Source organism: Salmo salar, chromosome 01 (assembly GCF_965601325.2).
Source record: "Salmo salar chromosome 01, fSalSal1, whole genome shotgun sequence".
Classification (NCBI taxonomy): domain Eukaryota; kingdom Metazoa; phylum Chordata; class Actinopteri; order Salmoniformes; family Salmonidae; genus Salmo; species Salmo salar.
Window position 1 is genome coordinate 128902840 of NC_138291.1, and position 72089 is coordinate 128974928.

A 72089-nucleotide genomic window follows, 5' to 3' on the forward strand; every position below is an offset into this window, starting at 1 on the left:
ATAATGACTGGAGAGAATCCCCCATACTGACTGGAGAGAATCCCCCATACCGACTGGAGAGAATCCCCTATACCGACTGGAGAGAATCCCCCATACCGACTGGAGAGAATCCCCCATACCGACTGGAGAGAATCCCCCATACCGACTGGAGAGAATCCCCCATACCGACTGGAGAGAATCCCCCATACAGACTGGAGAGAATCCCCCATACTGACCGGAGAGAATCCCCCATACTGACTGGAGAGAATCCCCCATACTGACTGGAGAGAATCCCCCATACTGACTGGAGAGAATCCCCCATACTGACTGGAGAGAATCCCCCATACTGACTGGAGAGAATACTGACTGGAGAGAATCCCCCATACTGACTGGAAAGAATCCCCAATACTGACTGGAGAGAATCCCCCATACTGACTGGAGAGAATCCCCGATACTGACTGGAGAGAATCCCCCATACTGACTGGAGAGAATACTGACACGAGAGAATCCCCCATACTGACTGGAGAGAATCCCCCATACTGACTGGAGAGAATACTGACTGGAGAGAATCCCCCATATTGACTGGAAAGAATCCCCCATACTGACTGGAGAGAATCCCCGATACTGACTGGAGAGAATCCCCCATGCTGACTGGAGAGAATCCCCCATACTGACTGGAGAGAATCCCCCACACTGACTGGAGAGAATCCCCCATACTGACTGGAGAGCATCCCCCACACTGACTGGAGAGAATCCCCCATACTGACTGGAGATAATCCCCCATACTGACTGGAGAGAATCCCCCATACTGACTGGAGAGAATCCCCCATACCGACTGGAGAGAATCCCCCATACCGACTGGAGATAATCCCCCATACTGACTGGAGAGAATACTGACTGGAGAGAATCCCCCATACTGACTGGAGAGAATCCCCCATACTGACTGGAGAGAATCCCCCATACTGACTGGAGAGAACCCATACTGACTGGAGAGAATCCCCCATACTGACTGGAGAGAATATTGACTGGAGAGAATCCCCCATACTGACTGGAGAGAATCCTCCATACTGACTGGAGAGAATCCCACATACTGACTGGAGAGAATCCCCCATACTGACTGGAGAGAATCCCCCATACTGACTGGAGAGAATCCCCCATACTTACTGGAGAGAATCCGCCATACCGACTGGAGAGAATCCCCCATACCGACTGGAGAGAATCCCCCATACCGACTGGAGAGAATCCCCCATACCGAATGGAGAGAATCCCCCATACCGACTGGAGAGAATCCCCCATACCGACTGGAGAGAATCCCCCATACCGACTGAAGAGAATCCCCCATACTGACTGGAGAGAATCCCCAATACTGACTGGAGAGAATCCCCCATACTGACTGGAGAGAATCCCCCATACTGACTGGAGAGAATCCCCCATACTGACTGGAGAGAATCCCCCATACTGACTGGAGAGAATCCCCCATACTGACTGGAGAGAATTCCCCATACTGACTGGAGAGAATCCCCCATACTGACTGGAGAGAATCCCCCATACTGACAGGAGAGAACCCATACTGACTGGAGAGAATCCCCCATACTGACTGGAGAGAATCCACCATACTGACTGGAGAGAATACTGACTGGAGAGAATCCCCCATACAGACTGGAGAGAATCCCCCATACCGACTGGAGAGAATCCCCCATACAGACTGGAGAGAATCCCCCATACCGACTGGAGAGAATCCCCCATACCGACTGGAGAGAATCCCCCATACCGACTGGAGAGAATCCCCCATACTGACTGGAGAGAATCCCCAATACTGACTGGAGAGAATCCCCCATACTGACTGGAGAGAATCCCCCATACTGACTGGAGAGAATCCCCCATACTGACTGGAGAGAATCCCCCATACTGACTGGAGATAATCCCCCATACTGACTGGAGAGAATACTGACTGGAGAGAATCCCCCATACTGACTGGAGAGAATCCTCCATATTGAATGGAGAGAATCCCCCATACTGACTAGAGAGAATCCCCCATACTGACTAGAGAGAATCCCCCATACTGACTAGAGAGAATCCCCCATACTGACTAGTGAGAATCCCCCATACTGACTGGAGAGAATCCCCCATACTGACTGGAGAGAATCCCCCATACTTACTGGAGAGAATCCGCCATACCGACTGGAGAGAATCCCCCATACCAACTGGAGAGAATCCCCCATGCCAACTGGAGAGAATCCCCCATACCTACTGGAGAGAATCCCCAATACCGACTGGAGAGAATCCCCCATACCGACTGGAGAGAATCCCCCATACTGACTGGAGAGAATCCCCCATACTGACTGGAGAGAATCCCCCATACTGACTGGAGAGAATCCCCCATACTGACTGGAGAGAATCCCCCATACTGACTGGAAAGAACCCCCCATACCGACTGGAGAGAATCCCCCATACAGACTGGAGAGAATCCCCCATACCGACTGGAGAGAATCCCCCATACCGACTGGAGAGAATCCCCCATACCGACTGGAGAGAATCCCCCATACTGACTGGAGAGAATCCCCCATACTGACTGGAGAGAATCCCCCATACTGACTGGAGAGAATCCCCCATACTGACTGGAGAGAATCCCCCATACTGACTGGAGAGAATCCCCCATACTGACTGGAGATAATCCCCCATACTGACTGGAGAGAATCCCCCATACTGACTGGAGAGAATCCTCCATACTGACTGGAGAGAATCCCCCATACTGACTAGAGAGAATCCCCCATACTGACTAGAGAGAATCCCCCATACTGACTAGAGAGAATCCCCCATACTGACTAGTGAGAATCCCCCATACTGACTGGAGAGAATCCCCCATACTGACTGGAGAGAATCCCCCATACTTACTGGAGAGAATCCGCCATACCGACTGGAGAGAATCCCCCATACCGACTGGAGAGAATCCCCCATGCCGACTGGAGAGAATCCCCCATACCGACTGGAGAGAATCCCCAATACCGACTGGAGAGAATCCCCCATACCGACTGGAGAGAATCCCCCATACTGACTGGAGAGAATCCCCCATACTGACTGGAGAGAATCCCCCATACTGACTGGAGAGAATCCCCCATACTGACTGGAGAGAATCCCCCATACTGACTGGAAAGAACCCCCCATACTGACTGGAGAGAATCCCCCATACTGACAGGAGAGAATACTGACTGGAGAGAATCCCCGATACTGACTGGAGAGAATCCCCCATACTGACTGGAGACAATCCCCCATACTGACTGGAGAGAATCCCCCATACTGACTGGAGAGAATCCCCCATACTGACTGGAGAGAATCCCCCATACTGACTGGAGAGAATCCCCCATACTGACTGGAGAGAATCCCCCATACTGACTGGAGAGAATCCCCCATACTGACTGGAAAGAACCCCCCATACTGACTGGAGAGAATCCCCCATACTGACAGGAGAGAATACTGACTGGAGAGAATCCCCGATACTGACTGGAGAGAATCCCCCATACTGACTGGAGACAATCCCCCATACTGACTGGAGAGAATCCCCCATACTGACTGGAGAGAATCCCCCATACTGACTGGAGAGAATCCCCCATACTGACTGGAGAGAATCCCCCATACTGACAGGAGAGAACCCATACTGACTGGAGAGAATCTCCCATACTGACTGGAGAGAATCCCCCATGCTGACTGGAGAGAATACTGACTGGAGAGAATCCCCCATACTGACTGGAGAGAATCCTCCATACTGACTGGAGAGAATCCCCCATACTGACTAGAGAGAATCCCCCATACTGACTAGAGAGAATCCCCCATACTGACTGGAGAGAATCCCCCATACTGACTGGAGAGAATCCCCCATACTGACTGGAGAGAATCCCCCATACCGACTGGAGAGAATCCCCCATACCGACTGGAGAGAATCCCCCATACAGACTGGAGAGAATCCCCCATACCGACTGGAGAGAATCCCCCATACCGACTGGAGAGAATCACCCATACCGATTGGAGAGAATCCCCCATACCGACTGGAGAGAATCCCCCATACCGACTGGAGAGAATCGCCCATACCGACTGGAGAGAATCCCCCATACAGACTGGAGAGAATCCCCCATACCGACTGGAGAGAATCCCCCATACCGACTGGAGAGAATCCCCCATACCGACTGGAGAGAATCCCCCATACCGACTGGAGAGAATCCCCCATACCGACTGGAGAGAATCCCCCATACCGACTGGAGAGAATCCCCCATACCGACTGGAGAGAATCCCCCATACAGACTGGAGAGAATCCCCCAAACCGACTGGAGAGAATCACCCATACCGACTGGAGAGAATCCCCCATACTGACTGGAGAGAATCCCCCATACTGACTGGAGAGAATCCCCCATACTGACTGGAAAGACCCCCCATACTGACTGGAGAGAATCCCCCATACTGACAGGAGAGAATACTGACTGGAGAGAATCCCCGATACTGACTGGAGAGAATCCCCCATACTGACTGGAGACAATCCCCCATACTGACTGGAGAGAATCCCCCATACTGACTGGAGAGAATCCCCCATACTGACTGGAGAGAATCCCCCATACTGACTGGAGAGAATCCCCCATACTGACAGGAGAGAACCCATACTGACTGGAGAGAATCTCCCATACTGACTGGAGAGAATCCCCCATGCTGACTGGAGAGAATACTGACTGGAGAGAATCCCCCATACTGACTGGAGAGAATCCTCCATACTGACTGGAGAGAATCCCCCATACTGACTAGAGAGAATCCCCCATACTGACTAGAGAGAATCCCCCATACTGACTGGAGAGAATCCCCCATACTGACTGGAGAGAATCCCCCATACTGACTGGAGAGAATCCCCCATACCGACTGGAGAGAATCCCCCATACCGACTGGAGAGAATCCCCCATACAGACTGGAGAGAATCCCCCATACCGACTGGAGAGAATCCCCCATACCGACTGGAGAGAATCACCCATACCGATTGGAGAGAATCCCCCATACCGACTGGAGAGAATCCCCCATACCGACTGGAGAGAATCCGCCATACCGACTGGAGAGAATCCCCCATACTGACTGGAGACAATCCCCCATACCGAATGGAGAGAATCCCCCATACCGACTGGAGAGAATCCCCCATACCGACTGGAGAGAATCCCCCATACCGACTGGAGTGAATCCCCCATACTGACTGGAGAGAATCCCCCATACTGACTGGAGAGAATCCCCCATACTGACAGGAGAGAACCCATACTGACTGGAGAGAATCCCCCATACTGACTGGAGAGAATCCCCCATACTGACTGGAGAGAATACTGACTGGAGAGAATCCCCCATTCTGACTGGAGAGAATCCTCCATACTGACTGGAGAGAATCCCCCATACTGACTAGAGAAAATCCCCCATACTGACTAGAGAGAATCCCCCATACTGACTGGAGAGAATCCCCCATACTGACTGGAGAGAATCCCCCATACTGACTGGAGAGAATCCCCCATACCGACTGGAGAGAATCCCCCATACTGACTGGAGAGAACCCATACTGACTGGAGAGAATCCCCCATACTGACTGGAGAGAATATTGACTGGAGAGAATCCCCCATACTGACTGGAGAGAATCCTCCATACTGACTGGAGAGAATCCCCCATACTGACTAGAGAGAATCCCCCATAATGACTGGAGAGAATCCCCCATACTGACTGGAGAGAATCCCCCATACCGACTGGAGAGAATCCCCCATACCGACTGGAGAGAATCCCCCATACCGACTGGAGAGAATCCCCCATACCGACTGGAGAGAATCCCCCATACCGACTGGAGAGAATCCCCCATACCGACTGGAGAGAATCCCCCATACCGACTGGAGAGAATCCCCCATACCGACTGGAGAGAATAATGACTGGAGAGAATCCCCCATACTGACTGGAGAGAATCCTCCATACTGACTGGAGAGAATCCCCCATACTGACTAGAGAGAATCCCCCATACTGACTAGAGAGAATCCCCCATACTGACTGGAGAGAATCCCCCATACTGACTGGAGAGAATCCCCCATACTGACTGGAGAGAACCCATACTGACTGGAGAGAATCCCCCATACTGACTGGAGAGAATCCCCCATACTGACTGGAGAGAACCCATACTGACTGGAGAGAATCCCCCATACTGACTGGAGAGAATACCCATACTTACTGGAGAGAATCCGCCATACCGACTGGAGAGAATCCCCCATACTGACTGGAGACAATCCCCCATACCGACTGGAGAGAATCCCCCATACCGACTGGAGAGAATCCCCCATACCGACTGGAGAGAATCCCCCATACCGACTGGAGTGAATCCCCCATACTGACTGGAGAGAATCCCCCATACTGACTGGAGAGAATCCCCCATACTGACAGGAGAGAACCCATACTGACTGGAGAGAATCCCCCATACTGACTGGAGAGAATCCCCCATACTGACTGGAGAGAATACTGACTGGAGAGAATCCCCCATTCTGACTGGAGAGAATCCTCCATACTGACTGGAGAGAATCCCCCATACTGACTAGAGAGAATCCCCCATACTGACTAGAGAGAATCCCCCATACTGACTGGAGAGAATCCCCCATACTGACTGGAGAGAATCCCCCATACTGACTGGAGAGAATCCCCCATACCGACTGGAGAGAATCCCCCATACTGACTGGAGAGAACCCATACTGACTGGAGAGAATCCCCCATACTGACTGGAGAGAATATTGACTGGAGAGAATCCCCCATACTGACTGGAGAGAATCCTCCATACTGACTGGAGAGAATCCCCCATACTGACTAGAGAGAATCCCCCATAATGACTGGAGAGAATCCTCCATACTGACTGGAGAGAATCCCCCATACTGACTAGAGAGAATCCCCCATACTGACTAGAGAGAATCCCCCATACTGACTGGAGAGAATCCCCCATACTGACTGGAGAGAACCCATACTGACTGGAGAGAATCCCCCATACTGACTGGAGAGAATACCCATACTTACTGGAGAGAATCCGCCATACCGACTGGAGAGAATCCCCCATACTGACTGGAGACAATCCCCCATACCGACTGGAGAGAATCCCCCATACCGACTGGAGAGAATCCCCCATACCGACTGGAGAGAATCCCCCATACCGACTGGAGTGAATCCCCCATACTGACTGGAGAGAATCCCCCATACTGACTGGAGAGAATCCCCCATACTGACAGGAGAGAACCCATACTGACTGGAGAGAATCCCCCATACTGACTGGAGAGAATCCCCCATACTGACTGGAGAGAATACTGACTGGAGAGAATCCCCCATTCTGACTGGAGAGAATCCTCCATACTGACTGGAGAGAATCCCCCATACTGACTAGAGAAAATCCCCCATACTGACTAGAGAGAATCCCCCATACTGACTGGAGAGAATCCCCCATACTGACTGGAGAGAATCCCCCATACTGACTGGAGAGAATCCCCCATACCGACTGGAGAGAATCCCCCATACTGACTGGAGAGAACCCATACTGACTGGAGAGAATCCCCCATACTGACTGGAGAGAATATTGACTGGAGAGAATCCCCCATACTGACTGGAGAGAATCCTCCATACTGACTGGAGAGAATCCCCCATACTGACTAGAGAGAATCCCCCATAATGACTGGAGAGAATCCCCCATACTGACTGGAGAGAATCCCCCATACCGACTGGAGAGAATCCCCCATACCGACTGGAGAGAATCCCCCATACCGACTGGAGAGAATCCCCCATACCGACTGGAGAGAATCCCCCATACCGACTGGAGAGAATCCCCCATACCGACTGGAGAGAATCCCCCATACCGACTGGAGAGAATCCCCCATACCGACTGGAGAGAATCCCCCATACCGACTGGAGAGAAAAATGACTGGAGAGAATCCCCCATACTGACTGGAGAGAATCCTCCATACTGACTGGAGAGAATCCCCCATACTGACTAGAGAGAATCCCCCATACTGACTAGAGAGAATCCCCCATACTGACTGGAGAGAATCCCCCATACTGACTGGAGAGAATCCCCCATACTGACTGGAGAGAACCCATACTGACTGGAGAGAATCCCCCATACTGACTGGAGAGAATCCCCCATACTGACTGGAGAGAACCCATACTGACTGGAGAGAATCCCCCATACTGACTGGAGAGAATACCCATACTTACTGGAGAGAATCCGCCATACCGACTGGAGAGAATCCCCCATACTGACTGGAGACAATCCCCCATACCGACTGGAGAGAATCCCCCATACCGACTGGAGAGAATCCCCCATACCGACTGGAGAGAATCCCCCATACCGACTGGAGTGAATCCCCCATACTGACTGGAGAGAATCCCCCATACTGACTGGAGAGAATCCCCCATACTGACAGGAGAGAACCCATACTGACTGGAGAGAATCCCCCATACTGACTGGAGAGAATCCCCCATACTGACTGGAGAGAATACTGACTGGAGAGAATCCCCCATTCTGACTGGACAGAATCCTCCATACTGACTGGAGAGAATCCCCCATACTGACTAGAGAGAATCCCCCATACTGACTAGAGAGAATCCCCCATACTGACTGGAGAGAATCCCCCATACTGACTGGAGAGAATCCCCCATACTGACTGGAGAGAATCCCCCATACCGACTGGAGAGAATCCCCCATACTGACTGGAGAGAACCCATACTGACTGGAGAGAATCCCCCATACTGACTGGAGAGAATATTGACTGGAGAGAATCCCCCATACTGACTGGAGAGAATCCTCCATACTGACTGGAGAGAATCCCCCATACTGACTAGAGAGAATCCCCCATAATGACTGGAGAGAATCCCCCATACTGACTGGAGAGAATCCCCCATACCGACTGGAGAGAATCCCCCATACCGACTGGAGAGAATCCCCCATACCGACTGGAGAGAATCCCCCATACCGACTGGAGAGAATCCCCCATACCGACTGGAGAGAATCCCCCATACCGACTGGAGAGAATCCCCCATACCGACTGGAGAGAATCCCCCATACCGACTGGAGAGAATAATGACTGGAGAGAATCCCCCATACTGACTGGAGAGAATCCTCCATACTGACTGGAGAGAATCCCCCATACTGACTAGAGAGAATCCCCCATACTGACTAGAGAGAATCCCCCATACTGACTGGAGAGAATCCCCCATACTGACTGGAGAGAATCCCCCATACTGACAGGAGAGAACCCATACTGACTGGAGAGAATCCCCCATACTGACTGGAGAGAATACCCATACTTACTGGAGAGAATCCGCCATACCGACTGGAGAGAATCCCCCATACTGACTGGAGACAATCCCCCATACCGACTGGAGAGAATCCCCCATACCGACTGGAGAGAATCCCCCATACCGACTGGAGAGAATCCCCCATACCGACTGGAGTGAATCCCCCATACTGACTGGAGAGAATCCCCCATACTGACTGGTTAGAATCCCCCATACTGACAGGAGAGAACCCATACTGACTGGAGAGAATCCCCCATACTGACTGGAGAGAATCCCCCATACTGACTGGAGAGAATACTGACTGGAGAGAATCCCCCATTCTGACTGGAGAGAATCCTCCATACTGACTGGAGAGAATCCCCCATACTGACTAGAGAGAATCCCCCATACTGACTAGAGAGAATCCCCCATACTGACTGGAGAGAATCCCCCATACTGACTGGAGAGAATCTCCCATATTGACTGGAGAGAATCCCCCATACCGACTGGAGAGAATCCCCCATACTGACTGGAGAGAACCCATACTGACTGGAGAGAATCCCCCATACCGACTGGAGAGAATCCCCCATACCGACTGGAGAGAATCCCCCATACCGACTGGAGAGAATCCCCCATACCGACTGGAGAGAATCCCCCATACTGACTGGAGAGAATCCCCCATACTGACTGGAGAGAATCCCCCATACTGACTGGAGAGAATACCCCATACTGACTGGAGAGAATCCCCCATACTGACTGGAGAGAATACTGACTGGAGAGAATCCCCCATAATGACTGGAAAGAATCCCCAATACTGACTGGAGAGAATCCCCCATACTGACTGGAGAGAATCCCCGATACTGACTGGAGAGAATCCCCCATACTGACTGGAGAGAAGACTGACTGGAGAGAATCCCCCATACTGACTGGAGAGAATCCCCCATACTGACTGGAGAGAATACTGACTGGAGAGAATCCCCCATACTGACTGGAGAGAATCCCCGATACTGACTGGAGAGAATCCCCCATACTGACTGGAGAGAATCCCCGATACTGACTGGAGAGAATCCCCCATGCTGACTGGAGAGAATCCCCCATACTGACTGGAGAGAATCCCCCACACTGACTGGAGAGAATCCCCCATACTGACTGGAGAGAATCCCCCAAACTGACTGGAGAGAATCCCCCATACTGACTGGAGAGAATCCCCCATACTGACTGGAGAGAATCCCCCATACTGACTGGAGAGAATCCCCCATACCGACTGGAGAGAATCCCCCATACCGACTGGAGATAATCCCCCATACTGACTGGAGAGAATCCTGACTGGAGAGAATCCCCCATACTGACTGGAGAGAATCCCCCATACTGACTGGAGAGAATCCCCCATACTGACTGGAGAGAACCCATACTGACTGGAGAGAATCCCCCATACTGACTGGAGAGAATATTGACTGGAGAGAATCCCCCATACTGACTGGAGAGAATCCTCCACACTGACTGGAGAGAATCCCACATACTGACTGGAGAGAATCCCCCATACTGACTGGAGAGAATCCCCCATACTGACTGGAGAGAATACTGACTGGAGAGAATCCCCCATACTGACTGGAGATAATCCCCCATACTGACTGGAGAGAATACTGACTGGAGAGAATCCCCCATACTGACTGGAGAGAATCCTCCATACTGACTGGAGAGAATCCCCCATACTGACTAGAGAGAATCCCCCATACTGACTAGAGAGAATCCCCCATACTGACTAGAGAGAATCCCCCATACTGACTAGTGAGAATCCCCCATACTGACTGGAGAGAATCCCCCATACTGACTGGAGAGAATCCCCCATACTTACTGGAGAGAATCCGCCATACCGACTGGAGAGAATCCCCCATACCGACTGGAGAGAATCCCCCATGCCGACTGGAGAGAATCCCCCATACCGACTGGAGAGAATCCCCAATACCGACTGGAGAGAATCACCCATACCGACTGGAGAGAATCCCCCATACTGACTGGAGAGAATCCCCCATACTGACTGGAGAGAATCCCCCATACTGACTGGAGAGAATCCCCCATACTGACTGGAGAGAATCCCCCATACTGACTGGAAAGAACCCCCCATACTGACTGGAGAGAATCCCCCATACTGACAGGAGAGAATACTGACTGGAGAGAATCCCCGATACTGACTGGAGAGAATCCCCCATACTGACTGGAGACAATCCCCCATACTGACTGGAGAGAATCCCCCATACTGACTGGAGAGAATCCCCCATACTGACTGGAGAGAATCCCCCATACTGACAGGAGAGAACCCATACTGACTGGAGAGAATCTCCCATACTGACTGGAGAGAATCCCCCATGCTGACTGGAGAGAATACTGACTGGAGAGAATCCCCCATACTGACTGGAGAGAATCCTCCATACTGACTGGAGAGAATCCCCCATACTGACTAGAGAGAATCCCCCATACTGACTAGAGAGAATCCCCCATACTGACTGGAGAGAATCCCCCATACTGACTGGAGAGAATCCCCCATACTGACTGGAGAGAATCCCCCATACCGACTGGAGAGAATCCCCCATACCGACTGGAGAGAATCCCCCATACAGACTGGAGAGAATCCCCCATACCGACTGGAGAGAATCCCCCATACCGACTGGAGAGAATCACCCATACCGATTGGAGAGAATCCCCCATACCGACAGGAGAGAATCCCCCATACCGACTGGAGAGAATCGCCCATACCGACTGGAGAGAATCCCCCATACAGACTGGAGAGAATCCCCCATACCGACTGGAGAGAATCGCCCATACCGACTGGAGAGAATCCCCCATACAGACTGGAGAGAATCCCCCATACCGACTGGAGAGAATCCCCCATACCGACTGGAGAGAATCCCCCATACCGACTGGAGAGAATCCCCCATACCGACTGGAGAGAATCCCCCATACCGACTGGAGAGAATCCCCCATACCGACTGGAGAGAATCCCCCATACCGACTGGAGAGAATCCCCCATACAGACTGGAGAGAATCCCCCAAACCGACTGGAGAGAATCACCCATACCGACTGGAGAGAATCCCCCATACCGACTGGAGAGAATCCCCCATACCGACTGGAGAGAATCCACCATACAAACTGGATAGAATCCCCCATACCGACTGGAGAGAATCCCCCATACCGACTGGAGAGAATCCCCCATACCGACTGGAGAGAATCCGCCATACCGACTGGAGAGAATCCCCCATACCGACTGGAGAGAATCCCCCATACTGACTGTAGAGAATCCCCCATCCTGACTGGAGAGAATCCCCCGTACTGACAGGAGAGAACCCATACTGACTGGAGAGAATCCCCCATACTGACTGGAGAGAATCCCCCATACTGACTGGAGAGAATCCCCCATACTGACTGGAGAGAACCCATACTGACTGGAGAGAATCCCCCATACTGACTGGAGAGAATATTGACTGGAGAGAATCCCCCATACTGACTGGAGAGAACCCATACTGACTGGAGAGAATCCCCCATACTGACTGGAGAGAATAATGACTGGAGAGAATCCCCCATACTGACTGGAGAGAATCCTCCATACTGACTGGAGAGAATCCCCCATACTGACTAGAGAGAATCCCCCATACTGACTAGAGAGAATCCCCCATACTGACTGGAGAGAATCCCCCATACTGACTGGAGAGAATCCCCCATACTGACTGGAGAGAACCCATACTGACTGGAGAGAATCCCCCATACTGACTGGAGAGAATACCCATACTTACTGGAGAGAATCCGCCATACCGACTGGAGAGAATCCCCCATACTGACTGGAGACAATCCCCCATACCGACTGGAGAGAATCCCCCATACCGACTGGAGAGAATCCCCCATCCCGACTGGAGAGAATCCCCCATACCGACTGGAGTGAATCCCCCATACTGACTGGAGAGAATCCCCCATACTGACTGGAGAGAATCCCCCATACTGACAGGAGAGAACCCATACTGACTGGAGAGAATCCCCCATACTGACTGGAGAGAATCCCCCATACTGACTGGAGAGAATACTGACTGGAGAGAATCCCCCATTCTGACTGGAGAGAATCCTCCATACTGACTGGAGAGAATCCCCCATACTGACTAGAGAAAATCCCCCATACTGACTAGAGAGAATCCCCATACTGACTGGAGAGAATCCCCCATACTGACTGGAGAGAATCCCCCATACTGACTGGAGAGAATCCCCCATACTGACTGGAGAGAATATTGACTGGAGAGAATCCCCCATACTGACTGGAGAGAATCCTCCATACTGACTGGAGAGAATCCCCCATACTGACTAGAGAGAATCCCCCATAATGACTGGAGAGAATCCCCCATACTGACTGGAGAGAATCCCCCATACCGACTGGAGAGAATCCCCCATACCGACTGGAGAGAATCCCCCATACCGACTGGAGAGAATCCCCCATACCGACTGGAGAGAATCCCCCATACCGACTGGAGAGAATCCCCCATACCGACTGGAGAGAATCCCCCATACCGACTGGAGAGAATCCCCCATACCGACTGGAGAGAATCCCCCATACCGACTGGAGAGAATAATGACTGGAGAGAATCCCCCATACTGACTGGAGAGAATCCTCCATACTGACTGGAGAGAATCCCCCATACTGACTAGAGAGAATCCCCCATACTGACTAGAGAGAATCCCCCATACTGACTGGAGAGAATCCCCCATACTGACTGGAGAGAATCCCCCATACTGACTGGAGAGAACCCATACTGACTGGAGAGAATCCCCCATACTGACTGGAGAGAATCCCCCATACTGACTGGAGAGAACCCATACTGACTGGAGAGAATCCCCCATACTGACTGGAGAGAATACCCATACTTACTGGAGAGAATCCGCCATACCGACTGGAGAGAATCCCCCATACTGACTGGAGACAATCCCCCATACCGACTGGAGAGAATCCCCCATACCGACTGGAGAGAATCCCCCATACCGACTGGAGAGAATCCCCCATACCGACTGGAGTGAATCCCCCATACTGACTGGAGAGAATCCCCCATACTGACTGGAGAGAATCCCCCATACTGACAGGAGAGAACCCATACTGACTGGAGAGAATCCCCCATACTGACTGGAGAGAATCCCCCATACTGACTGGAGAGAATACTGACTGGAGAGAATCCCCCATTCTGACTGGAGAGAATCCTCCATACTGACTGGAGAGAATCCCCCATACTGACTAGAGAGAATCCCCCATACTGACTAGAGAGAATCCCCCATACTGACTGGAGAGAATCCCCCATACTGACTGGAGAGAATCCCCCATACTGACTGGAGAGAATCCCCCATACCGACTGGAGAGAATCCCCCATACTGACTGGAGAGAACCCATACTGACTGGAGAGAATCCCCCATACTGACTGGAGAGAATATTGACTGGAGAGAATCCCCCATACTGACTGGAGAGAATCCTCCATACTGACTGGAGAGAATCCCCCATACTGACTAGAGAGAATCCCCCATAATGACTGGAGAGAATCCCCCATACTGACTGGAGAGAATCCCTCATACCGACTGGAGAGAATCCCCCATACCGACTGGAGAGAATCCCCCATACCGACTGGAGAGAATCCCCCATACCGACTGGAGAGAATCCCCCATACCGACTGGAGAGAATCCCCCATACCGACTGGAGAGAATCCCCCATACCGACTGGAGAGAATCCCCCATACCGACTGGAGAGAATCCCCCATACCGACTGGAGAGAATAATGACTGGATAGAATCCCCCATACTGACTGGAGAGAATCCTCCATACTGACTGGAGAGAATCCCCCATACTGACTAGAGAGAATCCCCCATACTGACTAGAGAGAATCCCCCATACTGACTGGAGAGAATCCCCCATACTGACTGGAGAGAATCCCCCATACTGACAGGAGAGAACCCATACTGACTGGAGAGAATCCCCCATACTGACTGGAGAGAATACCCATACTTACTGGAGAGAATCCGCCATACCGACTGGAGAGAATCCCCCATACTGACTGGAGACAATCCCCCATACCGACTGGAGAGAATCCCCCATACCGACTGGAGAGAATCCCCCATACCGACTGGAGAGAATCCCCCATACCGACTGGAGTGAATCCCCCATACTGACTGGAGAGAATCCCCCATACTGACTGGAGAGAATCCCCCATACTGACAGGAGAGAACCCATACTGACTGGAGAGAATCCACCATACTGACTGGAGAGAATCCCCCATACTGACTGGAGAGAATACTGACTGGAGAGAATCCCCCATTCTGACTGGAGAGAATCCTCCATACTGACTGGAGAGAATCCCCCATACTGACTAGAGAGAATCCCCCATACTGACTAGAGAGAATCCCCCATACTGACTGGAGAGAATCCCCCATACTGACTGGAGAGAATCCCCCATACTGACTGGAGAGAATCCCCCATACCGACTGGAGAGAATCCCCCATACTGACTGGAGAGAACCCATACTGACTGGAGAGAATCCCCCATACTGACTGGAGAGAATATTGACTGGAGAGAATCCCCCATACTGACTGGAGAGAATCCTCCATACTGACTGGAGAGAATCCCCCATACTGACTAGAGAGAATCCCCCATAATGACTGGAGAGAATCCCCCATACTGACTGGAGAGAATCCCCCATACCGACTGGAGAGAATCCCCCATACCGACTGGAGAGAATCCCCCATACCGACTGGAGAGAATCCCCCATACCGACTGGAGAGAATCCCCCATACCGACTGGAGAGAATCCCCCATACCGACTGGAGAGAATCCCCCATACCGACTGGAGAGAATCCCCCATACCGACTGGAGAGAATCCCCCATACCGACTGGAGAGAATCCCCCATACTGACTGGAGAGAATCCCCCATACTGACTGGAGAGAATCCCCCATACTGACTGGAGAGAATCCCCCATACTGACTGGAGAGAATACTGACTGGAGAGAATCCCCCATAATGACTGGAAAGAATCCCCAATACTGACTGGAGAGAATCCCCCATACTGACTGGAGAGAATCCCCGATACTGACTGGAGAGAATCCCCCATACTGACTGGAGAGAATACTGACTGGAGAGAATCCCCCATACTGACTGGAGAGAATCCCCCATACTGACTGGAGAGAATACTGACTGGAGAGAATCCCCCATACTGACTGGAAAGAATCCCCCATACTGACTGGAGAGAATCCCCGATACTGACTGGAGAGAATCCCCCATGCTGACTGGAGAGAATCCCCCATACTGACTGGAGAGAATCCCCCACACTGACTGGAGAGAATCCCCCATACTGACTGGAGAGAATCCCCCACACTGACTGGAGAGAATCCCCCATACTGACTGGAGAGAATCCCCCATACTGACTGGAGAGAATCCCCCATACTGACTGGAGAGAATCCCCCATACCGACTGGAGAGAATCCCCCATACCGACTGGAGATAATCCCCCATACTGACTGGAGAGAATCCTGACTGGAGAGAATCCCCCATACTGACTGGAGAGAATCCCCCATACTGACTGGAGAGAATCCCCCATACTGACTGGAGAGAATCCCCCATACTGACTGGAGAGAACCCATACTGACTGGAGAGAATCCCCCATACTGACTGGAGAGAATATTGACTGGAGAGAATCCCCCATATTGACTGGAGAGAATCCTCCATACTGACTGGAGAGAATCCCACATACTGACTGGAGAGAATCCCCCATACTGACTGGAGAGAATCCCCCATACTGACTGGAGAGAATCCCCCATACTTACTGGAGAGAATCCGCCATACCGACTGGAGAGAATCCCCCATACCGACTGGAGAGAATCCCCCATACCGACTGGAGAGAATCCCCCATAACGACTGGAGAGAATCCCCCATACCGAATGGAGAGAATCCCCCATACCGACTGGAGAGAATCCCCCATACCGACTGGAGAGAATCCCCCATACCGACTGAAGAGAATCCCCCATACTGACTGGAGAGAATCCCCAATACTGACTGGAGAGAATCCCCCATACTGACTGGAGAGAATCCCCCATACTGACTGGAGAGAATCCCCCATACTGACTGGAGAGAATCCCCCATACTGACTGGAGAGAATCCCCCATACTGACTGGAGAGAATTCCCCATACTGACTGGAGAGAATCCCCCATACTGACTGGAGAGAATCCCCCATACTGACAGGAGAGAACCCATACTGACTGGAGAGAATCCCCCATACTGACTGGAGAGAATCCACCATACTGACTGGAGAGAATACTGACTGGAGAGAATCCCCCATACAGACTGGAGAGAATCCCCCATACCGACTGGAGAGAATCCCCCATACAGACTGGAGAGAATCCCCCATACCGACTGGAGAGAATCCCCCATACCGACTGGAGAGAATCCCCCATACCGACTGGAGAGAATCCCCCATACCGACTGGAGAGAATCACCCATACTGACTGGAGAGAATCCCCCATACTTACTGGAGAGAATCCGCCATACCGACTGGAGAGAATCCCCCATACCGACTGGAGAGAATCCCCCATACTGACTGGAGAGAATCCCCCATACTGACTGGAGAGAACCCATACTGACTGGAGAGAATCCCCCATACTGACTGGAGAGAATATTGACTGGAGAGAATCCCCCATATTGACTGGAGAGAATCCTCCATACTGACTGGAGAGAATCCCACATACTGACTGGAGAGAATCCCCCATACTGACTGGAGAGAATCCCCCATACTGACTGGAGAGAATCCCCCATACTTACTGGAGAGAATCCCCCATACTGACTGGAGAGAATCCCCCATACTTACTGGAGAGAATCCGCCATACCGACTGGAGAGAATCCCCCATACCGACTGGAGAGAATCCCCCATGCCGACTGGAGAGAATCCCCCATACCGACTGGAGAGAATCCCCAATACCGACTGGAGAGAATCCCCCATACCGACTGGAGAGAATCCCCCATACTGACTGGAGAGAATCCCCCATACTGACTGGAGAGAATCCCCCATACTGACTGGAGAGAATCCCCCATACTGACTGGAGAGAATCCCCCATACTGACTGGAAAGAACCCCCCATACTGACTGGAGAGAATCCCCCATACTGACAGGAGAGAATACTGACTGGAGAGAATCCCCGATACTGACTGGAGAGAATCCCCCATACTGACTGGAGACAATCCCCCATACTGACTGGAGAGAATCCCCCATACTGACTGGAGAGAATCCCCCATACTGACTGGAGAGAATCCCCCATACTGACTGGAGAGAATCCCCCATACTGACAGGAGAGAACCCATACTGACTGGAGAGAATCTCCCATACTGACTGGAGAGAATCCCCCATGCTGACTGGAGAGAATACTGACTGGAGAGAATCCCCCATACTGACTGGAGAGAATCCTCCATACTGACTGGAGAGAATCCCCCATACTGACTAGAGAGAATCCCCCATACTGACTAGAGAGAATCCCCCATACTGACTGGAGAGAATCCCCCATACTGACTGGAGAGAATCCCCCATACTGACTGGAGAGAATCCCCCATACCGACTGGAGAGAATCCCCCATACCGACTGGAGAGAATCCCCCATACAGACTGGAGAGAATCCCCCATACCGACTGGAGAGAATCCCCCATACCGACTGGAGAGAATCACCCATACCGATTGGAGAGAATCCCCCATACCGACTGGAGAGAATCCCCCATACCGACTGGAGAGAATCGCCCATACCGACTGGAGAGAATCCCCCATACAGACTGGAGAGAATCCCCCATACCGACTGGAGAGAATCCCCCATACCGACTGGAGAGAATCCCCCATACCGACTGGAGAGAATCCCCCATACCGACTGGAGAGAATCCCCCATACCGACTGGAGAGAATCCCCCATACCGACTGGAGAGAATCCCCCATACCGACTGGAGAGAATCCCCCATACAGACTGGAGAGAATCCCCCAAACCGACTGGAGAGAATCACCCATACCGACTGGAGAGAATCCCCCATACTGACTGGAGAGAATCCCCCATACTGACTGGAGAGAATCCCCCATACTGACTGGAAAGAACCCCCCATACTGACTGGAGAGAATCCCCCATACTGACAGGAGAGAATACTGACTGGAGAGAATCCCCGATACTGACTGGAGAGAATCCCCCATACTGACTGGAGACAATCCCCCATACTGACTGGAGAGAATCCCCCATACTGACTGGAGAGAATCCCCCATACTGACTGGAGAGAATCCCCCATACTGACTGGAGAGAATCCCCCATACTGACAGGAGAGAACCCATACTGACTGGAGAGAATCTCCCATACTGACTGGAGAGAATCCCCCATGCTGACTGGAGAGAATACTGACTGGAGAGAATCCCCCATACTGACTGGAGAGAATCCTCCATACTGACTGGAGAGAATCCCCCATACTGACTAGAGAGAATCCCCCATACTGACTAGAGAGAATCCCCCATACTGACTGGAGAGAATCCCCCATACTGACTGGAGAGAATCCCCCATACTGACTGGAGAGAATCCCCCATACCGACTGGAGAGAATCCCCCATACCGACTGGAGAGAATCCCCCATACAGACTGGAGAGAATCCCCCATACCGACTGGAGAGAATCCCCCATACCGACTGGAGAGAATCACCCATACCGATTGGAGAGAATCCCCCATACCGACTGGAGAGAATCCCCCATACCGACTGGAGAGAATCCGCCATACCGACTGGAGAGAATCCCCCATACTGACTGGAGACAATCCCCCATACCGAATGGAGAGAATCCCCCATACCGACTGGAGAGAATCCCCCATACCGACTGGAGAGAATCCCCCATACCGACTGGAGTGAATCCCCCATACTGACTGGAGAGAATCCCCCATACTGACTGGAGAGAATCCCCCATACTGACAGGAGAGAACCCATACTGACTGGAGAGAATCCCCCATACTGACTGGAGAGAATCCCCCATACTGACTGGAGAGAATACTGACTGGAGAGAATCCCCCATTCTGACTGGAGAGAATCCTCCATACTGACTGGAGAGAATCCCCCATACTGACTAGAGAAAATCCCCCATACTGACTAGAGAGAATCCCCCATACTGACTGGAGAGAATCCCCCATACTGACTGGAGAGAATCCCCCATACTGACTGGAGAGAATCCCCCATACCGACTGGAGAGAATCCCCCATACTGACTGGAGAGAACCCATACTGACTGGAGAGAATCCCCCATACTGACTGGAGAGAATATTGACTGGAGAGAATCCCCCATACTGACTGGAGAGAATCCTCCATACTGACTGGAGAGAATCCCCCATACTGACTAGAGAGAATCCCCCATAATGACTGGAGAGAATCCCCCATACTGACTGGAGAGAATCCCCCATACCGACTGGAGAGAATCCCCCATACCGACTGGAGAGAATCCCCCATACCGACTGGAGAGAATCCCCCATACCGACTGGAGAGAATCCCCCATACCGACTGGAGAGAATCCCCCATACCGACTGGAGAGAATCCCCCATACCGACTGGAGAGAATCCCCCATACCGACTGGAGAGAATCCCCCATACCGACTGGAGAGAATAATGACTGGAGAGAATCCCCCATACTGACTGGAGAGAATCCTCCATACTGACTGGAGAGAATCCCCCATACTGACTAGAGAGAATCCCCCATACTGACTAGAGAGAATCCCCCATACTGACTGGAGAGAATCCCCCATACTGACTGGAGAGAATCCCCCATACTGACTGGAGAGAACCCATACTGACTGGAGAGAATCCCCCATACTGACTGGAGAGAATCCCCCATACTGACTGGAGAGAACCCATACTGACTGGAGAGAATCCCCCATACTGACTGGAGAGAATACCCATACTTACTGGAGAGAATCCGCCATACCGACTGGAGAGAATCCCCCATACTGACTGGAGACAATCCCCCATACCGACTGGAGAGAATCCCCCATACCGACTGGAGAGAATCCCCCATACCGACTGGAGAGAATCCCCCATACCGACTGGAGTGAATCCCCCATACTGACTGGAGAGAATCCCCCATACTGACTGGAGAGAATCCCCCATACTGACAGGAGAGAACCCATACTGACTGGAGAGAATCCCCCATACTGACTGGAGAGAATCCCCCATACTGACTGGAGAGAATACTGACTGGAGAGAATCCCCCATTCTGACTGGAGAGAATCCTCCATACTGACTGGAGAGAATCCCCCATACTGACTAGAGAGAATCCCCCATACTGACTAGAGAGAATCCCCCATACTGACTGGAGAGAATCCCCCATACTGACTGGAGAGAATCCCCCATACTGACTGGAGAGAATCCCCCATACCGACTGGAGAGAATCCCCCATACTGACTGGAGAGAACCCATACTGACTGGAGAGAATCCCCCATACTGACTGGAGAGAATATTGACTGGAGAGAATCCCCCATACTGACTGGAGAGAATCCTCCATACTGACTGGAGAGAATCCCCCATACTGACTAGAGAGAATCCCCCATAATGACTGGAGAGAATCCTCCATACTGACTGGAGAGAATCCCCCATACTGACTAGAGAGAATCCCCCATACTGACTAGAGAGAATCCCCCATACTGACTGGAGAGAATCCCCCATACTGACTGGAGAGAACCCATACTGACTGGAGAGAATCCCCCATACTGACTGGAGAGAATACCCATACTTACTGGAGAGAATCCGCCATACCGACTGGAGAGAATCCCCCATACTGACTGGAGACAATCCCCCATACCGACTGGAGAGAATCCCCCATACCGACTGGAGAGAATCCCCCATACCGACTGGAGAGAATCCCCCATACCGACTGGAGTGAATCCCCCATACTGACTGGAGAGAATCCCCCATACTGACTGGAGAGAATCCCCCATACTGACAGGAGAGAACCCATACTGACTGGAGAGAATCCCCCATACTGACTGGAGAGAATCCCCCATACTGACTGGAGAGAATACTGACTGGAGAGAATCCCCCATTCTGACTGGAGAGAATCCTCCATACTGACTGGAGAGAATCCCCCATACTGACTAGAGAAAATCCCCCATACTGACTAGAGAGAATCCCCCATACTGACTGGAGAGAATCCCCCATACTGACTGGAGAGAATCCCCCATACTGACTGGAGAGAATCCCCCATACCGACTGGAGAGAATCCCCCATACTGACTGGAGAGAACCCATACTGACTGGAGAGAATCCCCCATACTGACTGGAGAGAATATTGACTGGAGAGAATCCCCCATACTGACTGGAGAGAATCCTCCATACTGACTGGAGAGAATCCCCCATACTGACTAGAGAGAATCCCCCATAATGACTGGAGAGAATCCCCCATACTGACTGGAGAGAATCCCCCATACCGACTGGAGAGAATCCCCCATACCGACTGGAGAGAATCCCCCATACCGACTGGAGAGAATCCCCCATACCGACTGGAGAGAATCCCCCATACCGACTGGAGAGAATCCCCCATACCGACTGGAGAGAATCCCCCATACCGACTGGAGAGAATCCCCCATACCGACTGGAGAGAATCCCCCATACCGACTGGAGAGAAAAATGACTGGAGAGAATCCCCCATACTGACTGGAGAGAATCCTCCATACTGACTGGAGAGAATCCCCCATACTGACTAGAGAGAATCCCCCATACTGACTAGAGAGAATCCCCCATACTGACTGGAGAGAATCCCCCATACTGACTGGAGAGAATCCCCCATACTGACTGGAGAGAACCCATACTGACTGGAGAGAATCCCCCATACTGACTGGAGAGAATCCCCCATACTGACTGGAGAGAACCCATACTGACTGGAGAGAATCCCCCATACTGACTGGAGAGAATACCCATACTTACTGGAGAGAATCCGCCATACCGACTGGAGAGAATCCCCCATACTGACTGGAGACAATCCCCCATACCGACTGGAGAGAATCCCCCATACCGACTGGAGAGAATCCCCCATACCGACTGGAGAGAATCCCCCATACCGACTGGAGTGAATCCCCCATACTGACTGGAGAGAATCCCCCATACTGACTGGAGAGAATCCCCCATACTGACAGGAGAGAACCCATACTGACTGGAGAGAATCCCCCATACTGACTGGAGAGAATCCCCCATACTGACTGGAGAGAATACTGACTGGAGAGAATCCCCCATTCTGACTGGACAGAATCCTCCATACTGACTGGAGAGAATCCCCCATACTGACTAGAGAGAATCCCCCATACTGACTAGAGAGAATCCCCCATACTGACTGGAGAGAATCCCCCATACTGACTGGAGAGAATCCCCCATACTGACTGGAGAGAATCCCCCATACCGACTGGAGAGAATCCCCCATACTGACTGGAGAGAACCCATACTGACTGGAGAGAATCCCCCATACTGACTGGAGAGAATATTGACTGGAGAGAATCCCCCATACTGACTGGAGAGAATCCTCCATACTGACTGGAGAGAATCCCCCATACTGACTAGAGAGAATCCCCCATAATGACTGGAGAGAATCCCCCATACTGACTGGAGAGAATCCCCCATACCGACTGGAGAGAATCCCCCATACCGACTGGAGAGAATCCCCCATACCGACTGGAGAGAATCCCCCATACCGACTGGAGAGAATCCCCCATACCGACTGGAGAGAATCCCCCATACCGACTGGAGAGAATCCCCCATACCGACTGGAGAGAATCCCCCATACCGACTGGAGAGAATAATGACTGGAGAGAATCCCCCATACTGACTGGAGAGAATCCTCCATACTGACTGGAGAGAATCCCCCATACTGACTAGAGAGAATCCCCCATACTGACTAGAGAGAATCCCCCATACTGACTGGAGAGAATCCCCCATACTGACTGGAGAGAATCCCCCATACTGACAGGAGAGAACCCATACTGACTGGAGAGAATCCCCCATACTGACTGGAGAGAATACCCATACTTACTGGAGAGAATCCGCCATACCGACTGGAGAGAATCCCCCATACTGACTGGAGACAATCCCCCATACCGACTGGAGAGAATCCCCCATACCGACTGGAGAGAATCCCCCATACCGACTGGAGAGAATCCCCCATACCGACTGGAGTGAATCCCCCATACTGACTGGAGAGAATCCCCCATACTGACTGGTTAGAATCCCCCATACTGACAGGAGAGAACCCATACTGACTGGAGAGAATCCCCCATACTGACTGGAGAGAATCCCCCATACTGACTGGAGAGAATACTGACTGGAGAGAATCCCCCATTCTGACTGGAGAGAATCCTCCATACTGACTGGAGAGAATCCCCCATACTGACTAGAGAGAATCCCCCATACTGACTAGAGAGAATCCCCCATACTGACTGGAGAGAATCCCCCATACTGACTGGAGAGAATCTCCCATATTGACTGGAGAGAATCCCCCATACCGACTGGAGAGAATCCCCCATACTGACTGGAGAGAACCCATACTGACTGGAGAGAATCCCCCATACCGACTGGAGAGAATCCCCCATACCGACTGGAGAGAATCCCCCATACCGACTGGAGAGAATCCCCCATACCGACTGGAGAGAATCCCCCATACTGACTGGAGAGAATCCCCCATACTGACTGGAGAGAATCCCCCATACTGACTGGAGAGAATACCCCATACTGACTGGAGAGAATCCCCCATACTGACTGGAGAGAATACTGACTGGAGAGAATCCCCCATAATGACTGGAAAGAATCCCCAATACTGACTGGAGAGAATCCCCCATACTGACTGGAGAGAATCCCCGATACTGACTGGAGAGAATCCCCCATACTGACTGGAGAGAAGACTGACTGGAGAGAATCCCCCATACTGACTGGAGAGAATCCCCCATACTGACTGGAGAGAATACTGACTGGAGAGAATCCCCCATACTGACTGGAGAGAATCCCCGATACTGACTGGAGAGAATCCCCCATACTGACTGGAGAGAATCCCCGATACTGACTGGAGAGAATCCCCCATGCTGACTGGAGAGAATCCCCCATACTGACTGGAGAGAATCCCCCACACTGACTGGAGAGAATCCCCCATACTGACTGGAGAGAATCCCCCAAACTGACTGGAGAGAATCCCCCATACTGACTGGAGAGAATCCCCCATACTGACTGGAGAGAATCCCCCATACTGACTGGAGAGAATCCCCCATACCGACTGGAGAGAATCCCCCATACCGACTGGAGATAATCCCCCATACTGACTGGAGAGAATCCTGACTGGAGAGAATCCCCCATACTGACTGGAGAGAATCCCCCATACTGACTGGAGAGAATCCCCCATACTGACTGGAGAGAACCCATACTGACTGGAGAGAATCCCCCATACTGACTGGAGAGAATATTGACTGGAGAGAATCCCCCATACTGACTGGAGAGAATCCTCCACACTGACTGGAGAGAATCCCACATACTGACTGGAGAGAATCCCCCATACTGACTGGAGAGAATCCCCCATACTGACTGGAGAGAATACTGACTGGAGAGAATCCCCCATACTGACTGGAGATAATCCCCCATACTGACTGGAGAGAATACTGACTGGAGAGAATCCCCCATACTGACTGGAGAGAATCCTCCATACTGACTGGAGAGAATCCCCCATACTGACTAGAGAGAATCCCCCATACTGACTAGAGAGAATCCCCCATACTGACTAGAGAGAATCCCCCATACTGACTAGTGAGAATCCCCCATACTGACTGGAGAGAATCCCCCATACTGACTGGAGAGAATCCCCCATACTTACTGGAGAGAATCCGCCATACCGACTGGAGAGAATCCCCCATACCGACTGGAGAGAATCCCCCATGCCGACTGGAGAGAATCCCCCATACCGACTGGAGAGAATCCCCAATACCGACTGGAGAGAATCACCCATACCGACTGGAGAGAATCCCCCATACTGACTGGAGAGAATCCCCCATACTGACTGGAGAGAATCCCCCATACTGACTGGAGAGAATCCCCCATACTGACTAGAGAAAATCCCCCATACTGACTAGAGAGAATCCCCCATACTGACTGGAGAGAATCCCCCATACTGACTGGAGAGAATCCCCCATACTGACTGGAGAGAATCCCCCATACCGACTGGAGAGAATCCCCCATACTGACTGGAGAGAACCCATACTGACTGGAGAGAATCCCCCATACTGACTGGAGAGAATATTGACTGGAGAGAATCCCCCATACTGACTGGAGAGAATCCTCCATACTGACTGGAGAGAATCCCCCATACTGACTAGAGAGAATCCCCCATAATGACTGGAGAGAATCCCCCATACTGACTGGAGAGAATCCCCCATACCGACTGGAGAGAATCCCCCATACCGACTGGAGAGAATCCCCCATACCGACTGGAGAGAATCCCCCATACCGACTGGAGAGAATCCCCCATACCGACTGGAGAGAATCCCCCATACCGACTGGAGAGAATCCCCCATACCGACTGGAGAGAATCCCCCATACCGACTGGAGAGAATCCCCCATACCGACTGGAGAGAAAAATGACTGGAGAGAATCCCCCATACTGACTGGAGAGAATCCTCCATACTGACTGGAGAGAATCCCCCATACTGACTAGAGAGAATCCCCCATACTGACTAGAGAGAATCCCCCATACTGACTGGAGAGAATCCCCCATACTGACTGGAGAGAATCCCCCATACTGACTGGAGAGAACCCATACTGACTGGAGAGAATCCCCCATACTGACTGGAGAGAATCCCCCATACTGACTGGAGAGAACCCATACTGACTGGAGAGAATCCCCCATACTGACTGGAGAGAATACCCATACTTACTGGAGAGAATCCGCCATACCGACTGGAGAGAATCCCCCATACTGACTGGAGACAATCCCCCATACCGACTGGAGAGAATCCCCCATACCGACTGGAGAGAATCCCCCATACCGACTGGAGAGAATCCCCCATACCGACTGGAGTGAATCCCCCATACTGACTGGAGAGAATCCCCCATACTGACTGGAGTGAATCCCCCATACTGACAGGAGAGAACCCATACTGACTGGAGAGAATCCCCCATACTGACTGGAGAGAATCCCCCATACTGACTGGAGAGAATACTGACTGGAGAGAATCCCCCATTCTGACTGGACAGAATCCTCCATACTGACTGGAGAGAATCCCCCATACTGACTAGAGAGAATCCCCCATACTGACTAGAGAGAATCCCCCATACTGACTGGAGAGAATCCCCCATACTGACTGGAGAGAATCCCCCATACTGACTGGAGAGAATCCCCCATACCGACTGGAGAGAATCCCCCATACTGACTGGAGAGAACCCATACTGACTGGAGAGAATCCCCCATACTGACTGGAGAGAATATTGACTGGAGAGAATCCCCCATACTGACTGGAGAGAATCCTCCATACTGACTGGAGAGAATCCCCCATACTGACTAGAGAGAATCCCCCATAATGACTGGAGAGAATCCCCCATACTGACTGGAGAGAATCCCCCATACCGACTGGAGAGAATCCCCCATACCGACTGGAGAGAATCCCCCATACCGACTGGAGAGAATCCCCCATACCGACTGGAGAGAATCCCCCATACCGACTGGAGAGAATCCCCCATACCGACTGGAGAGAATCCCCCATACCGACTGGAGAGAATCCCCCATACCGACTGGAGAGAATAATGACTGGAGAGAATCCCCCATACTGACTGGAGAGAATCCTCCATACTGACTGGAGAGAATCCCCCATACTGACTAGAGAGAATCCCCCATACTGACTAGAGAGAATCCCCCATACTGACTGGAGAGAATCCCCCATACTGACTGGAGAGAATCCCCCATACTGACAGGAGAGAACCCATACTGACTGGAGAGAATCCCCCATACTGACTGGAGAGAATACCCATACTTACTGGAGAGAATCCGCCATACCGACTGGAGAGAATCCCCCATACTGACTGGAGACAATCCCCCATACCGACTGGAGAGAATCCCCCATACCGACTGGAGAGAATCCCCCATACCGACTGGAGAGAATCCCCCATACCGACTGGAGTGAATCCCCCGTACTGACTGGAGAGAATCCCCCATACTGACTGGTTAGAATCCCCCATACTGACAGGAGAGAACCCATACTGACTGGAGAGAATCCCCCATACTGACTGGAGAGAATCCCCCATACTGACTGGAGAGAATACTGACTGGAGAGAATCCCCCATTCTGACTGGAGAGAATCCTCCATACTGACTGGAGAGAATCCCCCATACTGACTAGAGAGAATCCCCCATACTGACTAGAGAGAATCCCCCATACTGACTGGAGAGAATCCCCCATACTGACTGGAGAGAATCTCCCATATTGACTGGAGAGAATCCCCCATACCGACTGGAGAGAATCCCCCATACTGACTGGAGAGAACCCATACTGACTGGAGAGAATCCCCCATACCGACTGGAGAGAATCCCCCATACCGACTGGAGAGAATCCCCCATACCGACTGGAGAGAATCCCCCATACCGACTGGAGAGAATCCCCCATACTGACTGGAGAGAATCCCCCATACTGACTGGAGAGAATCCCCCATACTGACTGGAGAGAATACCCCATACTGACTGGAGAGAATCCCCCATACTGACTGGAGAGAATACTGACTGGAGAGAATCCCCCATAATGACTGGAAAGAATCCCCAATACTGACTGGAGAGAATCCCCCATACTGACTGGAGAGAATCCCCGATACTGACTGGAGAGAATCCCCCATACTGACTGGAGAGAAGACTGACTGGAGAGAATCCCCCATACTGACTGGAGAGAATCCCCCATACTGACTGGAGAGAATACTGACTGGAGAGAATCCCCCATACTGACTGGAGAGAATCCCCGATACTGACTGGAGAGAATCCCCCATACTGACTGGAGAGAATCCCCGATACTGACTGGAGAGAATCCCCCATGCTGACTGGAGAGAATCCCCCATACTGACTGGAGAGAATCCCCCACACTGACTGGAGAGAATCCCCCATACTGACTGGAGAGAATCCCCCAAACTGACTGGAGAGAATCCCCCATACTGACTGGAGAGAATCCCCCATACTGACTGGAGAGAATCCCCCATACTGACTGGAGAGAATCCCCCATACCGACTGGAGAGAATCCCCCATACCGACTGGAGATAATCCCCCATACTGACTGGAGAGAATCCTGACTGGAGAGAATCCCCCATACTGACTGGAGAGAATCCCCCATACTGACTGGAGAGAATCCCCCATACTGACTGGAGAGAACCCATACTGACTGGAGAGAATCCCCCATACTGACTGGAGAGAATATTGACTGGAGAGAATCCCCCATACTGACTGGAGAGAATCCTCCACACTGACTGGAGAGAATCCCACATACTGACTGGAGAGAATCCCCCATACTGACTGGAGAGAATCCCCCATACTGACTGGAGAGAATACTGACTGGAGAGAATCCCCCATACTGACTGGAGATAATCCCCCATACTGACTGGAGAGAATACTGACTGGAGAGAATCCCCCATACTGACTGGAGAGAATCCTCCATACTGACTGGAGAGAATCCCCCATACTGACTAGAGAGAATCCCCCATACTGACTAGTGAGAATCCCCCATACTGACTGGAGAGAATCCCCCATACTGACTGGAGAGAATCCCCCATACTTACTGGAGAGAATCCGCCATACCGACTGGAGAGAATCCCCCATACCGACTGGAGAGAATCCCCCATGCCGACTGGAGAGAATCCCCCATACCGACTGGAGAGAATCCCCAATACCGACTGGAGAGAATCACCCATACCGACTGGAGAGAATCCCCCATACTGACTGGAGAGAATCCCCCATACTGACTGGAGAGAATCCCCCATACTGACTGGAGAGAATCCCCCATACTGACTGGAGAGAATCCCCCATACTGACTGGAAAGAACCCCCCATACTGACTGGAGAGAATCCCCCATACTGACAGGAGAGAATACTGACTGGAGAGAATCCCCGATACTGACTGGAGAGAATCCCCCATACTGACTGGAGACAATCCCCCATACTGACTGGAGAGAATCCCCCATACTGACTGGAGAGAATCCCCCATACTGACTGGAGAGAATCCCCCATACTGACAGGAGAGAACCCATACTGACTGGAGAGAATCTCCCATACTGACTGGAGAGAATCCCCCATGCTGACTGGAGAGAATACTGACTGGATAGAATCCCCCATACTGACTGGAGAGAATCCTCCATACTGACTGGAGAGAATCCCCCATACTGACTAGAGAGAATCCCCCATACTGACTAGAGAGAATCCCCCATACTGACTGGAGAGAATCCCCCATACTGACTGGAGAGAATCCCCCATACTGACTGGAGAGAATCCCCCATACCGACTGGAGAGAATCCCCCATACCGACTGGAGAGAATCCCCCATACAGACTGGAGAGAATCCCCCATACCGACTGGAGAGAATCCCCCATACCGACTGGAGAGAATCACCCATACCGATTGGAGAGAATCCCCCATACCGACAGGAGAGAATCCCCCATACCGACTGGAGAGAATCGCCCATACCGACTGGAGAGAATCCCCCATACAGACTGGAGAGAATCCCCCATACCGACTGGAGAGAATCGCCCATACCGACTGGAGAGAATCCCCCATACAGACTGGAGAGAATCCCCCATACCGACTGGAGAGAATCCCCCATACCGACTGGAGAGAATCCCCCATACCGACTGGAGAGAATCCCCCATACCGACTGGAGAGAATCCCCCATACCGACTGGAGAGAATCCCCCATACCGACTGGAGAGAATCCCCCATACCGACTGGAGAGAATCCCCCATACAGACTGGAGAGAATCCCCCAAACCGACTGGAGAGAATCACCCATACCGACTGGAGAGAATCCCCCATACCGAGTGGAGAGAATCCCCCATACCGACTGGAGAGAATCCACCATACAAACTGGATAGAATCCCCCATACCGACTGGAGAGAATCCCCCATACCGACTGGAGAGAATCCCCCATACCGACTGGAGAGAATCCGCCATACCGACTGGAGAGAATCCCCCATACCGACTGGAGAGAATCCCCCATACTGACTGTAGAGAATCCCCCATCCTGACTGGAGAGAATCCCCCGTACTGACAGGAGAGAACCCATACTGACTGGAGAGAATCCCCCATACTGACTGGAGAGAATCCCCCATACTGACTGGAGAGAATCCCCCATACTGACTGGAGAGAACCCATACTGACTGGAGAGAATCCCCCATACTGACTGGAGAGAATATTGACTGGAGAGAATCCCCCATACTGACTGGAGAGAACCCATACTGACTGGAGAGAATCCCCCATACTGACTGGAGAGAATAATGACTGGAGAGAATCCCCCATACTGACTGGAGAGAATCCTCCATACTGACTGGAGAGAATCCCCCATACTGACTAGAGAGAATCCCCCATACTGACTAGAGAGAATCCCCCATACTGACTGGAGAGAATCCCCCATACTGACTGGAGAGAATCCCCCATACTGACTGGAGAGAACCCATACTGACTGGAGAGAATCCCCCATACTGACTGGAGAGAATACCCATACTTACTGGAGAGAATCCGCCATACCGACTGGAGAGAATCCCCCATACTGACTGGAGACAATCCCCCATACCGACTGGAGAGAATCCCCCATACCGACTGGAGAGAATCCCCCATACCGACTGGAGAGAATCCCCCATACCGACTGGAGTGAATCCCCCATACTGACTGGAGAGAATCCCCCATACTGACTGGAGAGAATCCCCCATACTGACAGGAGAGAACCCATACTGACTGGAGAGAATCCCCCATACTGACTGGAGAGAATCCCCCATACTGACTGGAGAGAATACTGACTGGAGAGAATCCCCCATTCTGACTGGAGAGAATCCTCCATACTGACTGGAGAGAATCCCCCATACTGACTAGAGAAAATCCCCCATACTGACTAGAGAGAATCCCCATACTGACTGGAGAGAATCCCCCATACTGACTGGAGAGAATCCCCCATACTGACTGGAGAGAATCCCCCATACTGACTGGAGAGAATATTGACTGGAGAGAATCCCCCATACTGACTGGAGAGAATCCTCCATACTGACTGGAGAGAATCCCCCATACTGACTAGAGAGAATCCCCCATAATGACTGGAGAGAATCCCCCATACTGACTGGAGAGAATCCCCCATACCGACTGGAGAGAATCCCCCATACCGACTGGAGAGAATCCCCCATACCGACTGGAGAGAATCCCCCATACCGACTGGAGAGAATCCCCCATACCGACTGGAGAGAATCCCCCATACCGACTGGAGAGAATCCCCCATACCGACTGGAGAGAATCCCCCATACCGACTGGAGAGAATCCCCCATACCGACTGGAGAGAATAATGACTGGAGAGAATCCCCCATACTGACTGGAGAGAATCCTCCATACTGACTGGAGAGAATCCCCCATACTGACTGGAGAGAATCCCCCATACTGACTGGAGAGAATCCCCCATACTGACTGGAGAGAATCCCCCATACTGACTGGAGAGAACCCATACTGACTGGAGAGAATCCCCCATACTGACTGGAGAGAATCCCCCATACTGACTGGAGAGAACCCATACTGACTGGAGAGAATCCCCCATACTGACTGGAGAGAATACCCATACTTACTGGAGAGAATCCGCCATACCGACTGGAGAGAATCCCCCATACTGACTGGAGACAATCCCCCATACCGACTGGAGAGAATCCCCCATACCGACTGGAGAGAATCCCCCATACCGACTGGAGAGAATCCCCCATACCGACTGGAGTGAATCCCCCATACTGACTGGAGAGAATCCCCCATACTGACTGGAGAGAATCCCCCATACTGACAGGAGAGAACCCATACTGACTGGAGAGAATCCCCCATACTGACTGGAGAGAATCCCCCATACTGACTGGAGAGAATCCCCCATACTGACTGGCGAGAATCCCCCATACTGACTGGAGAGAATCCCCCATACTGACTGGAGAGAATCCCCCATACCGACTGGAGAGAATCCCCCATACTGACTGGAGAGAACCCATACTGACTGGAGAGAATCCCCCATACTGACTGGAGAGAATATTGACTGGAGAGAATCCCCCATACTGACTGGAGAGAATCCTCCATACTGACTGGAGAGAATCCCCCATACTGACTAGAGAGAATCCCCCATAATGACTGGAGAGAATCCCCCATACTGACTGGAGAGAATCCCTCATACCGACTGGAGAGAATCCCCCATACCGACTGGAGAGAATCCCCCATACCGACTGGAGAGAATCCCCCATACCGACTGGAGAGAATCCCCCATACCGACTGGAGAGAATCCCCCATACCGACTGGAGAGAATCCCCCATACCGACTGGAGAGAATCCCCCATACCGACTGGAGAGAATCCCCCATACCGACTGGAGAGAATAATGACTGGATAGAATCCCCCATACTGACTGGAGAGAATCCTCCATACTGACTGGAGAGAATCCCCCATACTGACTAGAGAGAATCCCCCATACTGACTAGAGAGAATCCCCCATACTGACTGGAGAGAATCCCCCATACTGACTGGAGAGAATCCCCCATACTGACAGGAGAGAACCCATACTGACTGGAGAGAATCCCCCATACTGACTGGAGAGAATACCCATACTTACTGGAGAGAATCCGCCATACCGACTGGAGAGAATCCCCCATACTGACTGGAGACAATCCCCCATACCGACTGGAGAGAATCCCCCATACCGACTGGAGAGAATCCCCCATACCGACTGGAGAGAATCCCCCATACCGACTGGAGTGAATCCCCCATACTGACTGGAGAGAATCCCCCATACTGACTGGAGAGAATCCCCCATACTGACAGGAGAGAACCCATACTGACTGGAGAGAATCCACCATACTGACTGGAGAGAATCCCCCATACTGACTGGAGAGAATACTGACTGGAGAGAATCCCCCATTCTGACTGGAGAGAATCCTCCATACTGACTGGAGAGAATCCCCCATACTGACTAGAGAGAATCCCCCATACTGACTAGAGAGAATCCCCCATACTGACTGGAGAGAATCCCCCATACTGACTGGAGAGAATCCCCCATACTGACTGGAGAGAATCCCCCATACCGACTGGAGAGAATCCCCCATACTGACTGGAGAGAACCCATACTGACTGGAGAGAATCCCCCATACTGACTGGAGAGAATATTGACTGGAGAGAATCCCCCATACTGACTGGAGAGAATCCTCCATACTGACTGGAGAGAATCCCCCATACTGACTAGAGAGAATCCCCCATAATGACTGGAGAGAATCCCCCATACTGACTGGAGAGAATCCCCCATACCGACTGGAGAGAATCCCCCATACCGACTGGAGAGAATCCCCCATACCGACTGGAGAGAATCCCCCATACCGACTGGAGAGAATCCCCCATACCGACTGGAGAGAATCCCCCATACCGACTGGAGAGAATCCCCCATACCGACTGGAGAGAATCCCCCATACCGACTGGAGAGAATCCCCCATACCGACTGGAGAGAATCCCCCATACTGACTGGAGAGAATCCCCCATACTGACTGGAGAGAATCCCCCATACTGACTGGAGAGAATCCCCCATACTGACTGGAGAGAATACTGACTGGAGAGAATCCCCCATAATGACTGGAAAGAATCCCCAATACTGACTGGAGAGAATCCCCCATACTGACTGGAGAGAATCCCCGATACTGACTGGAGAGAATCCCCCATACTGACTGGAGAGAATACTGACTGGAGAGAATCCCCCATACTGACTGGAGAGAATCCCCCATACTGACTGGAGAGAATACTGACTGGAGAGAATCCCCCATACTGACTGGAAAGAATCCCCCATACTGACTGGAGAGAATCCCCGATACTGACTGGAGAGAATCCCCCATGCTGACTGGAGAGAATCCCCCATACTGACTGGAGAGAATCCCCCACACTGACTGGAGAGAATCCCCCATACTGACTGGAGAGAATCCCCCACACTGACTGGAGAGAATCCCCCATACTGACTGGAGAGAATCCCCCATACTGACTGGAGAGAATCCCCCATACTGACTGGAGAGAATCCCCCATACCGACTGGAGAGAATCCCCCATACCGACTGGAGATAATCCCCCATACTGACTGGAGAGAATCCTGACTGGAGAGAATCCCCCATACTGACTGGAGAGAATCCCCCATACTGACTGGAGAGAATCCCCCATACTGACTGGAGAGAACCCATACTGACTGGAGAGAATCCCCCATACTGACTGGAGAGAATATTGACTGGAGAGAATCCCCCATATTGACTGGAGAGAATCCTCCATACTGACTGGAGAGAATCCCACATACTGACTGGAGAGAATCCCCCATACTGACTGGAGAGAATCCCCCATACTGACTGGAGAGAATCCCCCATACTTACTGGAGAGAATCCGCCATACCGACTGGAGAGAATCCCCCATACTTACTGGAGAGAATCCGCCATACCGAATGGAGAGAATCCCCCATACCGACTGGAGAGAATCCCCCATACCGACTGGAGAGAATCCCCCATACCGACTGAAGAGAATCCCCCATACTGACTGGAGAGAATCCCCAATACTGACTGGAGAGAATCCCCCATACTGACTGGAGAGAATCCCCCATACTGACTGGAGAGAATCCCCCATACTGACTGGAGAGAATCCCCCATACTGACTGGAGAGAATCCCCCATACTGACTGGAGAGAATTCCCCATACTGACTGGAGAGAATCCCCCATACTGACTGGAGAGAATCCCCCATACTGACAGGAGAGAACCCATACTGACTGGAGAGAATCCCCCATACTGACTGGAGAGAATCCACCATACTGACTGGAGAGAATACTGACTGGAGAGAATCCCCCATACAGACTGGAGAGAATCCCCCATACCGACTGGAGAGAATCCCCCATACAGACTGGAGAGAATCCCCCATACCGACTGGAGAGAATCCCCCATACCGACTGGAGAGAATCCCCCATACCGACTGGAGAGAATCCCCCATACCGACTGGAGAGAATCACCCATACTGACTGGAGAGAATCCCCCATACTTACTGGAGAGAATCCGCCATACCGACTGGAGAGAATCCCCCATACCGACTGGAGAGAATCCCCCATACTGACTGGAGAGAATCCCCCATACTGACTGGAGAGAACCCATACTGACTGGAGAGAATCCCCCATACTGACTGGAGAGAATATTGACTGGAGAGAATCCCCCATATTGACTGGAGAGAATCCTCCATACTGACTGGAGAGAATCCCACATACTGACTGGAGAGAATCCCCCATACTGACTGGAGAGAATCCCCCATACTGACTGGAGAGAATCCCCCATACTTACTGGAGAGAATCCGCCATACCGACTGGAGAGAATCCCCCATACCGACTGGAGAGAATCCCCCATACCGACTGGAGAGAATCCCCCATAACGACTGGAGAGAATCCCCCATACCGAATGGAGAGAATCCCCCATACCGACTGGAGAGAATCCCCCATACCGACTGGAGAGAATCCCCCATACCGACTGAAGAGAATCCCCCATACTGACTGGAGAGAATCCCCAATACTGACTGGAGAGAATCCCCCATACTGACTGGAGAGAATCCCCCATACTGACTGGAGAGAATCCCCCATACTGACTGGAGAGAATCCCCCATACTGACTGGAGAGAATCCCCCATACTGACTGGAGAGAATTCCCCATACTGACTGGAGAGAATCCCCCATACTGACTGGAGAGAATCCCCCATACTGACAGGAGAGAACCCATACTGACTGGAGAGAATCCCCCATACTGACTGGAGAGAATCCACCATACTGACTGGAGAGAATACTGACTGGAGAGAATCCCCCATACAGACTGGAGAGAATCCCCCATACCGACTGGAGAGAATCCCCCATACAGACTGGAGAGAATCCCACATACCGACTGGAGAGAATCCCCCATACCGACTGGAGAGAATCCCCCATACCGACTGGAGAGAATCCCCCATACCGACTGGAGAGAATCACCCATACTGACTGGAGAGAATCCCCCATACTTACTGGAGAGAATCCGCCATACCGACTGGAGAGAATCCCCCATACCGACTGGAGAGAATCCCCCATACTGACTGGAGAGAATCCCCCATACTGACTGGAGAGAACCCATACTGACTGGAGAGAATCCCCCATACTGACTGGAGAGAATATTGACTGGAGAGAATCCCCCATATTGACTGGAGAGAATCCTCCATACTGACTGGAGAGAATCCCACATACTGACTGGAGAGAATCCCCCATACTGACTGGAGAGAATCCCCCATACTGACTGGAGAGAATCCCCCATACTTACTGGAGAGAATCCGCCATACCGACTGGAGAGAATCCCCCATACCGACTGGAGAGAATCCCCCATACCGACTGGAGAGAATCCCCCATAACGACTGGAGAGAATCCCCCATACCGAATGGAGAGAATCCCCCATACCGACTGGAGAGAATCCCCCATACCGACTGGAGAGAATCCCCCATACCGACTGAAGAGAATCCCCCATACTGACTGGAGAGAATCCCCAATACTGACTGGAGAGAATCCCCCATACTGACTGGAGAGAATCCCCCATACTGACTGGAGAGAATCCCCCATACTGACTGGAGAGAATCCCCCATACTGACTGGAGAGAATCCCCCATACTGACTGGAGAGAATTCCCCATACTGACTGGAGAGAATCCCCCATACTGACTGGAGAGAATCCCCCATACTGACAGGAGAGAACCCATACTGACTGGAGAGAATCCCCCATACTGACTGGAGAGAATCCACCATACTGACTGGAGAGAATACTGACTGGAGAGAATCCCCCATACAGACTGGAGAGAATCCCCCATACCGACTGGAGAGAATCCCCCATACAGACTGGAGAGAATCCCCCATACCGACTGGAGAGAATCCCCCATACCGACTGGAGAGAATCCCCCATACCGACTGGAGAGAATCCCCCATACCGACTGGAGAGAATCACCCATACTGACTGGAGAGAATCCCCCATACTTACTGGAGAGAATCCGCCATACCGACTGGAGAGAATCCCCCATACCGACTGGAGAGAATCCCCCATACTGACTGGAGAGAATCCCCCATACTGACTGGAGAGAACCCATACTGACTGGAGAGAATCCCCCATACTGACTGGAGAGAATATTGACTGGAGAGAATCCCCCATATTGACTGGAGAGAATCCTCCATACTGACTGGAGAGAATCCCACATACTGACTGGAGAGAATCCCCCATACTGACTGGAGAGAATCCCCCATACTGACTGGAGAGAATCCCCCATACTTACTGGAGAGAATCCGCCATACCGACTGGAGAGAATCCCCCATACCGACTGGAGAGAATCCCCCATACCGACTGGAGAGAATCCCCCATAACGACTGGAGAGAATCCCCCATACCGAATGGAGAGAATCCCCCATACCGACTGGAGAGAATCCCCCATACCGACTGGAGAGAATCCCCCATACCGACTGAAGAGAATCCCCCATACTGACTGGAGAGAATCCCCAATACTGACTGGAGAGAATCCCCCATACTGACTGGAGAGAATCCCCCATACTGACTGGAGAGAATCCCCCATACTGACTGGAGAGAATCCCCCATACTGACTGGAGAGAATCCCCCATACTGACTGGAGAGAATCCCCCATACTGACAGGAGAGAACCCATACTGACTGGAGAGAATCCCCCATACTGACTGGAGAGAATCCACCATACTGACTGGAGAGAATACTGACTGGAGAGAATCCCCCATACAGACTGGAGAGAATCCCCCATACCGACTGGAGAGAATCCCCCATACAGACTGGAGAGAATCCCCCATACCGACTGGAGAGAATCCCCCATACCGACTGGAGAGAATCCCCCATACCGACTGGAGAGAATCCCCCATACCGACTGGAGAGAATCACCCATACTGACTGGAGAGAATCCCCCATACTTACTGGAGAGAATCCGCCATACCGACTGGAGAGAATCCCCCATACCGACTGGAGAGAATCCCCCATGCCGACTGGAGAGAATCCCCCATACCGACTGGAGAGAATCCCCAATACCGACTGGAGAGAATCCCCCATACCGACTGGAGAGAATCCCCCATACTGACTGGAGAGAATCCCCCATACTGACTGGAGAGAATCCCCCATACTGACTGGAGAGAATCCCCCATACTGACTGGAGAGAATCCCCCATACTGACTGGAGAGAACCCCCCATACTGACTGGAGAGAATCCCCCATACTGACTGGAGAGAACCCCCCATACTGACTGGAGAGAATCCCCCATACTGACAGGAGAGAATACTGACTGGAGAGAATCCCCGATACTGACTGGAGAGAATCCCCCATACTGACTGGAGAGAATCCCCCATACTGACTGGAGAGAATCCCCCATACTGACTGGAGAGAATCCCCCATACTGACTGGAGAGAATCCCCCATACTGACTGGAGAGAATCCCCCATACTGACAGGAGAGAACCCATACTGACTGGAGAGAATCTCCCATACTGACTGGAGAGAATCCCCCATACTGACTGGAGAGAATACTGACTGGAGAGAATCCCCCATACTGACTGGAGAGAATCCTCCATACTGACTGGAGAGAATCCCCCATACTGACTAGAGAGAATCCCCCATACTGACTAGAGAGAATCCCCCATACTGACTGGAGAGAATCCCCCATACTGACTGGAGAGAATCCCACATTCTGACTGGAGAGAATCCCCCATACCGACTGGAGAGAATCCCCCATACCGACTGGAGAGAATCCCCCATACAGACTGGAGAGAATCCCCCATACCGACTGGAGAGAATCACCCATACCGACTGGAGAGAATCCCCCATACCGATTGGAGAGAATCCCCCATACCGACTGGAGAGAATCCCCCATACCGACTGGAGAGAATCGCCCATACCGACTGGAGAGAATCCCCCATACAGACTGGAGAGAATCCCCCATACCGACTGGAGAGAATCCCCCATACCGACTGGAGAGAATCCTCCATACCGACTGGAGAGAATCCCCCATACCGACTGGAGAGAATCCCCCATACCGACTGGAGAGAATCCCCCATACCGACTGGAGAGAATCCCCCATACCGACTGGAGAGAATCCCCCATACAGACTGGAGAGAATCCCCCAAACCGACTGGAGAGAATCCCCCATACCGACTGGAGAGAATCCCCCATACCGACTGGAGAGAATCCCCCATACCGACTGGAGAGAATCCGCCATACCGACTGGAGAGAATCCCCCATACCGACTGGAGAGAATCCCCCATACTGACTGGAGAGAATCCCCCATACTGACTGGAGATAATCCCCCATACTGACTGGAGAGAATACTGACTGGAGAGAATCCCCCATACTGACTGGAGAGAATCCTCCATACTGACTGGAGAGAATCCCCCATACTGACTAGAGAGAATCCCCCATACTGACTGGAGAGAATCCCCCATACTGACTAGAGAGAATCCCCCAAACCGACTGGAGAGAATCCCCCATACCGACTGGAGAGAATCCCCCATAACGACTGGAGAGAATCCCCCATACCGACTGGAGAGAATCCACCATACAGACTGGAGAGAATCCCCCATACCGACTGGAGAGAATCCCCCATACCGACTGGAGAGAATCCCCCATACCGACTGGAGAGAATCCGCCATACCGACTGGAGAGAATCCCCCTTACCGACTGGAGAGAATCCCCCATACTGACTGGAGAGAATCCCCCATACTGACTGGAGATAATCCCCCATACTGACTGGAGAGAATACTGACTGGAGAGAATCCCCCATACTGACTGGAGAGAATCCTCCATACTGACTGGAGAGAATCCCCCATACTGACTAGAGAGAATCCCCCATACTGACTGGAGAGAATCCCCCATACTGACTAGAGATAATCCCCCATACTGACTAGAGATAATCCCCCATACTGACTGGAGAGAATCCCCCATACTGACTGGAGAGAATCCCCCATACTTACTGGAGAGAATCCGCCATACCGACTGGAGAGAATCCCCCATACCGACTGGAGAGAATCCCCCATACCGACTGGAGAGAATCCCCCATACCGACTGGAGAGAATCCCCCATACCGACTGGAGAGAATCCCCCATACTGACTGGAGAGAATCCCTCATACTGACTGGAGAGAATCCCCCATACCGACTGGAGAGAATCCCCCATACTGACTGGAGAGAACCCATACTGACTGGAGAGAATCCCCCATACTGACTGGAGAGAATATTGACTGGAGAGAATCCCCCATACTGACTGGAGAGAATCCTCCATACTGACTGGAGAGAATCCCCCATACTGACTAGAGAGAATCCCCCATAATGACTGGAGAGAATCCCCCATACTGACTGGAGAGAATCCCCCATACCGACTGGAGAGAATCCCCCATACCGACTGGAGAGAATCCCCCATACCGACTGGAGAGAATCCCCCATACCGACTGGAGGGAATCCCCCATACCGACTGGAGAGAATCCCCCATACCGACTGGAGAGAATCCCCCATACCGACTGGAGAGAATCCCCCATACCGACTGGAGAGAATCCCCCATACCGACTGGAGAGAATCCCCCATACCGACTGGAGAGAATCCCCCATACCGACTGGAGAGAATCCCCCATACTGACTGGAGAGAATCCCCCATACTGACTGGAGAGAATCCCCCATACTGACTGGAGAGAATCCCCCATACTGACTGGAGAGAATACTGACTGGAGAGAATCCCCCATAATGACTGGAAAGAATCCCCAATACTGACTGGAGAGAATCCCCCATACTGACTGGAGAGAATCCCCGATACTGACTGGAGAGAATCCCCCATACTGACTGGAGAGAATACTGACTGGAGAGAATCCCCCATACTGACTGGAGAGAATCCCCCATACTGACTGGAGAGAATACTGACTGGAGAGAATCCCCCATACTGACTGGAAAGAATCCCCCATACTGACTGGAGAGAATCCCCGATACTGACTGGAGAGAATCCCCCATGCTGACTGGAGAGAATCCCCCATACTGACTGGAGAGAATCCCCCACACTGACTGGAGAGAATCCCCCATACTGACTGGAGAGAATCCCCCACACTGACTGGAGAGAATCCCCCATACTGACTGGAGAGAATCCCCCATACTGACTGGAGAGAATCCCCCATACTGACTGGAGAGAATCCCCCATACCGACTGGAGAGAATCCCCCATACCGACTGGAGATAATCCCCCATACTGACTGGAGAGAATCCTGACTGGAGAGAATCCCCCATACTGACTGGAGAGAATCCCCCATACTGACTGGAGAGAACCCATACTGACTGGAGAGAATCCCCCATACTGACTGGAGAGAATATTGACTGGAGAGAATCCCCCATACTGACTGGAGAGAATCCTCCATACTGACTGGAGAGAATCCCACATACTGACTGGAGAGAATCCCCCATACTGACTGGAGAGAATCCCCCATACTGACTGGAGAGAATCCCCCATACTTACTGGAGAGAATCCGCCATACCGACTGGAGAGAATCCCCCATACCGACTGGAGAGAATCCCCCATACCGACTGGAGAGAATCCCCCATAACGACTGGAGAGAATCCCCCATACCGAATGGAGAGAATCCCCCATACCGACTGGAGAGAATCCCCCATACCGACTTGAGAGAATCCCCCATACCGACTGAAGAGAATCCCCCATACTGACTGGAGAGAATCCCCAATACTGACTGGAGAGAATCCCCCATACTGACTGGAGAGAATACCCCATACTGACTGGAGAGAATCCCCCATACTGACTGGAGAGAATCCCCCATACTGACTGGAGAGAATCCCCCATACTGACTGGAGAGAATTCCCCATACTGACTGGAGAGAATCCCCCATACTGACTGGAGAGAATCCCCCATACTGACAGGAGAGAACCCATACTGACTGGAGAGAATCCCCCATACTGACTGGAGAGAATCCACCATACTGACTGGAGAGAATACTGACTGGAGAAAATCCCCCATACAGACTGGAGAGAATCCCCCATACCGACTGGAGAGAATCCCCCATACAGACTGGAGAGAATCCCCCATACCGACTGGAGAGAATCCCCCATACCGACTGGAGAGAATCCCCCATACCGACTGGAGAGAATCCCCCATACCGACTGGAGAGAATCCCCCATACTGACTGGAGAGAATCCCCCATACTTACTGGAGAGAATCCGCCATACCGACTGGAGAGAATCCCCCATACCGACTGGAGAGAATCCCCCATGCTGACTGGAGAGAATCCCCCATACTGACTGGAGAGAATCCCCCATACTGACTGGAGAGAATCCCCCATACTGACTGGAGAGAACCCCCCATACTGACTGGAGAGAATCCCCCATACTGACTGGAGAGAACCCCCCATACTGACTGGAGAGAATCCCCCATACTGACAGGAGAGAATACTGACTGGAGAGAATCCCCGATACTGACTGGAGAGAATCCCCCATACTGACTGGAGAGAATCCCCCATACTGACTGGAGAGAATCCACCATACTGACTGGAGAGAATCCCCCATACTGACTGGAGAGAATCCCCCATACTGACTGGAGAGAATCCCCCATACTGACAGGAGAGAACCCATACTGACTGGAGAGAATCTCCCATACTGACTGGAGAGAATCCCCCATACTGACTGGAGAGAATACTGACTGGAGAGAATCCCCCATACTGACTGGAGAGAATCCTCCATACTGACTGGAGAGAATCCCCCATACTGACTAGAGAGAATCCCCCATACTGACTAGAGAGAATCCCCCATACTGACTGGAGAGAATCCCCCATACTGACTGGAGAGAATCCCCCATACTGACTGGAGAGAATCCCCCATACCGACTGGAGAGAATCCCCCATACCGACTGGAGAGAATCCCCCATACAGACTGGAGAGAATCCCCCATACCGACTGGAGAGAATCACCCATACCGACTGGAGAGAATCCCCCATACCGATTGGAGAGAATCCCCCATACCGACTGGAGAGAATCCCCCATTCCGACTGGAGAGAATCCCCCATACTGACTGGAGAGAATCCCCCATACTGACTGGAGAGAATCCCCCATACTGACTGGAGAGAACCCCCCATACTGACTGGAGAGAATCCCCCATACTGACTGGAGAGAACCCCCCATACTGACTGGAGAGAATCCCCCATACTGACAGGAGAGAATACTGACTGGAGAGAATCCCCGATACTGACTGGAGAGAATCCCCCATACTGACTGGAGAGAATCCCCCATACTGACTGGAGAGAATCCACCATACTGACTGGAGAGAATCCCCCATACTGACTGGAGAGAATCCCCCATACTGACTGGAGAGAATCCCCCATACCGACTGGAGAGAATCCCCCATACCGACTGGAGAGAATCCCCCATACAGACTGGAGAGAATCCCCCATACCGACTGGAGAGAATCACCCATACCGACTGGAGAGAATCCCCCATACCGATTGGAGAGAATCCCCCATACCGACTGGAGAGAATCCCCCATACCGACTGGAGAGAATCGCCCATACCGACTGGAGAGAATCCCCCATACAGACTGGAGAGAATCCCCCATACCGACTGGAGAGAATCCCCCATACCGACTGGAGAGAATCCTCCATACCGACTGGAGAGAATCCCCCATACCGACTGGAGAGAATCCCCCATACCGACTGGAGAGAATCCCCCATACCGACTGGAGAGAATCCCCCATACCGACTGGAGAGAATCCCCCATACCGACTGGAGAGAATCCGCCATACCGACTGGAGAGAATCCCCCATACCGACTGGAGAGAATCCCCCATACTGACTGGAGAGAATCCCCCATACTGACTGGAGATAATCCCTCATACTGACTGGAGAGAATACTGACTGGAGAGAATCCCCCATACTGACTGGAGAGAATCCTCCATACTGACTGGAGAGAATCCCCCATACTGACTAGAGAGAATCCCCCATACTGACTGGAGAGAATCCCCCATACTGACTAGAGATAATCCCCCATACTGACTAGAGATAATCCCCCATACTGACTGGAGAGAATCCCCCATACTGACTGGAGAGAATCCCCCATACTTACTGGAGAGAATCCGCCATACCGACTGGAGAGAATCCCCCATACCGACTGGAGAGAATCCCCCATACCGACTGGAGAGAATCCCCCATACCGACTGGAGAGAATCCCCCATACAGACTGGAGAGAATCCCCCATACTGACTGGAGAGAATCCCCCATACTGACTGGAGAGAATCCCCCATACTGACTGGAGAGAATCCCCCATACTGACTGGAGAGAATACTGACTGGGAGAGAATCCCCCATACCGACTGGAGAGAATCCCCCATACTGACTGGAGAGAATCCCCCATACTGACTGGAGAGAATACTGACTGGGAGAGAATCCCCCATACCGACTGGAGAGAATCCCCCATACCGACTGGAGAGAATCCCCCATACCGACTGGAGAGAATCCCCCATACCGACTGGAGAGAATCCCCCATACAGACTGGAGAGAATCCCCCATACCGACTGGAGAGAATCCCCCATACCGACTGGAGAGAATCCCCCATACCGACTGGAGAGAATCCCCCATACCGACTGGAGAGAATCCCCCATACAGACTGGAGAGAATCCCCCATACTGACTGGAGAGAATCCCCCATTCCGACTGGAGAGAATCCCCCATACTGCCTGGAGAGAATCCCCCATACTGACTGGAGAGAATCCCCCATACTGACTGGAGGGAATCCCCCATACTGACTGGAGAGAATCCCCCATACTGACAGGAGAGAACCTTTCTGACTGGAGAGAATCCCCCATACTGACTGGAGAGAATCCCCCATACTGACTGGAGAGAATACTGACTGGAGAGAATCCCCCATACTGACTGGAGAGAATCCTCCATACTGACTGGAGAGAATCCCCCATACTGACTAGAGAGAATCCCCCATACTGACTAGAGAGAATCCCCCATACTGACTGGAGAGAATCCCCCATACTGACTGGAGAGAATCCCCCATACTGACTGGAGAGAATGCCCCATACCGACTGGAGAGAATCCCCCATACCGACAGGAGAGAATCCCCCATACAGACTGGAGAGAATCCCCCATACCGACTGGAGAGAATCCCCCATACCGACTGGAGAGAATCCCCAATACCGATTGGAGAGAATCCCCCATACCGACTGGAGAGAATCCCCCATACCGACTGGAGAGAATCCCCAATACCGACTGGAGAGAATCCCCCATACAGACTGGAGAGAATCCCCCATACCGACTGGAGAGAATCCCCCATACCGAATGGAGAGAATCCCCCATACTGACTGGAGAGAATCCCCCATACTGACTGGAGATAATCCCCCATACTGACTGGAGAGAATACTGACTGGAGAGAATCCCCCATACTGACTGGAGAGAATCCTCCATACTGACTGGAGAGAATCCCCCATACTGACTAGAGAGAATCCCCCATACTGACTAGAGAGAATCCCCCATACTGACAAGAGAGAATCCCCCATACTGACTAGAGATAATCCCCCATACTGACTGGAGAGAATCCCCCATACTGACTGGAGAGAATCCCCCATACTTACTGGAGAGAATCCGCCATACCGACTGGAGAGAATCCCCCATACCGACTGGAGAGAATCCCCCATACCGACTGGAGAGAATCCCCCATACCGACTGGAGAGAATCCCCCATACCGACTGGAGAGAATCCCCCATACCGACTGGAGAGAATCCCCCATACCGACTGGAGAGAATCCCCCATACTGACTGGAGAGAATCCCCCATACTGACTGGAGAGAATCCCCCATACTGACTGGAGAGAATCCCCCATACTGACTGGAGAGAATCCCCCATACTGACTGGAGAAAATCCCCGATACTGACTGGAGAGAATCCCCCATACTGACTGGAGAGAATCCCCCATACTGACAAGAGAGAACCCATACTGACTGGAGAGAATCCCCCATACTGACTGGAGAGAATCCCCCATACTGATTGAAGAGAATACTGACTGGAGAGAATCCCCCATACTGACTGGAGAGAATCCTCCATACTGACTGGAGAGAATCCCCCATACTGACTGGAGAGAATCCCCCATACTGACTGGAGAGAATCGCCCATACTGACTGGAGAGAATCCCCCATACTGACTGGATAGAATACTGACTGGGAGAGAATCCCCCATACTGACTGGAGAGAATACTGACTGGAGAGAATCCCCCATACTGACTGGAGAGAATCCTCCATACTGACTGGAGAGAATCCCCCATACTGACAAGAGAGAATCCCCCATACTGACTAGAGATAATCCCCCATACTGACTGGAGAGAATCCCCCATACTGACTGGAGAGAATCCCCCATACTTACTGGAGAGAATCCGCCATACCGACTGGAGAGAATCCCCCATACCGACTGGAGAGAATCCCCCATACCGACTGGAGAGAATCCCCCATACCGACTGGAGAGAATCCCCCATACCGACTGGAGAGAATCCCCCATACCGACTGGAGAGAATCCCCCATACCGACTGGAGAGAATCCCCCATACTGACTGGAGAGAATCGCTAAACTGACTGGAGAGAATCCCCCATACTGACTGGAGAGAATCCCCCATACTGACTGGAGAGAATCCCCCATACTGACTGGAGAGAATCCCCCATACTGACTGGAGAGAATCCCCCATACTGACTGGAGAGAATCCCCCATACTGACTGGAGAGAATCCCCCATACTGACTGGAGAAAATCCCCGATACTGACTGGAGAGAATCCCCCATACTGACTGGAGAGAATCCCCCATACTGACAAGAGAGAACCCATACTGACTGGAGAGAATCCCCCATACTGACTGGAGAGAATCCCCCATACTGACTGAAGAGAATACTGACTGGAGAGAATCCCCCATACTGACTGGAGAGAATCCTCCATACTGACTGGAGAGAATCCCCCATACTGACTAGAGAGAATCCCCCATACTGACTGGAGAGAATCCCCCATACTGACTGGAGAGAATCCCCCATACTGACTGGAGAGAATCGCCCATACTGACTGGAGAGAATCCCCCATACTGACTGGATAGAATACTGACTGGGAGAGAATCCCCCATACCGACTGGAGAGAATCCCCCATACCGACTGGATAGAATACTGACTGGGAGAGAATCCCCCATACCGACTGGAGAGAATCCCCCATACCGACTGGAGAGAATCCCCCATACCGACTGGAGAGAATCCCCCATACAGACTGGAGAGAATCCCCCATACCGACTGGAGAGAATCCCCCATACCGACTGGAGAGAATCCCCCATACCGACTGGAGAGAATCCCCCATACAGACTGGAGAGAATCCCCCATACTGACTGGAGAGAATCCCCCATACTGACTGGAGAGAATCCCCCATACTGACTGGAGAGAATCCCCCATTCCGACTGGAGAGAATCCCCCACACTGCCTGGAGAGAATCCCCCATACTGACTGGAGAGAATCCCCCATACTGACTGGAGGGAATCCCCCATACTGACTGGAGAGAATCCCCCATACTGACAGGAGAGAACCTTTCTGACTGGAGAGAATCCCCCATACTGACTGGAGAGAATCCCACATACTGACTGGAGAGAATACTGACTGGAGAGAATCCCCCATACTGACTGGAGAGAATCCTCCATACTGACTGGAGAGAATCCCCCATACTGACTAGAGAGAATCCCCCATACTGACTAGAGAGAATCCCCCATACTGACTGGAGAGAATCCCCCATACTGACTGGAGAGAATCCCCCATACTGACTGGAGAGAATGCCCCATACCGACTGGAGAGAATCCCCCATACCGACAGGAGAGAATCCCCCATACAGACTGGAGAGAATCCCCCATACCGACTGGAGAGAATCCCCCATACCGACTGGAGAGAATCCCCAATACCGATTGGAGAGAATCCCCCATACCGACTGGAGAGAATCCCCCATACCGACTGGAGAGAATCCCCCATACCGACTGGAGAGAATCCCCCATACAGAGTGGAGAGAATCCCCCATACCGACTGGAGAGAATCCCCCATACCGAATGGAGAGAATCCCCCATACTGACTGGAGAGAATCCCCCATACTGACTGGAGATAATCCCCCATACTGACTGGAGAGAATACTGACTGGAGAGAATCCCCCATACTGACTGGAGAGAATCCTCCATACTGACTGGAGAGAATCCCCCATACTGACTAGAGAGAATCCCCCATACTGACTAGAGAGAATCCCCCATACTGACAAGAGAGAATCCCCCATACTGACTAGAGATAATCCCCCATACTGACTGGAGAGAATCCCACATACTGACTGGAGAGAATCCCCCATACTTACTGGAGAGAATCCGCCATACCGACTGGAGAGAATCCCCCATACCGACTGGAGAGAATCCCCCATACCGACTGGAGAGAATCCCCCATACCGACTGGAGAGAATCCCCCATACCGACTGGAGAGAATCCCCCATACCGACTGGAGAGAATCCCCCATACCGACTGGAGAGAATCCCCCATACTGACTGGAGAGAATCGCTAAACTGACTGGAGAGAATCCCCCATACTGACTGGAGAGAATCCCCATACTGATTGGAGAGAATCCCCCATACTGACTGGAGAGTATCCCCCATACTGACTGGAGAGAATCCCCCATACTGACTGGAGAGAATCCCCCATACTGACTGGAGAGAATCCCCCATACTGACTGGAGAAAATCCCCGATACTGACTGGAGAGAATCCCCCATACTGACTGGAGAGAATCCCCCATACTGACAAGAGAGAACCCATACTGACTGGAGAGAATCCCCCATACTGACTGGAGAGAATCCCCCATACTGACTGAAGAGAATACTGACTGGAGAGAATCCCCCATACTGACTGGAGAGAATCCTCCATTCTGACTGGAGAGAATCCCCCATACTGACTAGAGAGAATCCCCCATACTGACTGGAGAGAATCCCCCATACTGACTGGAGAGAATCCCCCATACTGACTGGAGAGAATCGCCCATACTGACTGGAGAGAATCCCCCATACTGACTGGATAGAATACTGACTGGGAGAGAATCCCCCATACCGACTGGAGAGAATCCCCCATACCGACTGGATAGAATACTGACTGGGAGAGAATCCCCCATACCGACTGGAGAGAATCCCCCATACCGACTGGAGAGAATCCCCCATACCGACTGGAGAGAATCCCCCATACAGACTGGAGAGAATCCCCCATACCGACTGGAGAGAATCCCCCATACCGACTGGAGAGAATCCCCCATACCGACTGGAGAGAATCCCCCATACCGACTGGAGAGAATCCCCCATACAGACTGGAGAGAATCCCCCATACTGACTGGAGAGAATCCCCCATACTGACTGGAGAGAATCCCCCATACTGACTGGAGAGAATCCCCCATACTGACTGGAGAGAATCCCCCATACTGACTGGAGAGAATACTGACTGGGAGAGAATCCCCCATACCGACTGGAGAGAATCCCCCATACCGACTGGAGAGAATCCCCCATACCGACTGGAGAGAATCCCCCATACCGACTGGAGAGAATCCCCCATACCGACTGGAGAGAATCCCCCATACTGACTGGAGAGAATCCCCCATACTGACTGGAGAGAATCCCCCATACTGACTGGAGAGAATCCCCCATACTGACTGGAGAGAATCCCCCATACTGACTGGAGAAAATCCCCGATACTGACTGGAGAGAATCCCCCATACTGACTGGAGAGAATCCCCCATACTGACAAGAGAGAACCCATACTGACTGGAGAGAATCCCCCATACTGACTGGAGAGAATCCCCCATACTGATTGAAGAGAATACTGACTGGAGAGAATCCCCCATACTGACTGGAGAGAATCCTCCATACTGACTGGAGAGAATCCCCCATACTGACTGGAGAGAATCCCCCATACTGACTGGAGAGAATCGCCCATACTGACTGGAGAGAATCCCCCATACTGACTGGATAGAATACTGACTGGGAGAGAATCCCCCATACTGACTGGAGAGAATACTGACTGGAGAGAATCCCCCATACTGACTGGAGAGAATCCTCCATACTGACTGGAGAGAATCCCCCATACTGACAAGAGAGAATCCCCCATACTGACTAGAGATAATCCCCCATACTGACTGGAGAGAATCCCCCATACTGACTGGAGAGAATCCCCCATACTTACTGGAGAGAATCCGCCATACCGACTGGAGAGAATCCCCCATACCGACTGGAGAGAATCCCCCATACCGACTGGAGAGAATCCCCCATACCGACTGGAGAGAATCCCCCATACCGACTGGAGAGAATCCCCCATACCGACTGGAGAGAATCCCCCATACCGACTGGAGAGAATCCCCCATACTGACTGGAGAGAATCGCTAAACTGACTGGAGAGAATCCCCCATACTGACTGGAGAGAATCCCCCATACTGACTGGAGAGAATCCCCCATACTGACTGGAGAGAATCCCCCATACTGACTGGAGAGAATCCCCCATACTGACTGGAGAGAATCCCCCATACTGACTGGAGAGAATCCCCCATACTGACTGGAGAAAATCCCCGATACTGACTGGAGAGAATCCCCCATACTGACTGGAGAGAATCCCCCATACTGACAAGAGAGAACCCATACTGACTGGAGAGAATCCCCCATACTGACTGGAGAGAATCCCCCATACTGACTGAAGAGAATACTGACTGGAGAGAATCCCCCATACTGACTGGAGAGAATCCTCCATACTGACTGGAGAGAATCCCCCATACTGACTAGAGAGAATCCCCCATACTGACTGGAGAGAATCCCCCATACTGACTGGAGAGAATCCCCCATACTGACTGGAGAGAATCGCCCATACTGACTGGAGAGAATCCCCCATACTGACTGGATAGAATACTGACTGGGAGAGAATCCCCCATACCGACTGGAGAGAATCCCCCATACCGACTGGATAGAATACTGACTGGGAGAGAATCCCCCATACCGACTGGAGAGAATCCCCCATACCGACTGGAGAGAATCCCCCATACCGACTGGAGAGAATCCCCCATACAGACTGGAGAGAATCCCCCATACCGACTGGAGAGAATCCCCCATACCGACTGGAGAGAATCCCCCATACCGACTGGAGAGAATCCCCCATACAGACTGGAGAGAATCCCCCATACTGACTGGAGAGAATCCCCCATACTGACTGGAGAGAATCCCCCATACTGACTGGAGAGAATCCCCCATTCCGACTGGAGAGAATCCCCCATACTGCCTGGAGAGAATCCCCCATACTGACTGGAGAGAATCCCCCATACTGACTGGAGGGAATCCCCCATACTGACTGGAGAGAATCCCCCATACTGACAGGAGAGAACCTTTCTGACTGGAGAGAATCCCCCATACTGACTGGAGAGAATCCCACATACTGACTGGAGAGAATACTGACTGGAGAGAATCCCCCATACTGACTGGAGAGAATCCTCCATACTGACTGGAGAGAATCCCCCATACTGACTAGAGAGAATCCCCCATACTGACTAGAGAGAATCCCCCATACTGACTGGAGAGAATCCCCCATACTGACTGGAGAGAATCCCCCATACTGACTGGAGAGAATGCCCCATACCGACTGGAGAGAATCCCCCATACCGACAGGAGAGAATCCCCCATACAGACTGGAGAGAATCCCCCATACCGACTGGAGAGAATCCCCCATACCGACTGGAGAGAATCCCCAATACCGATTGGAGAGAATCCCCCATACCGACTGGAGAGAATCCCCCATACCGACTGGAGAGAATCCCCCATACCGACTGGAGAGAATCCCCCATACAGAGTGGAGAGAATCCCCCATACCGACTGGAGAGAATCCCCCATACCGAATGGAGAGAATCCCCCATACTGACTGGAGAGAATCCCCCATACTGACTGGAGATAATCCCCCATACTGACTGGAGAGAATACTGACTGGAGAGAATCCCCCATACTGACTGGAGAGAATCCTCCATACTGACTGGAGAGAATCCCCCATACTGACTAGAGAGAATCCCCCATACTGACTAGAGAGAATCCCCCATACTGACAAGAGAGAATCCCCCATACTGACTAGAGATAATCCCCCATACTGACTGGAGAGAATCCCACATACTGACTGGAGAGAATCCCCCATACTTACTGGAGAGAATCCGCCATACCGACTGGAGAGAATCCCCCATACCGACTGGAGAGAATCCCCCATACCGACTGGAGAGAATCCCCCATACCGACTGGAGAGAATCCCCCATACCGACTGGAGAGAATCCCCCATACCGACTGGAGAGAATCCCCCATACCGACTGGAGAGAATCCCCCATACTGACTGGAGAGAATCGCTAAACTGACTGGAGAGAATCCCCCATACTGACTGGAGAGAATCCCCCATACTGATTGGAGAGAATCCCCCCTACTGACTGGAGAGTATTCCCCATACTGACTGGAGAGAATCCCCCATACTGACTGGAGAGAATCCCCCATACTGACTGGAGAGAATCCCCCATACTGACTGGAGAAAATCCCCGATACTGACTGGAGAGAATCCCCCATACTGACTGGAGAGAATCCCCCATACTGACAAGAGAGAACCCATACTGACTGGAGAGAATCCCCCATACTGACTGGAGAGAATCCCCCATACTGACTGAAGAGAATACTGACTGGAGAGAATCCCCCATACTGACTGGAGAGAATCCTCCATTCTGACTGGAGAGAATCCCCCATACTGACTAGAGAGAATCCCCCATACTGACTGGAGAGAATCCCCCATACTGACTGGAGAGAATCCCCCATACTGACTGGAGAGAATCGCCCATACTGACTGGAGAGAATCCCCCATACTGACTGGATAGAATACTGACTGGGAGAGAATCCCCCATACCGACTGGAGAGAATCCCCCATACCGACTGGATAGAATACTGACTGGGAGAGAATCCCCCATACCGACTGGAGAGAATCCCCCATACCGACTGGAGAGAATCCCCCATACCGACTGGAGAGAATCCCCCATACAGACTGGAGAGAATCCCCCATACCGACTGGAGAGAATCCCCCATACCGACTGGAGAGAATCCCCCATACCGACTGGAGAGAATCCCCCATACCGACTGGAGAGAATCCCCCATACAGACTGGAGAGAATCCCCCATACTGACTGGAGAGAATCCCCCATACTGACTGGAGAGAATCCCCCATACTGACTGGAGAGAATCCCCCATACTGACTGGAGAGAATCCCCCATACTGACTGGAGAGAATACTGACTGGGAGAGAATCCCCCATACCGACTGGAGAGAATCCCCCATACCGACTGGAGAGAATCCCCCATACCGACTGGAGAGAATCCCCCATATAGACTGGAGAGAATCCCCCATACCGACTGGAGAGAATCCCCCATACCGACTGGAGAGAATCCCCCATACCGACTGGAGAGAATCCCCCATACCGACTGGAGAGAATCCCCCATACAGACTGGAGAGAATCCCCCATACTGACTGGAGAGAATCCCCCATTCCGACTGGAGAGAATCCCCCATACTGACTGGAGAGAATCCCCCATACTGACTGGAGAGAATCCCCCATACTGACTGGAGAGAATCCCCCATACTGACAGGAGAGAACCTTTCTGACTGGAGAGAATCCCCCATACTGACTGGAGAGAATCCCCCATACTGACTGGAGAGAATACTGACTGGAGAGAATCCCCCATACTGACTGGAGAGAATCCTCCATACTGACTGGAGAGAATCCCCCATACAGACTAGAGAGAATCCCCCATACTGACTAGAGATAATCCCCCATACTGACTGGAGAGAATCCCCCATACTGACTGGAGAGAATCCCCCATACTGACTGGAGATAATCCCCCATACTGACTGGAGAGAATCCTCCATACTGACTGGAGAGAATCCCCCATACTGACTAGAGAGAATCCCCCATACCGACTCGAGAGAATCCCCCATACCGACTGGAGAGAATCCCCCATACCGACTGGAGAGAATCCCCCATACCGTATGGAGAGAATCCCCCATACCGACTGGAGAGAATCCCCCATTCTGACTGGAGAGAATCGCTTAACTGATTGGAGAGAATCCCCCATACTGACTGGAGAGAATCCCCCATACTGACTGGAGAGAATCCCCCATACTGACTGGAGAGAATCCCCCATACTGAATGGAGAGAATCCCCCATACTGACTGGAGAGAATCCCCCATACTGACTGGAGAGAATCCCCCATACTGACTGGAGAGAATCCCCCATACTGACTGGAGAGAATCCCCGATACTGACTGGAGAGAATCCCCCATACTGACTGGAGAGAATCCCCCATACTGACAAGAGAGAACCCATACTGACTGGAGAGAATCCCCCATACTGACTGGAGAGAATCCCCCATACTGACTGGAGAGAATCCCCCATACTGACTGGAGAGAATCCCCCATACTGACTGGAGAGAATCCCCCATACTGACTGGAGAGAATCCCCCATACTGACTGGAGAGAATCCCCCATACTGACAAGAGAGAACCCATACTGACTGGAGGGAATCCCCCATACTGACTGGAGAGAATACTGACTGGAGAGAATCCCCCATACAGACTGGAGAGAATCCTCCATACTGACTGGAGAGAATCCCCCATACTGACTAGAGAGAATCCCCCATACTGACTGGAGAGAATCCCCCATACTGACTGGAGAGAATCCCCCATACTGACTGGAGAGAATCCCCCATACTGACTGGAGAGAATCCCCGATACTGACTGGAGAGAATCCCCCATATTGACTGGAGAGAATCCCCCATACTGACAAGAGAGAACCCATACTGACTGGAGAGAATCCCCCATACTGACTGGAGAGAATCCCCCATACTGACTGGAGAGAATACTGACTGGAGAGAATCCCCCATACTGACTGGAGAGAATCCTCCATACTGACTGGAGAGAATCCCCCATACTGACTAGAGAGAATCCCCCATACTGACTGGAGAGAATCCCCCATACTGACTGGAGAGAATCCCCCATACTGACTGGAGAGAATACTGACTGGGAGAGAATCCCCCATACCGACTAGAGAGAATCCCCCATACCGACTGGAGAGAATCCCCCATACCGACTGGAGAGAATCCCCCATACAGACTGGAGAGAATCCCCCATACCGACTGGAGAGAATCCCCCATACCGACTGGAGAGAATCCCCCATACCGACTGGAGAGAATCCTCCATACCGACTGGAGAGAATCCCCCATACTGACTGGAGAGAATCCCCCATACTGACTGGAGAGAATCCCCCATACTGACTGGAGAGAATCCCCCATACTGACTGGAGAGAATCCCCCATACTGACTGGAGAGAATCCCCGATACTGACTGGAGAGAATCCCCCATACTGATTGGAGAGAATCCCCCATACTGACAAGAGAGAACCCATACTGACTGGAGAGAATCCCCCATACTGACTGGAGAGAATCCCCCATACTGACTGAAGAGAATACTGACTGGAGAGAATCCCCCATTCTGACTGGAGAGAATCCTCCATACTGACTGGAGAGAATCCCCCATACTGACTAGAGAGAATCCCCCATACTGACTGGAGAGAATCCCCCATACTGACTGGAGAGAATCCCCCATACTGACTGGAGAGAATCCCCCATACTGACAAGAGAGAATCCCCCATACTGACTGGAGAGAATACTGACTGGGAGAGAATCCCCCATACCGACTGGAGAGAATCCCCCATACCGACTGGAGAGAATCCCCCATACCGACTGGAGAGAATCCCCCATACAGACTGGAGAGAATCCCCCATACCGACTGGAGAGAATCCCCCATACCGACTGGAGAGAATCCCCCATACCGACTGGAGAGAATCCCCCATACAGACTGGAGAGAATCCCCCATACTGACTGGAGAGAATCCCCCATACTGACTGGAGAGAATCCCCCATACTGACTGGAGAGAATCCCCCATACTGACTGGAGAGAATCCCCCATACTGACTGGAGAGAATCCCCCATACTGACTGGAGAGAATCCCCCATACTGACAGGAGAGAACCTTTCTGACTGGAGAGAATCCCGCATACTGACTGGAGAGAATCCCCCATACTGACTGGAGAGAATACTGACTGGAGAGAATCCCCCATACTGACTGGAGAGAATCCTCCATACTGACTGGAGAGAATCCCCCATACAGACTAGAGAGAATCCCCCATACTGACTAGAGAGAATCCCCCATACTGACTGGAGAGAATCCCCCATACTGACTGGAGAGAATACTGACTGGAGAGAATCCCCCATACTGACTGGAGAGAATCCTCCATACTGACTGGAGAGAATCCCCCATACTGACTAGAGAGAATCTCCCATACCGACTGGAGAGAATCCCCCATACCGACTGGAGAGAATCCCCCATACCGACTGGAGAGAATCCCCCATACCGACTGGAGAGAATCCCCCATACCGACTGGAGAGAATCCCCCATACTGACTGGAGAGAATCGCTAAACTGACTGGAGAGAATCCCCCATACTGACTGGAGAGAATCCCCCATACTGACTGGAGAGAATCCCCCATACTGACTGGAGAGAATCCCCCATACTGAATGGAGAGAATCCCCCATACTGACTGGAGAGAATCCCCCATACTGACTGGAGAGAATCCCCCATACTGACTGGAGAGAATCCCCCATACTGACTGGAGAGAATCCCCGATACTGACTGGAGAGAATCCCCCATACTGACTGGAGAGAATCCCCCATACTGACAAGAGAGAACCCATACTGACTGGAGAGAATCCCCCATACTGACTGGAGAGAATCCCCCATACTGACTGGAGAGAATCCCCCATACTGACTGGAGAGAATCCCCCATACTGACTGGAGAGAATCCCCCATACTGACTGGAGAGAATCCCCGATACTGACAGGAGAGAATCCCCCATACTGACTGGACAGAATCCCCCATACTGACAAGAGAGAATCCCCCATACTGACTGGAGAGAATCCCCCATACTGACTGGAGAGAATACTGACTGGAGAGAATCCCCCATACTGACTGGAGAGAATCCTCCATACTGACTGGAGAGAATCCCCCATACTGACTAGAGAGAATCCCCCATACTGAATGGAGAGAATCCCCCATACTGACTGGAGAGAATCCCCCATACTGACTGGAGAGAATACTGACTGGGAGAGAATCCCCCATACCGACTAGAGAGAATCCCCCATACCGACTGGAGATAATCCCCCATACCGACTGGAGAGAATCCCCCATACCGACTGGAGAGAATCCTCCATACCGACTGGAGAGAATCCCCCATACTGACTAGAGAGAATCCCCCATACTGAATGGAGAGAATCCCCCATACTGACTGGAGAGAATCCCCCATACTGACTGGAGAGAATACTGACTGGAGAGAATCCCCCATACACACTGGAGAGAATCCCCCATACCGACTGGAGAGAATCCCCCATACCGACTGGAGAGAATCCCCCATACCGACTGGAGAGAATCCTCCATACCGACTGGATAGAATCCCCCATACAGACTGGAGAGAATCCCCCATACTGACTGGAGAGAATCCCCCATACTGACTGGAGAGAATCCCCCATACTGACTGGAGAGAATCCCCCATACTGACTGGAGAGAATCCCCCATACTGACTGGAGAGAATCCCCGATACTGACTGGAGAGAATCCCCCATACTGACTGGAGAGAATACCCCATACTGACAAGAGAGAACCCATACTGACTGGAGAGAATCCCCCATACTGACTGGAGAGAATCCCCCATACTGACTGGAGAGAATCCCCCATACTGAATGGAGAGAATCCCCCATACTGACTGGAGAGAATCCCCCATACTGACTGGAGAGAATCCCCCATACTGACTGGAGAGAATCCCCCATACTGACTGGAGAGAATCCCCGATACTGACTGGAGAGAATCCCCCATACTGACTGGAGAGAATCCCCCATACTGACAAGAGAGAACCCATACTGACTGGAGAGAATCCCCCATACTGACTGGAGAGAATCCCCCATACTGACTGGAGAGAATCCCCCATACTGAATGGAGAGAATCCCCCATACTGACTGGAGAGAATCCCCCATACTGACTGGAGAGAATCCCCCATACTGACTGGAGAGAATCCCCCATACTGACTGGAGAGAATCCCCGATACTGACTGGAGAGAATCCCCCATACTGACTGGAGAGAATCCCCCATACTGACAAGAGAGAACCCATACTGACTGGAGAGAATCCCCCATACTGACTAGAGAGAATCCCCCATACTGACTGGAGAGAATCCCCCATACTGACTGGAGAGAATCCCCCATACTGACTGGAGAGAATCCCCCATACTGACTGGAATGAATCCCCCATACTGACTGGAGAGAATCCCCGATACTGACTGGAGAGAATCCCCCATACTGACTGGAGAGAATCCCCCATACTGACAAGAGAGAACCCATACTGACTGGAGGGAATCCCCCATACTGACTGGAGAGAATCCCCCATACTGACTGGAGAGAATACTGACTGGAGAGAATCCCCCATACTGACTGGAGAGAATCCTCCATACTGACTGGAGAGAATCCCCCATACTGACTAGAGAGAATCCCCCATACTGACTGGAGAGAATCCCCCATACTGACTGGAGAGAATCCCCAATACTGACTGGAGAGAATCCCCCATACTGACTGGAGAGAATCCCCGATACTGACTGGAGAGAATCCCCCATACTGACTGGAGAGAATCCCCCATACTGACAAGAGAGAACCCATACTGACTGGAGAGAATCCCCCATACTGACTGGAGAGAATCCCCCATACTGACTGGAGAGAATACTGACTGGAGAGAATCCCCCATACTGACTGGAGAGAATCCTCCATACTGACTGGAGAGAATCCCCCATACTGACTAGAGAGAATCCCCCATACTGACTGGAGAGAATCCCCCATACTGACTGGAGAGAATCCCCCATACTGACTGGAGAGAATACTGACTGGGAGAGAATCCCCCATACCGACTAGAGAGAATCCCCCATACCGACTGGAGATAATCCCCCATACCGACTGGAGAGAATCCCCCATACAGACTGGAGAGAATCCCCCATACCGACTGGAGAGAATCCCCCATACCGACTGGAGAGAATCCCCCATACCGACTGGAGAGAATCCCCCATACTGACTGGAGAGAATCCCCCATACTGACTGGAGAGAATACTGACTGGAGAGAATCCCCCATACTGACTGGAGAGAATCCTCCATACTGACTGGAGAGAATCCCCCATACTGACTAGAGAGAATCCCCCATACCGACTGGAGAGAATCCCCCATACCGACTGGAGAGAATCCCCCATACCGACTGGAGAGAATCCCCCATACCGACTGGAGAGAATCCCCCATACTGACTGGAGAGAATCGCTAAACTGACTGGAGAGAATCCCCCATACTGACTGGAGAGAATCCCCCATACTGACTGGAGAGAATCACCCATACTGACTGGAGAGAACCCCCCATACAGAATGGAGAGAATCCCCCATACTGACTGGAGAGAATCCCCCATACTGACTGGAGAGAATCCCCCATACTGACTGGAGAGAATCCCCCATACTGACTGGAGAGAATCCCCGATACTGACTGGAGAGAATCCCCCATACTGACAAGAGAGAACCCATACTGACTGGAGAGAATCCCCCATACTGACTGGAGAGAATCCCCCATACTGACTGGAGAGAATCCCCCATACTGACTGGAGAGAATCCCCCATACTGACTGGAGAGAATCCCCCATACTGACTGGAGAGAATCCCCCATACTGACTGGAGAGAATCCCCGATACTGACAGGAGAGAATCCCCCATACTGACTGGATAGAATCCCCCATACTGACAAGAGAGAACCCATACTGACTGGAGGGAATCCCCCATACTGACTGGAGAGAATCACCCATACTGAGTGGAGAGAATACTGACTGGAGAGAATCCCCCATACTGACTGGAGAGAATCCTCCATACTGACTGGAGAGAATCCCCCATACTGACTAGAGAGAATCCCCCATACTGACTGGAGAGAATCCCCCATACTGACTGGAGAGAATCCCCCATACTGACTGGAGAGAATACTGACTGGAGAGAATCCCCCATACTGACTGGAGAGAATCCTCCATACTGACTGGAGAGAATCCCCCATACTGACTAGAGAGAATCCCCCATACTGACTGGAGAGAATCCCCCATACTGACTGGAGAGAATCCCCCATACTGACTGGAGAGAATACTGACTGGGAGAGAATCCCCCATACCGACTAGAGAGAATCCCCCATACCGACTGGAGATAATCCCCCATACCGACTGGAGAGAATCCCCCATACAGACTGGAGAGAATCCCCCATACCGACTGGAGAGAATCCCCCATACCGACTGGAGAAAATCCCCCATACCGACTGGAGAGAATCCTCCATACCGACTGGATAGAATCCCCCATACAGACTGGAGAGAATCCCCCATACTGACTGGAGAGAATCCCCCATACTGACTGGAGAGAATCCCCCATACTGACTGGAGAGAATCCCCCATACTGACTGGTGAGAATCCCCCATACTGACTGGAGAGAATCCCCGATACTGACTGGAGAGAATCCCCCATACTGACTGGAGAGAATCCCCCATACTGACAAGAGAGAACCCATACTGACTGGAGAGAATCCCCCATACTGACTGGAGAGAATCCCCCATACTGACTGGAGAGAATCCCCCATACTGAAAGGAGAGAATCCCCCATACTGACTGGAGAGAATCCCCCATACTGACTGGAGAGAATCCCCCATACTGACTGGAGAGAATCCCCCATACTGACTGGAGAGAATCCCCGATACTGACTGGAGAGAATCCCCCATACTGACTGGAGAGAATCCCCCATACTGACAAGAGAGAACCCATACTGACTGGAGAGAATCCCCCATACTGACTGGAGAGAATCCCCCATACTGACTGGAGAGAATCCCCCATACTGACTGGAGAGAATCCCCCATACTGACTGGAGAGAATCCCCCATACTGACTGGAATGAATCCCCCATACTGACTGGAGAGAATACTGACTGGAGAGAATCCCCCATACTGACTGGAGAGAATCCCCCATACTGACTGGAGAGAATCCCCGATACTGACTGGAGAGAATCCCCCATACTGACTGGAGAGAATCCCCCATACTGACAAGAGAGAACCCATACCGACTGGAGAGAATCCCCCATACTGACTGGAGAGAATCCCCCATACTGACTGGAGAGAATACTGACTGGAGAGAATCCCCCATACTGACTGGAGAGAATCCTCCATACTGACTGGAGAGAATCCCCCATACTGACTAGAGAGAATCCCCCATACTGACTGGAGAGAATCCCCAATACTGACTGGAGAGAATCCCCCATACTGACTGGAGAGAATACTGACTGGGAGAGAATCCCCCATACAGACTGGAGAGAATCCCCCATACCGACTGGAGAGAATCCCCCATACCGACTGGAGAGAATCCTCCATACCGACTGGATAGAATCCCCCATACAGACTGGAGAGAATCCCCCATACTGACTGGAGAGAATCCCCCATACTGACTGGAGAGAATCCCCCATACTGACTGGAGTGAATCCCCCATACTGACTGGAGAGAATCCCCCATACTGACTGGAGAGAATCCCCGATACTGACTGGAGAGAATCCCCCATACTGACTGGAGAGAATCCCCCATACTGACAAGAGAGAACCCATACTGACTGGAGAGAATCCCCCATACTGACTGGAGAGAATCCCCCATACTGACTGAAGAGAATACTGACTGGAGAGAATCCCCCATACTGACTGGAGAGAATCCTCCATACTGACTGGAGAGAATCCCCCATACTGACTAGAGAGAATCCCCCATACTGACTGGAGAGAATCCCCCATACCGACTGGAGAGAATCCCCCATACAGACTGGAGATAATCCCCCATACCGACTGGAGAGAATCCCCCATACAGACTGGAGAGAATCCCCCATACAGACTGGAGAGAATCCCCCATACCGACTGGAGAGAATCCCCCATACTGACTGGAGAGAATCCCCCATACTGACTGGAGAGAATCCCCCATACTGACTGGTGAGAATCCCCCATACTGACTGGAGAGAATCCCCGATACTGACTGGAGAGAATCCCCCATACTGACTGGAGAGAATCCCCCATACTGACAAGAGAGAACCCATACTGACTGGAGAGAATCCCCCATACTGACTGGAGAGAATCCCCCATACTGACTGGAGAGAATCCCCCATACTGAAAGGAGAGAATCCCCCATACTGACTGGAGAGAATCCCCCATACTGACTGGAGAGAATCCCCCATACTGACTGGAGAGAATCCCCCATACTGACTGGAGAGAATCCCCGATACTGACTGGAGAGAATCCCCCATACTGACTGGAGAGAATCCCCCATACTGACAAGAGAGAACCCATACTGACTGGAGAGAATCCCCCATACTGACTGGAGAGAATCCCCCATACTGACTGGAGAGAATCCCCCATACTGACTGGAGAGAATCCCCCATACTGACTGGAGAGAATCCCCCATACTGACTGGAATGAATCCCCCATACTGACTGGAGAGAATACTGACTGGAGAGAATCCCCCATACTGACTGGAGAGAATCCCCCATACTGACTGGAGAGAATCCCTGATACTGACTGGAGAGAATCCCCCATACTGACTGGAGAGAATCCCCCATACTGACAAGAGAGAACCCATACCGACTGGAGAGAATCCCCCATACTGACTGGAGAGAATCCCCCATACTGACTGGAGAGAATACTGACTGGAGAGAATCCCCCATACTGACTGGAGAGAATCCTCCATACTGACTGGAGAGAATCCCCCATACTGACTAGAGAGAATCCCCCATACTGACTGGAGAGAATCCCCAATACTGACTGGAGAGAATCCCCCATACTGACTGGAGAGAATACTGACTGGGAGAGAATCCCCCATACAGACTGGAGAGAATCCCCCATACCGACTGGAGAGAATCCCCCATACCGACTGGAGAGAATCCTCCATACCGACTGGATAGAATCCCCCATACAGACTGGAGAGAATCCCCCATACTGACTGGAGAGAATCCCCCATACTGACTGGAGAGAATCCCCCATACTGACTGGAGTGAATCCCCCATACTGACTGGAGAGAATCCCCCATACTGACTGGAGAGAATCCCCGATACTGACTGGAGAGAATCCCCCATACTGACTGGAGAGAATCCCCCATACTGACAAGAGAGAACCCATACTGACTGGAGAGAATCCCCCATACTGACTGGAGAGAATCCCCCATACTGACTGAAGAGAATACTGACTGGAGAGAATCCCCCATACTGACTGGAGAGAATCCTCCATACTGACTGGAGAGAATCCCCCATACTGACTAGAGAGAATCCCCCATACTGACTGGAGAGAATCCCCCATACTGACTGGAGAGAATCCCCCATACTGACTGGAGAGAATCCCCCATACTGACTGGAGAGAATACTGACTGGGAGAGAATCCCCCATACCGACTGGAGAGAATCCCCCATACCGACTGGAGAGAATCCCCCATACCGACTGGAGAGAATCCCCCATACAGACTGGAGAGAATCCCCCATACCGACTGGAGAGAATCCCCCATACCGACTGGAGAGAATCCCCCATACCGACTGGAGAGAATCCCCCATACAGACTGGAGAGAATCCCCCATACTGACTGGAGAGAATCCCCCATACTGACTGGAGAGAATCCCCCATACTGACTGGAGAGAATCCCCCATACTGACTGGAGAGAATACTGACTGGGAGAGAATCCCCCATACCGACTGGAGAGAATCCCCCATACCGACTGGAGAGAATCCCCCATACCGACTGGAGAGAATCCCCCATATAGACTGGAGAGAATCCCCCATACCGACTGGAGAGAATCCCCCATACCGACTGGAGAGAATCCCCCATACCGACTGGAGAGAATCCCCCATACCGACTGGAGAGAATCCCCCATACAGACTGGAGAGAATCCCCCATACTGACTGGAGAGAATCCCCCATTCCGACTGGAGAGAATCCCCCATACTGACTGGAGAGAATCCCCCATACTGACTGGAGAGAATCCCCCATACTGACTGGAGAGAATCCCCCATACTGACTGGAGAGAATCCCCCATACTGACAGGAGAGAACCTTTCTGACTGGAGAGAATCCCCCATACTGACTGGAGAGAATACTGACTGGAGAGAATCCCCCATACTGACTGGAGAGAATCCTCCATACTGACTGGAGAGAATCCCCCATACTGACTAGAGAGAATCCCCCATACTGACTAGAGAGAATACCCCATACTGACTGGAGAGAATCCCCCATACTGACTGGAGAGAATCCCCCATACTGACTGGAGAGAATCCCCCATACCGACTGGAGAGAATCCCCCATACTGACTGGAGATAATCCCCCATACTGACTGGAGAGAATCCCCCATACTTACTGGAGAGAAACCCCCATACTGACTGGAGAGAATCCCCCATACCGACTGGAGAGAATCCCCCATACCGACTGGAGAGAATCCCCCATACCGACTGGAGAAAATCCCCCATACTGACTGGAGAGAAACCCCCATACCGACTGGAGAGAATCCCCCATACTGACTGGAGAGAATCCCCCATACTGACTGGAGATAATCCCCCATACTGACTGGAGAGAATACTGACTGGAGGGAATCCCCCATACCGACTGGAGAGAATCCCCCATACCGACTGGAGAGAATCCCCCATACCGACTGGAGAGAATCCCCCATACCGACTGGAGAGAATCCCCCATACTGACTGGAGAGAATCGCTAAACTGACTGGAGAGAATCCCACATACTGACTGGAGAGAATCCCCCATACTGACTGGAGAGAATCCCCCATACTGACTGGAGAGAATCCCCCATACTGAATGGAGAGAATCCCCCATACTGACTGGAGAGAATCCCCCATACTGACTGGAGAGAATCCCCCATACTGACTGGAGAGAATCCCCCATACCGACTGGAGAGAATCCCCCATACTGACTGGAGATAATCCCCCATACTGACTGGAGAGAATCCCCCATACTTACTGGAGAGAAACCCCCATACTGACTGGAGAGAATCCCCCATACCGACTGGAGAGAATCCCCCATACCGACTGGAGAGAATCCCCCATACCGACTGGAGAAAATCCCCCATACTGACTGGAGAGAAACCCCCATACCGACTGGAGAGAATCCCCCATACTGACTGGAGAGAATCCCCCATACTGACTGGAGATAATCCCCCATACTGACTGGAGAGAATACTGACTGGAGAGAATCCCCCATACCGACTGGAGAGAATCCCCCATACCGACTGGAGAGAATCCCCCATACCGACTGGAGAGAATCCCCCATACCGACTGGAGAGAATCCCCCATACTGACTGGAGAGAATCGCTAAACTGACTGGAGAGAATCCCACATACTGACTGGAGAGAATCCCCCATACTGACTGGAGAGAATCCCCCATACTGACTGGAGAGAATCCCCCATACTGACTGGAGAGAATCCCCCATACTGACAAGAGAGAACCCATACTGACTGGAGAGAATCCCCCATACTGACTGGAGAGAATCCCCCATACTGACTGGAGAGAATCCCCCATACTGACTGGAGAGAATCCCCCATACTGACTGGAGAGAATCCCCCATACTGACTGGAGAGAATCCCCCATACTGACTGGAGAGAATCCCCGATACTGACTGGAGAGAATCCCCCATACTGACTGGAGAGAATCCCCCATACTGACAAGAGATTACCCATACTGACTGGAGGGAATCCCCCATACTGACTGGAGAGAATCCCCCATACTGACTGGAGAGAATACTGACTGGAGAGAATCCCCAATACTGACTGGAGAGAATCCTCCATACTGACTGGAGAGAATCCCCCATACTGACTAGAGAGAATCCCCCATACTGACTGGAGAGAATCCCCCATACTGACTGGAGAGAATCCCCCATACTGACTGGAGAGAATCCCCCATACTGACTGGAGAGAATCCCCGATACTGACTGGAGAGAATCCCCCATACTGACTGGAGAGAATCCCCCATACTGACAAGAGAGAACCCATACTGACTGTAGAGAATCCCCCATACTGACTGGAGAGAATCCCCCATACTGACTGGAGAGAATACTGACTGGAGAGAATCCCCCATACTGACTGGAGAGAATCCTCCATACTGACTGGAGAGAATCCCCCATACTGACTAGAGAGAATCCCCCATACTGACTGGAGAGAATCCCCCATACTGACTGGAGAGAATCCCCCATACTGACTGGAGAGAATACTGACTGGGAGAGAATCCCCCATACCGACTAGAGTGAATCCCCCATACCGACTGGAGAGAATCCCCCATACCGACTGGAGAGAATCCCCCATACAGACTGGAGAGAATCCCCCATACCGACTGGAGATAATCCCCCATACTGACTGGAGAGAATCCCCCATACTTACTGGAGAGAAACCCCCATACTGACTGGAGAGAATCCCCCATACCGACTGGAGAGAATCCCCCATACCGACTGGAGAGAATCCCCCATACCGACTGGAGAGAATCCCCCATACCGACTGGAGAAAATCCCCCATACTGACTGGAGAGAAACCCCCATACCGACTGGAGAGAATCCCCCATACTGACTGGAGAGAATCCCCCATACTGACTGGAGATAATCCCCCATACTGACTGGAGAGAATACTGACTGGAGAGAATCCCCCATACCGACTGGAGAGAATCCCCCATACCGACTGGAGAGAATCCCCCATACCGACTGGAGAGAATCCCCCATACCGACTGGAGAGAATCCCCCATACTGACTGGAGAGAATCGCTAAACTGACTGGAGAGAATCCCACATACTGACTGGAGAGAATCCCCCATACTGACTGGAGAGAATCCCCCATACTGACTGGAGAGAATCCCCCATACTGACTGGAGAGAATCCCCCATACTGACAAGAGAGAACCCATACTGACTGGAGAGAATCCCCCATACTGACTGGAGAGAATCCCCCATACTGACTGGAGAGAATCCCCCATACTGACTGGAGAGAATCCCCCATACTGACTGGAGAGAATCCCCCATACTGACTGGAGAGAATCCCCCATACTGACTGGAGAGAATCCCCGATACTGACTGGAGAGAATCCCCCATACTGACTGGAGAGAATCCCCCATACTGACAAGAGATTACCCATACTGACTGGAGGGAATCCCCCATACTGACTGGAGAGAATCCCCCATACTGACTGGAGAGAATACTGACTGGAGAGAATCCCCAATACTGACTGGAGAGAATCCTCCATACTGACTGGAGAGAATCCCCCATACTGACTAGAGAGAATCCCCCATACTGACTGGAGAGAATCCCCCATACTGACTGGAGAGAATCCCCCATACTGACTGGAGAGAATCCCCCATACTGACTGGAGAGAATCCCCGATACTGACTGGAGAGAATCCCCCATACTGACTGGAGAGAATCCCCCATACTGACAAGAGAGAACCCATACTGACTGTAGAGAATCCCCCATACTGACTGGAGAGAATCCCCCATACTGACTGGAGAGAATACTGACTGGAGAGAATCCCCCATACTGACTGGAGAGAATCCTCCATACTGACTGGAGAGAATCCCCCATACTGACTAGAGAGAATCCCCCATACTGACTGGAGAGAATCCCCCATACTGACTGGAGAGAATCCCCCATACTGACTGGAGAGAATACTGACTGGGAGAGAATCCCCCATACCGACTAGAGTGAATCCCCCATACCGACTGGAGAGAATCCCCCATACCGACTGGAGAGAATCCCCCATACAGACTGGAGAGAATCCCCCATACCGACTGGAGATAATCCCCCATACTGACTGGAGAGAATCCCCCATACTTACTGGAGAGAAACCCCCATACTGACTGGAGAGAATCCCCCATACCGACTGGAGAGAATCCCCCATACCGACTGGAGAGAATCCCCCATACCGACTGGAGAGAATCCCCCATACCGACTGGAGAAAATCCCCCATACTGACTGGAGAGAAACCCCCATACCGACTGGAGAGAATCCCCCATACTGACTGGAGAGAATCCCCCATACTGACTGGAGATAATCCCCCATACTGACTGGAGAGAATACTGACTGGAGAGAATCCCCCATACCGACTGGAGAGAATCCCCCATACCGACTGGAGAGAATCCCCCATACCGACTGGAGAGAATCCCCCATACCGACTGGAGAGAATCCCCCATACTGACTGGAGAGAATCGCTAAACTGACTGGAGAGAATCCCACATACTGACTGGAGAGAATCCCCCATACCGACTGGAGAGAATCCCCCATACTGACTGGAGAGAATCCCCCATACTGACTGGAGATAATCCCCCATACTGACTGGAGAGAATACTGACTGGAGAGAATCCCCCATACCGACTGGAGAGAATCCCCCATACCGACTGGAGAGAATCCCCCATACCGACTGGAGAGAATCCCCCATACCGACTGGAGAGAATCCCCCATACTGACTGGAGAGAATCGCTAAACTGACTGGAGAGAATCCCACATACTGACTGGAGAGAATCCCCCATACTGACTGGAGAGAATCCCCCATACTGACTGGAGAGAATCCCCCATACTGAATGGAGAGAATCCCCCATACTGACTGGAGAGAATCCCCCATACTGACTGGAGAGAATCCCCCATACTGACTGGAGAGAATCCCCCATACTGACTGGAGAGAATCCCCCATACTGACTGGAGAGAATCCCCCATACTGACTGGAGAGAATCCCCCATACTGACAAGAGAGAACCCATACTGACTGGAGAGAATCCCCCATACTGACTGGAGAGAATCCCCCATACTGACTGGAGAGAATCCCCCATACTGACTGGAGAGAATCCCCCATACTGACTGGAGAGAATCCCCCATACTGACTGGAGAGAATACTGACTGGAGAGAATCCCCCATACTGACTGGAGAGAATCCTCCATACTGACTGGAGAGAATCCCCCATACTGACTAGAGAGAATCCCCCATACTGACTGGAGAGAATCCCCAATACTGACTGGAGAGAATCCCCCATACTGACTGGAGAGAATACTGACTGGGAGAGAATCCCCCATACAGACTGGAGAGAATCCCCCATACCGACTGGAGAGAATCCCCCATACCGACTGGAGAGAATCCTCCATACCGACTGGATAGAATCCCCCATACAGACTGGAGAGAATCCCCCATACTGACTGGAGAGAATCCCCCATACTGACTGGAGAGAATCCCCCATACTGACTGGAGTGAATCCCCCATACTGACTGGAGAGAATCCCCCATACTGACTGGAGAGAATCCCCGATACTGACTGGAGAGAATCCCCCATACTGACTGGAGAGAATCCCCCATACTGACAAGAGAGAACCCATACTGACTGGAGAGAATCCCCCATACTGACTGGAGAGAATCCCCCATACTGACTGAAGAGAATACTGACTGGAGAGAATCCCCCATACTGACTGGAGAGAATCCTCCATACTGACTGGAGAGAATCCCCCATACTGACTAGAGAGAATCCCCCATACTGACTGGAGAGAATCCCCCATACTGACTGGAGAGAATCCCCCATACTGACTGGAGAGAATCCCCCATACTGACTGGAGAGAATACTGACTGGGAGAGAATCCCCCATACCGACTGGAGAGAATCCCCCATACCGACTGGAGAGAATCCCCCATACCGACTGGAGAGAATCCCCCATACAGACTGGAGAGAATCCCCCATACCGACTGGAGAGAATCCCCCATACCGACTGGAGAGAATCCCCCATACCGACTGGAGAGAATCCCCCATACAGACTGGAGAGAATCCCCCATACTGACTGGAGAGAATCCCCCATACTGACTGGAGAGAATCCCCCATACTGACTGGAGAGAATCCCCCATACTGACTGGAGAGAATACTGACTGGGAGAGAATCCCCCATACCGACTGGAGAGAATCCCCCATACCGACTGGAGAGAATCCCCCATACCGACTGGAGAGAATCCCCCATATAGACTGGAGAGAATCCCCCATACCGACTGGAGAGAATCCCCCATACCGACTGGAGAGAATCCCCCATACCGACTGGAGAGAATCCCCCATACCGACTGGAGAGAATCCCCCATACAGACTGGAGAGAATCCCCCATACTGACTGGAGAGAATCCCCCATTCCGACTGGAGAGAATCCCCCATACTGACTGGAGAGAATCCCCCATACTGACTGGAGAGAATCCCCCATACTGACTGGAGAGAATCCCCCATACTGACTGGAGAGAATCCCCCATACTGACAGGAGAGAACCTTTCTGACTGGAGAGAATCCCCCATACTGACTGGAGAGAATACTG